General features: G+C 43.2%; 3 protein-coding genes across 8 annotated transcripts in view; 1 reads left to right on the top strand and 2 right to left on the bottom strand.

Annotated features, from left to right (window-relative positions):
• Positions 1–16,847: 16,847 nt before the first annotated feature.
• LOC311500005 (polycomb group RING finger protein 5-A-like) lies at positions 16,848–36,354 on the bottom strand. 6 transcript variants are annotated; one of them, XM_084561182.1, is made up of 9 exons: positions 36,138–36,354; positions 30,554–31,210; positions 29,830–29,926; positions 29,424–29,479; positions 25,702–25,758; positions 25,121–25,302; positions 24,937–25,035; positions 24,039–24,128; positions 16,848–17,437 (listed from the first exon to the last, which is right to left on the bottom strand). In XM_084561182.1, exons 2-9 carry the CDS (start codon positions 30,666–30,668, stop codon positions 17,390–17,392), a joined length of 744 nt encoding a protein of 247 aa, XP_084417308.1. In that variant the 5' UTR covers positions 30,669–31,210; positions 36,138–36,354; the 3' UTR covers positions 16,848–17,389. The 6 variants fall into 6 exon arrangements, with proteins under 6 accessions (XP_084417308.1, XP_084417306.1, XP_084417307.1 ...); XM_084561180.1 differs by having other exon boundaries at positions 16,850–17,437; positions 25,702–25,761; positions 36,138–36,353; XM_084561181.1 differs by having other exon boundaries at positions 16,850–17,437; positions 25,121–25,305; positions 36,138–36,353.
• Positions 36,355–53,515: 17,161 nt separating this feature from the next.
• On the top strand, positions 53,516–58,582 carry LOC311500181 (uncharacterized protein). The gene is made up of 9 exons (XM_084561418.1): positions 53,516–53,560; positions 54,569–54,733; positions 54,946–55,074; positions 55,223–55,330; positions 55,446–55,544; positions 55,663–55,761; positions 55,944–56,042; positions 56,678–56,776; positions 57,268–58,582. The coding sequence occupies exons 1-9, from the start codon at positions 53,534–53,536 to the stop codon at positions 57,358–57,360; spliced, it is 918 nt and encodes a 305-aa protein (XP_084417544.1). The 5' UTR covers positions 53,516–53,533; the 3' UTR covers positions 57,361–58,582.
• Positions 58,583–59,218: 636 nt separating this feature from the next.
• LOC311500062 (high affinity choline transporter 1-like) overlaps positions 59,219–60,948 on the bottom strand; it is a 13,168-nt gene continuing 11,438 nt past the window's right edge. Inside the window, exons 7-8 of the mRNA XM_084561237.1 lie at positions 60,220–60,386; positions 59,219–60,088 (exon numbers count right to left, since the gene is read on the bottom strand). Coding sequence (XP_084417363.1) covers positions 59,555–60,088; positions 60,220–60,386 — 701 coding nt within the window. The 3' untranslated portion in view covers positions 59,219–59,554. The remainder of the gene's footprint in view (positions 60,089–60,219; positions 60,387–60,948) is intronic.

Genomic DNA, 60,948 nt, shown 5'->3' with positions numbered 1-60,948 from the left:
GATGAATCAGTTAGTAGCCGGTGAGTATAATGTGTGTGTGTGTTGTCCCTCTGTGTCCCTCAGACATTTACTGCCTCACATTACCACCTATTTACAGCGCCGTGCTGCTGCTGCTGTAGAAATATGATCTAATTAATCACACACATCAATCTGCTCATGTGTTGGAGGCCAGTGTGTGTGTGTGTGTGTGTGTGTGTGTGTGTGTGTGATGCAGCTGCTGGGCCATCTGTGTTTATAACAGACTCTAGTTTGAGTCAGACTGTAGTAATGAACAATAAGTGGGTTCACACACAATGAATCAGTGTCCTCACAGGTATGTTGTGCTGCAGGTTTGTCCACAGATAGATCTGCAGCATTGTGCACAATATACTTTCTATTAGGACAGGATGTCCCGTCCAGGTAATGTCATTTTGCTGCACAGTTCTACATAAATAGACGCTTTATTGATCCTGTGAGAAACTCGGTATCCAGTAGCGTACACAGAAGCTTCAGAATTTTCTACATTTCTGCATAAAAATGACTCAAAACATCAACAGATTTTCACACATGTCCTGAAAGTGGACAAAGAGAACCCAGTCACACACACGAAACAGAAATACTAGACTTAAATGAGCCAATATTACATATCAGAGAGGTGCTCCTCTAGGATCCAATCAGAGTCCATGTGTTCAGAAGTGTTTCCATCAATGTAATGAGACTCAGGTGTGGTTCAGTTCCTGGTTTAGTTTCAATAAATCAGGGATTTGTCTCAGTCTGATCTTCACAACACATGTTTGTGGACAAAGGAGCTTTCTGAGGAGCTCAGAGAAAGAGTTGTTGTTGCTCATCAGGCTGGAAAAGGTTCCAGAACCATCTCTAAAGAGTTTGGAACCCACAAATAATCCACAGTCAGACAGATTGAACACGACTGTTCCCCTCCACAGGAGTGGTCCACCAACAAAGATCACTCCATAATAGTCTGAGAGGTCCCAAAGGAACCCAGGGGAACTTCTAAGCAGCTAAAGGCCTCTCTCTCATTGGCTGATGTTAATGTTGATGAATCCACTGAACAACCATGGTGTGATGGACAAAGACACTGCTCTCCAAGAAGAACATTTCTAAACATCATGTGGACAAGACAGGAGACTATTGGGACAATGTTTAGTGGACAGATGAGACCAAAGTAGAATAGTTTAGCGTCATGTTTACCTGCTGCTCAGCTGGAGACCCTCTACCATTACAAGTTATATTTGTGTGAAGCTGTGTGACCCAGAGTCAGAGAGTAAACACAGTCTTAAACGTCTTGACAGGCGTCATCACGGTTCCTCACGTGGGCCGAGTGTGATCATATGAAGAGTGGAAGGACTCCTCTGACAGCTGACATTTACAACCTGACATGGATTCTACATGTGATATGTTTACGCTTCCTGTTGTTTACTCGGTGGACTGAACGCCTCCATCTCTACTGAACGTGGAGGGAACAGGCTTGGGATGGAGGCCGAAGGAAGACGAGGATGATCGTTCACAGTTCAAGGACCCAAAAGCCCAAAACAGGAAAGAGCAGAAAAAAAAGATGCAAACTGGTTTATTTGAGGTGGCAGAGTATGTCGATGCATGTGCTGCAAATACAACACCTCCAAAAATACAAACGACATCTCAAACTGAGTGAAGAAAGCCTGGAAGCAAGAAAAACATGCCCCTTCAACAAATGTTTTTCTGGTGGAAAGTTGGTCTAGAGTCTCTCTATTGGGAACTGATTCTGCTCCTGCAAAGATCTGCTGGGCCAATGAGATTGTTTGGGGGCGGGGCGTAATGTGGTGCTGGACAGAAGAGTAAGAGTAGTTATTCTAAATGTCTACCATTGGAGAAGCAACGTGTTCTATCGTGTCTGTCGGTAAAAGATAGGAAATAACTTTAAACAATGAACAGTCGACAGAGATTAAAGGTGTTTGTTGAGAAGCAAATGTCACATAATTCATGGCTCTGATTGGTTGGTGAAGAAGTGTTTTTCTTTCTCTATGAACTGAGTCTGGCTACAAGTCAAGTCCATCGTCAGGTCAAGACCTGAGATTTGCGTCGACACACGTTTAAATGATGAAGATCAAACTCTGGAAAAGGCAGATGATCTAAACCTGAGGATGAACTTCGGAATAAGCTGCAGAATTTAAAGCTGAAAGAACTTTTACTGTTGTAAATTGACATGTCATCAGGAACACATCACATGCTGGTGACCATAAAAGAACTAAACCTCTCCCCGGCTGTATTTATAGTGGACGCTGTTTATAGATGTCTTGCCCTGGTCTTTAGGTGATGATGGAGCGTGTCAGAGTTTCTCCAAGTGACTCCGTGTCATTTGTCTCCGCGTCGTGTCTCACAGTCTGATGTAGCTGAGTGTTAATGGTTTAAAATTCAACATGTTGTTGTTGTAACCCAGTGCAGCATTATCAGGCTCCTCTCCTGTGGAACCAGCTCCCAGTTTGGGTTCAGGAGGCAGACACCCTCTCTGCTTTAAGGTCAGAACTGAGAGTTTGCTTTTTGATCAAGCTTATAGTTAGGACTGGACTGAACCATCCATTAGTTACGCTGCTATAGGCCTAGGCTGCTGGGGGGCCATGCACTGAGCACATGTCCTCTACTCTAGTGTCCCTCGCATCAAGCACCTATCCTCTAATTTCTTCTCTGTTACTAGTCATGCAATTGTCATCTCCTCTTTCCATTTCACTCTGAATAATTACGGCGAAGAGACAACTCCATATATCCCTTTAGCTGAAGTGAATATAAATCCTCCAGTGGCGATGTGGTCTCAGTGTTGATGTCACGGGTCTGTTTCAGTGTGAATGCTCAGAATGAGGGGGATTCACAGCTCCAGTGACCCCAGGAGAGCAGCGTGAGCAGGTATGTCCAGCCGAGGTCCGGCCCTTGTAAAGCGACACACTCTATAACGTGAAAGACGGACCTCTGCCGCCGAAACCTGATGAGCCAGCGGCCATATGTCAGGGAGAGCGGCTCGACGTGTGGAGAGGCTGAAAGTGATATGGCGTATATGCTCCTGAAGCATGTGAGCAGCCTCATTTAGTGCTTTACAAACACATCAAGTTAACACTTAATAGCCAGAACACATGTGGACTTCAATGCACGCTCAGGCAGTGACTTAGATCAATGTCCCTGGACTTTCACACCTGGGGAGTAGAAATATGAACACATGAACATTTTATTAACTATTAGACTCTATTCTGTTAATTAGTACTTCGTTAAAAACAGTGCCCCTGATTCTTGTGAAAAGATCCATGAAAAAAAATGAAATAAATCAGCCTCATTGTGTTATGATAATTTATAAAAGACAGAAAAAGGCAAAAATGACTTCTGGTTGCATAGAAAAATCACAAACTGATGTCCACAAGTATGGAATACATTGATGCATATTTTAAGAGGACATTTTGATCTTTTAAATAATCAGTTAAATTAATTTAAATTAATTAATTAATAAAATAAATAATGTTGTGGCAGATTACATTATGAAAATGACTGAGGTAAATAAAGCTATGACGTCATTTTGAATACACAGTTTTTCAATGTGATTTAAGTATAACATATGTATGTTGTACGACATACATATAGTTGCTTCAATAAATACATATTCATTTTGAAATATCAATTAAAACCATAAATGATATTTCTTAAAGTAATCTTTTCCAAATTACAAAAAATAATTCCTGCAAAAAAAACAAAAAAACAAATGGAAAATGAATCAAGAACTTATTATTATAGGCCACACAATGAAATTCTCATTCATTCATTCATCTTCTGTAACCTCTTGTTCCTGTGAAGGGTCATGGGGTCTGCTGGAGCCTATCCCAGCTGTCATTGGTCTAGAGGGGGGGGTCCACCCTGGACAGGTTTCCAGTCTATCACAGGGCTAAAACAGAGAGACACTCACACCTACGGCCAATTTAGAATCACCAATGAACCTAACCAGCATGTCTTTGGACGGTGGGAGGAAGCTGGAGAACCTGGAGAGAACCCACGCAGACACAGGGAGAACATGCAGACTCCACACAGAAAGGAACCAGTCGACCTGGATTAGAACCCAAAACCTTCTGGCTGTGAAGCATCAGTGCTAACACTAAATATAATAAATTGCAAGAGAAATGTGTTAAATTTAAAGCTAAAAAGCTTAAAACCTGAGTTTAAAAGTCGATCTGTGCTACAGATCCGTGGAGGCAGTCATTTTGGACATGGCTGCCAAAAGCTAGTGACTGCAGAGCATGGATTGATCCACCAGGGGGCAGATGATGAGGATCAGATTATGTACAACGGTTTTTTTTTCAGTGATGGAGCAGAGTGACACACACACACACACACACACACACATTCAAAGGCCTGCTCAGACAAAGTTACATGGGCGTTGAAGTAACAGCATATTTCAGATATGTATTTCATGCTGTCACACACCTGCTGCCATAAAACATATTCACACCCACACATGTACGAACACACCCACACACCCACACACACACACACACACACACAAAGCATCCTATAGATCTCCCATATAGGCTTCACACTGTCTTTGTCACACACCCTCTTCTCACACTTTCACACAATCGCAGTCCACACATTTCACACACGGCTGTGTCACCGTCTGCCTGTCAGAACATTATGTCATCTTTCTATTCCAGAAACACACCTGTGGCTTAGGGAAACACACACACACACACACACCAACACACACACACACAATGCATGGAGACTGAGCAGATGGGATGTGAATAACTGTGACCTGTATCTAAACAACTTTAATCTATTGTATTTCTGTCTGGAAGAGAAGAGTCCTCATGAGATAAGACACATTCACTCACATATGGACAAAACCACAAAGAGACGTCAGAAACCCTTAAGGTGACATTATCATAACACGGTCAAGCATCTGTGTTTTCATATAATTATCTGCAGGAGCAGTCACATCATTCTGAAAATAGACCTAAACCATCTAGAGAGCAGCAAGGATAAAAACAACTGTTCAGATTAGTAGATATACAGTCATGGACGAAAGTATTGGCACCCCTGGAACTTTTCCAGAAAATGCACCATTTCTCCCAGAAAAGTGTTGAAATTACTAATGTTTTGGTATACACGTTTATTTCCTTTAAGTGCATTGGGACAACACAAAAAAGCAGAAGAAAAAAGCCAAATTTGACATAATTTTACACAAAACTCAAAAATTGACTGGACAAAATCATTGGCACCCTCAACTTAATATTTGGTTGCACACCCTTTGGACAAAATAACTGAAACCAATTGCTTCCTATAACCATCAACAAGTTTCTTACACCTCTCAACTGGAATTGTGGACCACTCTTCTTTTGCAAACTGTTCCAGGTCTCTCAGATTTGAAGGGTGCCTTCTCGCAACAGCAATTTTTAGATCTTTCCATAGGTGTTCTATGGGATTTAGATCCGGACTCATTGCTGGCCACTTCAGAATTCTCCAGCGCTTTGTCTCCAACCATTTCTGGGTGCTTTGTGAGGTGTGTTTTGGATCATTGTCCTGCTGGAACACCCATGACCTCTGATGCAGACCCAGCTTTCTGACACTAGGCCCTACATTACGGGCCAGAATGTTTTGATAGTCTCCAGATTTCATGATTCCTTGCACACAATCAATGCACCCAGTCCCAGAGGCAGCAAAACAACCCCAAAACATCTTTGAACCCCCACCGTATTTGACTGTAGGTACCGTGTTCTTTTCTTTGTAGGCCTCATTCGGTTTTCTGTAAACAGTAGAATGACGTGCTTTGCTAAAAAGCGCTACCTTAGTCTCATCTGTCCACAAAACATTGTCCCAGAAGGATTGAGGCTTACTCAGGTATGTTCTTGCAAACTGCAGTCTTGCTTTTTTATGCCTCTGTGTCAGAAGTGGGGTTCTCCTCGGTCTCCTGCCATAGCGCTTCATCTCATTCAGACGACGACGTATTGTTCGAGCTGACACCATTGCACCCTGAGTCTGCAAGACAGCCTGAATTTGTGTGGAAGTTGACTGAGGTTGTTTATCCACCATTCGAACAATCCTGCGTTGCATTCTTGCATCAATTTTTCTCTTTTGTCCACGTCCAGGGGGATTTGCCACAGTTCCATGGGTTAAAAATGTCTTGATTATATTGCGCACACTTGACAAAGGAACTTTAAGATCTCTGGAGATTGACTTGTAACCTTGAGATTGTTGATATTTTTCCACAATTTTGCTTCTTAAGTCCTCAGACAATTCTCGGCTCTTCTTTCTCTTCTCCATGCTTGGTGTGGCATACACAGGCAAACAACACAAAGGTTGAGTCAACTTTTATACATTCCAACTGGCTTCAGTTTTGATTTCTATATTGCCAGCACCTGTTACTTGCCACAGGTGAGTTTAAATGAGGATCACATGCTTGAAATGAAATTCTTTACCCACAGTTTTAATAGGGTGCCAATGATTTTGTCCAGTCAATTTTTGAGTTTTGTGTAAAATTATGTCAAATTTGGCTTTTTTCTTCTGCTTTTTTGTGTTGTCCCAATGCACTTAAAGGAAATAAACGTGTATACCAAAACATTTGTAATTTCAACACTTTTCTGGGAGAAATGGTGCATTTTCTGGAAAAGTTCCAGGGGTGCCAATACTTTCGTCCATGACTGTATGTATAAATATAACCATAGCAGGAAAACTGCAGCTGCTGATCTTTTCTGTCTGTAACTGAGTAGCATATAGCAAACAATGTGAGGATGATCTCCACCACACACCTGTAGAAGGATCAGAGGACTGTGGTAGGCCAGCTTGTTTGAGTCTCCTCAGGACGTACAGCCTTTCCTGGGCCTCCTCATTGAGCTGGTGGAGTTGATGCATCAGCTGAGGTCGTCGTTAATGTTCAGTCTCTGAGATTTAAAGCTGGGGACGACCTCTTTTAAATTCCTTTAATTTTGCTGAATTTAAAATTTAGAAAAGACAAAGTTTCCAATCTGTGGTGCAGTGAGAGGCAGGACGTCCACACGAGGCCTCCACCAATAACTCTACAATATTATAGAGAATTAAATATGAACATCGACAAAAATATGACTACATTAAAATGATTTTTGTGTCCTCCGTAACACTTCAAATAGGAACAATCTTTGTTAAACAATCTATTTCATTATTAGGTATCTCTAAATCTGAATAAAACTGACCTCTGCAAGCTAAAACGTTTGGAGGACGGGGATCTAAAACCTTTGAACACCCTGCAAAACCTCCTAATCAGAGCAAACTACACACTGAGATCTATAGAATAACAAGATTAAAACCTGAACACTGAGGCTCCTGCAGAATCAAATCAGCAGATCCACGGGCCAAACTCATTTACATTTTGCGAGGACGGCGTCTTTTGGAATCTGCTGCAAACTCCTTTATTCACACCTTAAACTCTCAGAGGGAGAGCGGCTCTTTCAACTTTAAATCACCCTGCAGCAGCCCCCCCCCCCCCCCCCCCCCCCCAACAGAATATGGAGAGGCACGTTGTGAATAATTCATGTTGGATGGAGAGAAAGTCCCCAGAGAGAGTAAACACCAAGAGCCACAAACTCAAACAAACATTTGTCGTTTAGGTGTTTTAAAGATTTTTTAAATATGATTTTGAAGTGTAATACTTGTCCTGAGAGTGAGGATCATTAAAACTTTATTAAATTGGAGTTTAAACAGTTTAAACACAGCTTTCCTTCAGTTTTCTCCAGCGTTGGTGCAAAAAGGTAAAATGGGACGATGCCAAAGTGAAAACAGATAATCAATAAATAGCAAACAGGAGACGTCATGTGATAAATTTAAATATGATTTCTGATCGACCGAAGGATCAGCTGACATCTTATGGATGTTAGAAATACTTATGCTTCTGGTTGGAGGTGGCTCAGCAGGCGGGGAGATCGTCTTACAGCAGAGTTTAGATCATGACGTCTGGGTGGAGCTGTCAGCAGCTCACTGTGACGCCGTTTACCTTCAGACGAGTGTGTGGTGATAATGAACCAGAACATGGTTCATGTCTTTGTGCAGATGTTGTCTCTCATGCCTCGTTGAGCATAAACTGGAAAAAAAAAAAGGTGTTGTTTCTGTGTTTCCCAGACACACCAGGGGCCACACCAGGGGCCACACCAGGGGCCACACCAGGGTTACCCCTTAGCAAAAAGTAGTATACTTGAAGTTCTTTTTATTAAGTATACTTGAGTATAAGTATAGTAAGTATACTACACACCACGTACTTATAGTGTACTAGAAAGTATATTAAATTTAATACTTCTTCCGGCTAAATTGGAACGTTTTAAGTATATAAAAGTATACTTTAAGTTTACTTTTATAAACTAAAATGTAGACTAGAAGTATATAACTAGTACACTAGTAGTATATACATGAGTGTAGAAAGTACACTAATTTAATACTTCTTCCAGGTAAATTGGAACGTTTAAAGTATACTTTAAGTATACTTTTATAAACTAAAATGTGGACTAGAAGTATATACCTAGTACACTAGTAATATATAGATGAGAGTACTTGTGGTATACTTAAAGTATACTTTTATAAACTTAAAAATGTTCCAATTTAGTCCGAAGAAGTATTAAATTAGTATACTTTCTAGTACACTACAAGTACATGGTCTGTAGTATACTTCCTATATGTATACTTATACTCAAGCATACTTAATAAAATTAACTTCAAGTATACTACCTCAATTTTAGTATAAAATAAGTATACTTGTAGTACACTTGAATAAACTTATTTTTGCTAAGGGACCGCACAAAAAAAATACAGAACACATCAGGCAAGTTCTAAAACATGCAAATTTATCTCATGTGGCAACACCAGCTTGAACTTCTGATAAACAAAAAAATATCTACTGCGAGTTAAGCTTTGAATAAACCCCATTCTCACCCTAAGAATAAAAGAACTCCTGCATTCAGTCTCCACAAAAAGACATCCTAAAGCCATCCCTGACGATACCCATTCAGGGGCTGGAGATATAAAAATAAGATTTATTTCATTAAAAGAAAACAAAAAGGCAACAGGTGAGACATGGTGAGTCAGTGTCTGCTGCTGAAAAGTGATCAGTCTTCTCAGGTGTAGCTGATTCAGGTGATTAAGAACAAACACTGTCACTGCAAGGACATGAGAGGAGCAGAGGGGCGTCATGAGGGCAACGACACTAAAATACTGAAATACATTTTTATTTTTAATCTTACGATGCAGATTTATTAGAGAAGCTATCAGAGATATTAAGAACATTAAGAACATATGTCGAGTTCCACGCTCCGTCTGCCGCGCATTCACTGAACGGTATCAGAAATCACACACACGGCAGACCCACTCATCCACCGTCCACCGCGCCTCCTAATCCCTCACGCCCTCTTAAATCGGAACGACCTCTGACCCACGGCCCTGTCTGCGGCCTCACCGTCACTGCTTTGGCATCCTCGTGTGTCACCAGCTGCGGGAAGGTGGCTCTGTACGTGACATTTCCCACAAAAGGACCTGCAGCGCTGAGCCATGTGCTGAGTTCATCATCATCATCATCATCATCATCGCTGACACGTCCCATACGGGAAGAGGCAATGGACTGACCGCCTGTATGTGGCAGAGTTTTCTTAAAGTGAAATATCTTTGGAGTTGAAATGCTAAACAACCTCTCCACCTCGTCTCGGGCGTGGACATCAGTTCCCGTTAGCAGCTCTCGGGCCAGCTTTGGTCCGTGGAGCTGACTCAAGTATGCCGGAGCCAATTCTGGAGCACCATTCGTCAAACTGTCTGACGCGCATTTGGCAGCGCGGGACGGCCACGAGCAGCAGACCTGGCATTGAATCTTTTTTCAGCTATCAAGGATTGAACCGCACAAGATTGATAAGTGCTCCTTTTAGTTCCTCCACCTGTTGAGCTCACAAGATCTGGTCTGGAGTTTATCAATCGACACCAGTTACTGCCAGGAAGGCCACGTTTGGAAACCAAAGAGCAAGAATACAGTCACCTGCTGATCGACAGCAGCTAGCGGCTATGATAAAAACATGCTCCTCTAATTATAGTTCAACATTAGTAGTCCTTTATTCTCTGGTCAAAATGGCTCCATCTTCACTGAGAGCTACAAGAGTTATTTCCTTAAATCACTGCTGCTGCTTCTAGCCTTCACAGAAGAGCATTTATAAAAAAACATGTGACTTCACAAGAGGTGATAAAAAAAAACACAAGGTGGGACGCGCAATACCTAAACACACACTCCCACATCTACACATCCACATACCCACATACGTAACACGTCTCACAGATGAAGTCACACATTCAATGTAAACTCGTGCACGCGCCTTTACACCACTCCTGTCTCGTGTTATGTCACTTATAAAAATAGCCGACATGTTCATCATCTTATAAACGACGCGTACGTCATCTCTCCAGGGCTTCGTCTGACCTCCCCTCTGACTCCACTTCAGACCAGAGATCAAGAGGAACAAACACAGAAAACTGAACAAGGATCATCTATATATAGACACAAAACTAGAGACAAAGCTTTAAGGTTAGACTCCCTGCAGAAACAAAGATTGAAACTCCTTGTAGGGTTGATGCTTGACCTTATTCTCTGGACATTTAAACCAGCCGAATCCAAATATGCACATTAATGCAGCCTACATGAATGATGTTTCTGCACAGTGTTAAGTGTTATTCATCACTGTCTTGTTGTGACGCATCCTTTTGGTCGACTTTGCTGCTGTAAGCCAGGCTGGGTTGTGTTGTTACAGTAAAGCAGAGTAGTAGAGATAAGGTGGATTATCAGGAGAAAGGGACTTGATGCATCCCCCAACTCTCGTTTATCCTTGGAACATGGTTGTCTCTTAGTCGTGGGGTTAGGGGTGATGCAGAAGCCGTAATGGTTAACTCTAACCCTCGACCTAACCCTAACCCTTTCTGTCTGAATCCAAATACACGCATTCAAGGAGCCTCTATGAACATTATTCACAATAATACTTGAGTTTTTTTTGTGCATTCTGGCTGGTTGGGTTGTTCTAGCCAGTAGTAGTTGCCATTCACCTGCTAGTCCGGGAAATTAAACGACAAACACTGCTTTCCTGCAACTTCTTCAACCTCCTACTTTAATATTGCTCTGCTAGTTACCGGTGAGTCTGACGTCCACGTTCTCGTTTGGTCGGATAAATGAAGGTAAAGAGAGGATGATAATGAGCAGAGTTGCAGAGATGAGGTGATTATCAGGAGAAAGGGACGTGATGCATCCCCCAACTCTCGTTTAAGCTTCAAGCTTAATTGTCTCTTACTCATGGGGTTAGGGTTGATGCACGGTTGATTAAGGTTAGAAATTAGATCTTAGCTGTATCCTCTGGACTTTAAAACCAAGTTCTTTCAAGCTGAATCCAAAAACGAACATCATTCATAATAATACGTAGGTTTTTATTTGTGCATTCTTCACAGTGTTACGTGTTATTCCTCTCTTTATTCTTGTGACGCATCCTTTTGGTCGATTTTGCTGCTGTAAGCTCGTAGTTGCCAATTTCTTGCTAGTTTGGGAAATTAAACAACAACATCTCTGCTTTCCTGCAACTTCTACAACCTTCTACTTCAGTATTGCTCTGCTAGCTACTCTCTAGCTCATGTTCAACTGTAGCTTTACGTGATCTTGTTTAGTTTGTTGCCCACATTCACATGTTCTCAATTCCAAATGCAGCAGGTGACAAAAGATAAAACCAACAGGACCAGAGCTGCTCTGATCCAACCAGCGCAGTGTGAACATGGCCTCGTGATGCCTCGGTGTCCCTCACGCAGACCCTCTCAGCGGGACCCTGCTGCTCGGCTGTTTGTCGGAGCAGACTCCGTGTCAACCCCTCTCTGGCCGCAGGACGTCCCGTGCCATCTGCTGTTTAGCTTGGCCCGACCTTTGACACGCTGATATCCGTGCTGAGCGCTGATGGCATATAGTGTTGCGGGATGGTATCAGGGTGAGGTAATATCGGGACGCAGGCAGCCTCTGATGTCAAGTCGGTCCCGCTCAGGCTTTTTGGTGTTCAAGACTGGAACTAAAAGGCTAGCAGTGAGTTTGACCTTGGTTTTCATTCACTTCAAACAGCTGCAGTCGGTCCAGACAACACTAACGTCCTGCCGACAAATCTTTTCTGGCAGTAAGTTGGTCTGGAGTCTCTCTGTTGGGAACTGGTTATGATCCTGCACATATCTACCAGTCCAGGTTTTAAATCGATTTATGCAAATGTTTATGAGGCCTTAAATTCTTTTCTTTGAATTTTGAATATACACACATCAGCCACAACATAATGACCGGAGAAGTGAATAACATTAACCACATCTTGTGACAATTCAGTGTTCTGCTGGGAAACTTCTGGACCTGGCATTCATTGGTGTGGATGTTACTTAGACATGTAGCACCCACCTAGACCAGACCAGGCACCCCCACCACATAGCAATGACACTCCTTGATGGCAGCAGCCATCTCCAGCAGGATGCAGCAACTGTCCACATGTTTCTGCTGCCGTCAGAGAGTCCACAGAAGCTGCAGGGATGAGAGTCTTTGTCTCGATCCAGACGCCGTTTGCCTTTGATATCACCGATGTCACCGCGCTGTGTCTTTGTGTGCAGAAGACTGGCAGCAGTCCAGAGCTGGAGGATTCAGAGTGTGACAAAGGATGTCTGTAGGAGCCAGAACGAGGCGTTAGATTATAAAATAGTGCTCATTCAGTTCATCCTTCATCAGGTTCAAGGATTGTATGTATTATGTCCAAATATGAAAGCAGAAATAACAACTTAAACGTCAGGCTGGTTTTAAAAGGCAACAATTGATTTCTGTGTTAACCTGAAAATAAGACTGAAGGAGACTGAAGGTTCCTGAGGAGGTGGTACATGGAGCTCTAAAACACTCTGCGGAACCTGGATCAGGCATCTCTGAAGCACCACAAGAAGACCAATACATCGAGCTTTGTTCATGGACAGAGAGAAAAGAGCTTCATCACAGAACAAAGACCACAAGACGAGTGAAAAGAAAGCTTTTGTTGAATGAATCTGCTTTGTTCTTCAAAGTTCAATCTGTAATTACCAGTCAGAGGTAGAGTTGGTGCACGGTTCTCCATTTGACTCCTGTGCTAAGTTAAAAGAAACGACGGTCCACCCAGAAAACTTCAAGAACTCGTTAAAAGCCGTCACAAGCTTTGATGAAACTGTCTCTCATGAGGAGAGGAAGAGCAAGACCAAGAGATGAAGAAGTTCATCAGAAAACCACAGACTAACAAGAGATCAGATCAGAGTCCACATCAGCTGCTCAGAGGACTGTATGGATCAGGCCTTCATGGTAGAACTGCAGTAAAAGAAGCTAGAAGAAGAAGAAGAAGAAGAGGAACAACAATGAGATTCCTGATTGACTCCATGTCTTACAGTATTGATGGACCGTCATTTCTCTTTCCTTAGCTGAATGGTTCTTGCTGTATTATGGCTGTGTGTACCTTGAGTTTTCTCTTCTTCTTCTTCTTGTGATTCCTCTGCAGCAGTTCAACCATGAAGGCCTGTTAAATCTGTGGTTTCTGGGGCTGCTAACTCCGACTCCCGTCCTCCTCAGAGACAGTTTCGTCACAACTTTTGATAGTTTTCATGACTGCCCTGGAGAATATCTTGAGGATGTATTGAAAGTTCTTGAAATGTTCCAGCTTAACTGAACTTCAAGTCATTTCTCTTTACTTAGCTGAGTGTTTCCTGCCATAATATAGATTAGAACAGCAGTTGAATAGAGAAACCCTGTGAACCACCGCTACCTCTGGACACAACACATCAAGGAGGCAAGAACTTCCACTAATTACCTCCTAACCAGGCTCACCTGTTGACTGACTACCTCATCAAGCTAATGGGAGAATGCATAGAGAGTGCAGAGCTGTTGATTTCTTCAGTATTCATCTGTAAAGTAGAAAATAGTAAAACTAGATCCCCCCTCTGATTCTAAGCTTCTTCTTTTTATTACTTTTTCACTCGGCCCTGTTTCGTTTTCCGTTTCACGACTCTAACAAGAGGAACTGAAACTCCTTCGTCCTCCCTCGGCGCCGATTACGATCCAGAGAGCTGGTAGTGCTCTGAGTAAGGAGGCAGTGGTTCTCATAGGTTTGCTAAACTGGAGAATGAATATTACTTTCTTGATGTTGCTTTCATTATCACTCTCACTGTCCGCCCACGTCGCTGAGGAGAGATGCGACTTCACTCACCCACTGTACGTTCAGTCTAGTTTCAGACTGCATGCTGGGAGATGTAGGACCTATGCAGAGGTGATATGAATATAACCTGAGCATTGAGAAGAATTAAAAGAATTTGGAGATTCTGGATTATTTATTTGGATTGGCTATAGAAACAAATGGAACCATTCCTGACTTCCTGTTCTTTCCTTTATTCCCAGTTGTCTAAACTGAGCCTGATGTGTTTAACACCGCTGGAAAGCTCCAATAAAATCTGTAATAAAGTTCTCCAGGTTTGATCCGCTCTGATTTACAGTGGATTTTCAGAAACAAGCCTCCCTGTTCTGTCGCCTCCCACTCATGTTTTCATGTAAAGGTAATTCCCTGCAGAGCAGACGGGTCAATGTGAGTCATTTAAAAACAGCACAGGGACCTCTGGCCTACATAACTCTGACCTGAAAAAACAACTACAAGGGCAAGAAGAAACAGCTGGAAGGACGTGTGTGAGTGTTTGAGAGAGAAAGAGAGAGAGGGGAAATGTTTGGGCATGGTTATTAGCATGCATGTGTGTGTGTGTGTGAGTGTGGAATGAATGCTAGAGTGCTCTCCGATTTGCCCGCTCTACAACAGCATATTTATACGTTGTCATGAGGTGCGTACGTAGGTGTGTGTCGTCACTGAGGCTCCTGTCGTTCTGTAAACTCTCTTCATTCACAAAATCTGACTCAAATTCGTAAACATCTGACCCTCACCCTGATCTTTCTGTGTTTGTGGTGGAGATGAGGTATGACAAGGCTCTGAAGAAGTCCTGAGGGTGTCCTGTGGTGTCTGGCAAGGAGGGTCCTCTGTGGATCATCCCACAGATACTTGATCAGTTTGGGATCTAGTGAATTTGGAGGCCAGGTCAACACCTTGTGCTGTTCTTCATGTTTTTTTTTTAGTTGTTCCTAAAGTGTTTTTGTGTGTGTGTCTGTGTCAGGCTGCATCCTGCAAGGAGTGTCATTGCTATGGGGTGGGGGTGCCTGGTCTGGTCTAGGTGGGTGCTACATGTCTAAGTAACATCCACACCAATGAATGCCAGGTCCAGAAGTTTCCCAGCAGAACATTGAACTGTCACAAGATGGTCAATGTTATTTACCTGTCAGTGGTCATAATGTTGTGGCTGATTGGTGTATATCCTGGAATCCAGACCAACTTCCTCATCTAAACATTTTTTTTGTGGAGGAAAGTTGGTCTGGAGTCTCTCTGCTGGGAACTGATCATGCTCCTGCAGTAGAAACAGTATTGAGGCGTCAGTTTGCATCAAGTGACCTGTCCATCAGCATTGGTTTCAAATTCTTTGGCCTTAATCAAGCTATACTTTGTTCTTCTGACCACCTAAAGAATCACAAGCCATCCCTCTGCTTCTTTCTTTCCTTCTACTGTGAATTCCTGCTGCCGTTCTACTCCCAGTATAAATGGCCCTTTGCTGTCACACTCTTTATTTCTGGTGTCACTTATCATCGTTTGGCCAAGTTCTTCAAATCAATCATTTCTCTGAGTCTTTCCTTTGTCATTCTGTCTTTTACATGAGTGCTGCTCACCTCCTCTTCCTCCACCTCCTCATCACCACCACCTCCTCATCCTGCAGGATGATCTGAAATGATCCATCAACTTCCTTCCCTCTGGCTCTTAGGGGATTATCTTCTGTGTTTGGTGGTCTGTGTTTGTCAAAGACGACGTCCTGACTTCAGCTCAAGTCCTTCTCTAACCTCAGCAAACATACTACAGTATATGCTCTTTATTGATCACTCCTTCTTCAAATGTCAGTAATAATCCCCACGGCAGACGAGAAGCAGGAAGTCTGAGTTGACGACTTTTACGAGTCAGTCACAACAATGTCTGAACCCAGTCTGAATCAGCCCACAAAGTTCACCACAGACTACAATACAGAATAATTACTGTTCTATTAGCTTTAACTTGTACTTTCAACCTATTGATGATATATAAAGACGTAGGAACCCTCTGTGACGGCGCTCGTGTTTCCTGAAGGTTTTGAAGCTCAGCAGGGTGTCTTTAGATGTCTCCATTTTGGAGGTCTGACTTCATTCTTCACCAAGATCTTGTATTGATGATGGGAGAGTCTGACCACTGCACAAAGCCTTCTCCAGCACATCCCAAAGATTCTCAATGGGGTTCAGGTCTGGACTCTGTGGTGGCCAATCCATGTGTGAACATGATGTCTCATGCTCCCTGAACCACTCTTTGACAATCTGAGCCCCATGAATCCTGGCATTGTCATCTTGGAATATGATCCATTGATGGAATAACCTGGTCATTCAGTATATTCAGGTAGTCAGCTGACCTCATTCTTTGGACACATAATGTTGCTGAACCTAGACCTGAGCAACTGCAGCAACCCCAGATCATAGCACTGCCCCCACAGGCTTGTACAGTAGACACTAGGCATGATGGGTGCATCACTTCATCTGCCTCTCTTCTTACCCTGATGCTTCTCCACTATCCTTCCAGTTTTTAATAAAGCCTTGGACAGTTCTTAACCCAGTTTTAGTAGTTTCTACAATCTCCTTAGATGTTTTCTCTGCTTGATGCATGCCAATGATTTGACCCTTCTCAAACAGACTAACATCTTTTCCACGACCACAGGATGTTAGAGGAACTGCAGTTTTTGGTTTGGTCTGCGTTGGTTCCATTTTGCTGCTCCACTCGTTTCAGTCTTTCCTCATGAACTTAATGCATGGACTGAGTTTCCTCATTGAGGCGGTTAAGTATGTTAATAATTACATTAGTTGATTAGCTGTTGCTGTTTCGTGCAAACATGAAAACAACGTTCAACGGTAGAAAATCAACATTTAATCTACAGTTAGAGATAGAGACAGGCAAAGTGGAGATATGCTCTTACTTCATTTCTGATCCGAACAGGTTTTTAGGCACAGGGACATACATTTAAAAATATCATATATTATAGCATATATTATTCTATGTAGCATAAAAGCTCTTTAACATAACAACGTATGCACTTCATCATTGGCTGTACAAAAATACATTTAAATCTTTCTCTGCACACTGTGGCCATGTGCATGTCGCTGTGGGGTAACGTAGCTGCTCGTATCGTCTCGTCAACGTTGCATGTGTACATGTGTGTATATACTGTGTGTGTGTATGCGTGTGTGTCTGTGTGTGTGTGGTCCTCTTCTTGCAGCTGTGGTTTAGCCAAAGTCGATTCGTGGCCGGTACTCAAGAACCATGGGATACGTCTGAGGAGAGAGACAGGAAAACGAGAAACTGTTACAGAGAGAGAATCAATCATTTGGTTTTCACACTGTAAACATGAGCACGTCAGAGGAGAACCACGCTGCTGCTGCTGCTGCTGCTGCTGCTGCTGAGAGGAGTCATTAGATCTAAACCCAGTCACGACACTCAGAAGGTTCTGTCCTTTTATCATCGAAACATCTTTCCCTTAACATAATGCATCCCCTAGCTCCTTACTCTAGCTCTAACTCATTGTGCTCTTTAACCTAAAGCCAAATCTTAACAGGTTTTCACCCTCAGAAAGTTGTAAGGCCCCACAACGTCAGTATTCTGCACAAGCGTGGCCCCAACAACCCCCACAGCACTTGACGGAAGCAAAACCTTGAGCAGCTGTTTGACCAGAAGTCAGAAATAGATACTGAATGGAGAATAGTAATATTTAGAATACAGAAAACAAGAAATAATGCATCTTTATTCTATTAACTAAATCCTCACTTCTTCATCCTCATAAATCCTGTTAGATTTCATATCTCGTGGTGTTACAATAACCTGATATTCCTCCAAATCTAACTGCTAAATGAAATGTATGTGATGCAGCTGGTTAAATATATTCTGAACACCTTTCGTTTGAAGCTCTGTGGGCTCTGTTCCTTCTGAGAGAGAGTGAGAGAAAGCCTGGGCTGTTCTTTGACTGCTATTTCATCTGACTTCAGACATTGAAAGTTAAAGAAGAAACTTAAACCCATTTCCATTATACTGTCCTGGATCCACCTGGCTCTGCTCTGCAGGGACGGAGGCCAAGAAACAAAATAAAAAAAAAAAAAAAAAGGCCTGGTTTCTGCAGAAGTTGAAATTGTAAAGTTCAGTTCTGCAAAAGAAGTTAATTTCCACCATTTGAAACACCTGAAACCTGACCTGAAACTCCTCATTTTTAAACCAGGATTACATTTTTGCCCGACGCTCTTCTCCTCCACGATGAATCCACAACACCTCAGTGCACCTCAGTTGTTCTGTTTACTACGATCACTGCTGGAGTCTTGACCTTTCTACAGTTTCTTTTCCTCCTCCATGCACCTCAGTGGCAGGTGGCGTTGTGCCAGAAATACTATTTATTCAACAGAAAATGCAAGTGCAGCTCAGCAAATAAGAAGCTCCACAACTATTTTAACACTTGCTGTATCTGTCATGTCTTCATGGTAAATAAATCAGCCGCTTTGACTCGGCCCCGGGGAGCCTCAGACCCTCTGGCTCTCTCACTAATCCCTCCATCACTGGGGTTAAATAATAGAGACGTCAGCGCTGACACATTCCTGCCTCGTCTCGCTGCGAAACCCATTTGAAACAGCCAAGAGACACGAGATATACGCTTGTCATAAAAAATTCAAAAAGGTAAAAAGGCGAATGTTTGTTTCAGAGGCGCTGCAAACTGAAGGAGTCTGTCTCCTATTTCTGGCAGCCTGGTGCTGCTGGTGCAGCAGAGTACAGCTGCTGTCATCTCCTCTGGCTTTCAGCTTTTTGCTGCATCATGCCTCAAAAAAAAAAAAAGAAGAAGAAGAAGGAGACTGAACTGGTCTCTCACTGAGCCTCTGATTCTCTGACTCTCTTTCACTCAGCAGTTCTGTCTCCAAACACTTTAATTATACTCCACATTCTGTGCAGCTGTCAGCTACTTTTAAGCTGTTTTCTTCTGGTGTCAAATTACTGAAATGTAGAATCGTTGAAAGTGCAACTCCAGCGAAACTTCACAAGGATTAAAAGAAAACTAAAATGGCTGTCAGACGGTGTTCGGTTCAGGCGGACGTCGCTAGTAGCTGGTGCTCTGTAGTTAAACTCCTAAACTTCCATTCTATTCTGTCTGCTCACATAGATCAGCCTCTGTGGCCAATGAAAATCCATTCTCTCAGATTTGTTGTCTGTGATATATTTTCTGCAGCATGCATGAGATGTTGAACCTTCTCCACATGTAAAGCTGCCTTCGTTCACTCAGGCCTCAGGTTTTCCTGCTTCTGAACAAACCAGAGCCAACAGGTGAAAATGATTTCCTTCTCAATCAGTGGACGGACGGAACGACTCGGTCACGGCTGCAGAAATGCCTTTTGGTGATTAAAATAAAATGTGACTCAGTGGGATCTAGGCTGATGCCAGAGGTGGATTTGAGCTTCGTAAACAGAGTTAACAAGCAGCAGCTGTCAGATCTGATGACTGACCAACCATAATCAGGTTCAGGTCCAACGTCTCTATCTGCTGCTACTGTTTGGACTCTGATCATATGGCACTACAAATTAATTTGAGGCCCCTTTCTGTAAATAATAGAGGACTTTAAAAGGATTAGCCACCAGTTTGTGCTACTGTTTAATTTGTAGTTGGTTTTCCATGATAATTATCTCCTCTAATCTCATCAGATTAAGTGTGTCCATCCAGGACAGAGAGCCAATCTGAGGGTTTTAAAGTCACACAATGGGAAAGCTGTTTCCAGACTGATTTCTTCTTTCCTCCTGTGTGAGTCTCCATCCTGAGTGGTCTCAGTGAGCCTCAGCATCAGAGGGAGAAAATGCTGTGGAGTCGTCAGAGGGATGATTCTGATGAATGACTCCTGTCTCGTCTCTGTCTCTCTCGTCCTCTCCTTACCTTGTCCTTAACCAGATGGGGCTCAAACCAGATTCAAAAATAATTTCTTGGTGTTTATCCCCGTGACTCACCGTCAGGGACATAAATAATTCTGGCGGACTGATTTGTGTCTGTTGTTGTGGAGCATCAGAGGCTCTAGGTCGTAAAAAGCTTTTCCTCAAAATAAGTTTTCACACATTCAACCTCGGCCACAATACATTTATATTCTGACCTGGAGTCGGTGTGAGCTCGGGGACAAAGAGTGCAAGGCACAAACCTGAATGTTTAACCAAATCACCACAACTACGTGAGAGTCTGTGCTAAGCATGGTGTTCCAGACGTTCCTTGTGAGGGATCACTCTGCTACCAGCTCCTACCAGCCCCAAGAGGAGTCGCTCGGATCCTCAAATCACCTCAACTGGCCCCTTATCTCTGATGTACATTCTACTAAACCCTATTTTCCAAACTTATTCTTTCACAGTGAAACAAGTAGAACAAACATATATTGCTTGTGCTTCTTGCTTGACGTTCCAAGTCCACTATCAGCCTGGTGAAGGTGGTGGTAGGAACCAAATTTATGGACAGTGTTTCGTTCCTTGGGGAACTCTGTGCTTGCACCATATGTCAGTCAACTATATCCTTCACTATTCTGTGCATGGTACTGATCTGCAGAAAGTTGTGATCTCTTAAAGGGTTCCACTCGTCTCTTTGTATCTTACAGTTGGTCTCTAGTGGACGTCCAAGGCTCCGGTGGCGTAGGAACGTCCACTCTTGTATATTGAGAATATATCGAATGTGTTTGGACGGAGATATCCTTCCCAACAAGTCTTAAACACTCAAATTCAACAAACTACATGGACTCTAGTGCCTCAGATTTCACTGGACATCCTGTTTCCACACCAATGTGAAGGTCGCGTTAGACACTGTAAAACCTTTCTGTTGTATGAGAAAACTTCCTGGCGAACTGAAATGAATCTTGGCCAGAGTTTTAAAAATTGGAAAATGATTTTCCTTTGACTAACAACTCTAAGGTGGTATGAACGTTTATTATCAACCGAAGGAACAGATGCAAAACAGTCTCAAATTCAGCAAAGCTCTTCCTCTTCTGCACTACAGTAACGATCTCTTAATGCGGCTAAATCTTCATATCTGACGGTTGGTCTCTAGTGGACGTTCAGGGCTACGTTCGCCTACGAACGTCCACTGCCTAAGAACATGTTGCTTGTGAATGAACGCAGACAGTTCACCTGCTTCTCTTTTACTTCATGCACAGGCCAAGTACAGTTCTATTAGATCAAAGCTGTACATTACACAAATTGCCAAGAACAAAGAACGTTTGAGGAACCCTGTGTTGGTGTCTGCAGTTGCTTCCTCAAAGTTGACGTTAATCACAGAATGTCCAGGAGCTTTTTCTCTGTGGATCATCAATAACCGTTGGTGTGTCACTGCTGTGCAGCTCGCAGTGATTACTAAAGTCTAGTAACATGGTGTTTGTATTCTGTGTCTGCAACTAAAGGCCCTGATGAAAAAAGGAACATGACCTAGAACACTAGAAGGACTAAAGCAGACGATCTGTGTCTCATTATTACATAAGACGGTTGTCAGTAAACCGCAATCCTCTTTCTTGTTGGAAAAATAATGCAGCATTGTGATTAGTATTATACTGGAGACATTTATTTGGGTTTTTTAGCTTTTTGGTCATTATGCAAGATGATTATATAATTTCCTTCCACTGTGACTGCACCATGAACCGGATCCAAGAGAGCTTTTAGCTCAAGCTAAGAAGGATTTTTCCAGCAGTTATATATTAAAAAAAAAAGAAGACTCCTACTTGTTGGAAATTATGAGAAGAAGCTGAGAAGCTTCAGACTTCATACGGCTCTCATTTCATACCACTCCTACTTCCCATCATCCTCCTCTGCTCCTCCTGACCCGGTATCCGACGCCTCCTGCAGAGCCAGCTGTCGGCGCTCCTCGGTCTCCGGGACCTTTCGGCAGCTAATCGCTCATGTGAACGCACTCAGCCGGTAGCAGATAAACAGTCTTCAGTCACCAAGAACAGGAATGCATGAGGCCGTGCAGAGGATCAAGCACACAAACACACATACCGTCAGAGGACTGGTGACCCTGAAGAGAGACGTCACGTTTCATGATAAAACAGGACACCTCCTCAGCTGACGGTGTCTGCCTGAGCTGTCTTTGTGAGGACTGATTCAAGTTTTAGACCTTGGAAGTGAGGACATGTTGGAATTTCATTACAGTAAAAATCAACAGGGTGAGACCAACTTTGGGGTGATGGAAGCAGCTGCAGTTTGTCGACATAAGACGCCAACACTGAGTTCCTCAAACGTTCTTCACTCTTGGCGATCCATAAATCACAGCTTTGATGTAAGACTTTACTCTTGTTTCACATTTAAGTTGGGGAATGGACACGAGTGGACGTTTGTAGGCAACCACAGAGACCAACTGTCGGATACAAAGAGACGGACGGAGAGCTTTAGGAGACGGTATCTCTCTGCAGATCAGTGACAAGCTTTAAACTCAGTCTCAACCTCAGCACTGCTCTTTCTCTTTGGATTCGTCTTGTTTTGCATCTGTTCCTCAGGTTGATAATAAAGTTTCATACAACCTTAGGTTGTTACTCAAAGGAAACCTTCATTTCAGTACACAGGCGGCCTGTGTAGAGTGAGGCAGGGACTGCTTCAACACCACTGTGTGGACAGAACTCTGTGATCCACATGGGGAGGACATCAATGCCACGACAAACTGCATAACGGACTACATAAACTTCTGCTTGTTCCCTCCAGGGTGGTACGGTGATTCTCAAATAACAAGCTGCGGATTGACCCTGATATTAAAGCTCTGCTGAAGGAAATGAAGAGAGCTTTCAGATCAGGGAATAAGGAGGAGCTGAGGAGGAAGATCAGGGAGGGAAAAGCCAGCTACAGGAGGAAGATGGAGGAGCAGCTGCAGCGGCAGGACATCAGGGCAGTGTGGAGAAGCCTGGAAACCATGTCGGGCTTTAGGAGATCGTAATACTCTGCAGATCAGTGCCAAGCTTTAAACTCAGCAATGCTCTTTCTCTTTGGACTTGTTCTATTTTGCATCTGTTCCTCAGGTTGATAATAAAGTTTTATACAACCTTAGGTTGTTACTCAAAGGAAACATTAATTTCCACGGTTCATATCAGTGCACCAGGAAGTTTACAGTTTATAATGTGTCCTTCACATTCACAAGGATAAGGGGGTACTGGAGTCCATGTAGGTAGTTGTGTTTGAGTTAAAATGTGATATGTCATACGTGAAGCTTTGACAGGTGCAACATCTCAAACTTTAACAGAAGTAAAGTTTTCTTTCAAGTTGATTTTACACCTCAAATTTATGTTGTGAAAGGTCTTTCAGCTGGGTCTGGGTTTAACACGACAAATCTTGCAAGACTGTGCAACGAGATTATGCCACGTTTGAGGAAGATCCAGAACATGACAGAAGCTCCAGCTCTGAAAGTAACGCCAGGACTGAAAGATGACTGGATTTAAAAAGTCTGACGACAGAGAGGAGACAAAGACACGTGAAAGATGAGAAACTAGAGGATGAAGATGGAGGAGACACCACAAACCTCTGGATCCGGACCTCTAATGATGACATTAGTTTTTGAAGGACAATAGTTTCAAAAGGTAAATATCTCTAAATGAATCCATATCCACGCTCAGTCTTACTTTCAACCAGTCTGATTTCTCCCTCCTCACAGCCTGAGTCATTACAGATTCTTGGAACAGAAACGGTCTTCATGCAAAAACCATTTCACACTCAATAGGGAAGCCGCTGAACCAGCAGCAGTTCTCATGCTTGACTGTCAAACCACAACCCAAACTTCTCCTTGGGCCTACTTCTGAACCTTAATATGAGGCTGGTATGGGACGAGCAGGATGGGTGTAAACAAACACACCATCCTGCACCGGTGCATCTACACACAAACAGGAAGTGAATGCGACAGCCTTACGTTCTCCCCGTGCAGCCTCCATCGGGTCATGTAGATGAACTCCAGGGTGTGATCTCTGCCCATGATTTCTCCGTTACACAGCACATCCAGCTGGAGGCGGAAGAAGAAGAGAAGACGACAAGGAAGAAGCTCAGAGAAAGTATGAAAGAACAAAACGACAGAATGACTCCAACGCACAAAAACCTGAGATGTAGAGGATTTTAAACAAAGATGGAAAAGGATCTCAGTGCTAATGTAAGAACTGAGAGGAGAGGGGAAGTTCACTGTGGTAATGAGTGGGAGGCTGCACTGAATATGTGTGAAAGAGTATGAGAACGTGCGACACCAGTTTTAGCTCGGTCGGCTGCGAATGTGAAAGACAGAAACAGTTTTAGTTCTTGGATGATTAAATCCTTGGCTCACGATGTAAGGAGAAATTAAACTGAATATTATCACTGAGCTCCTCCTGCTCATTCTGAGAAGAGGTGCTTGTTTGGTTTATCTGATGTTTTGTTGAAAGTTTGTTATTGCAGCTTTCAAAATGATAGATGCAGACTTTTATTATTTGCATGGCGTTATGACAAACAAATATGTCTGTTCAGTCTCTCGGATCTGCAAAAAGTCAACCGGAAACACGAGCAAATAATTTAACAGTAACTGTTCTGGTAAATCTTCTTCATCTTGCATAAAACATGCAAACAGTCTGCACAAAATCCGTCTGTATTACTGCGTCAGAAGTCTTTTTTATTGCACATTTTAAAAAGAGGTGAAGAGTCTTTAATCTACGTTGCTACATCTGCAGTGTGAGGTCACTAAACTGAATCCTGCAAATTAATTTAAGGTTTAAAATGAACTATTTGTTGACAAAGCTCTTCACGGATCAACACAGAGAGCATGCAGACACACATTTGTTCCTTACCTCATACGAGCTGGGCAGCTTCAGTTTGAGACTGAGAAACTTCTTAATAGTTCCCACGGTGACTCTACTGGAGCAGCGGATGAACCTCTTCATCAGATCCTGATTGGAGGTAATGAGAGATGAGTTCAGGTTTATCCAGGAAACATTCACAAGCCTGAAAGATGAATATTTTAGATTTTTATACCGTGACAGTGCTCTCCCCGGACTGGCCCGTGTTTCGGAGGCAGTCCAGACAGATGGCGATCTGAGGGTCGCTCCGGTGGTAGTCGTCATCGGCTCCGCCGTCGCCGTCATCGCCGCCGCCGCCATCAGCGCCATCACCTCCAACGTCAGGCAGCCCGAACCGCTGACACCGCAGGGTTTCCACTGCTACCATACGGGACACAGAGCATTCACCCCGGGGCTTAGAATGAACACTAATGTGTAGAAATGATTCAAAACTATTCTGAATTCTTACTAATCCCTGTTTCACTAGTAGACAGGGTATTAGTGTGTCTGAAGGAAGAGCAGGAAACAGGAAATAAACGCTGCTGCAGATTCACATCATCAAAAATCTGATGATTAATCACATGCTGATGAGTCAAAACCACCATGAACCCTGCAGAGTTCACTTTTGACAAATAATGAAAGGAAAAACACACAAGAAACTCTGAATGCACTTTAGAAATGGTGTGCACTTCACTATCGTAGCGTTTCTCCTACAAGCTGTGTTTATAGGAACACCAAAAAGGAGAACAGGAGCAGTTTCTAAGTCAGACAGATTACCTTGACCGTTCTCTTTGGGCTGATTCTTCCTCCAGAATTCAAGTTCTTGCTGTTCCTCTTCTAGTTCAACAGACACAAAGAGGAAGTGTTAGCGTAAAGGACATGAACTAAGCTCTTCACATGGGCTAGAGAACCACGAGCACTCTCTCCAGAGAATATAGAGATGTTGGTCATGGTTGTAATAGAAGGAAAAGCTCAGGTGTGATTAATAATTACTCTAACGACGGATCATCAACAATGGCCTCCGTTAGGAAAGTCCCAGATAAATTTTCCAGTGAAACCAGGAAGTGAAGGCTTCATGTTCTAACTGCTGCCTGGTCGATGTGAACAGCCGCCTCTCATTTTACTCGTCAGGGTGGAAACTTTAAGTTCAGGATTTATTTGCTGATGTTTTCAGAGGTGGAAGCAAACAGACGTTGCCGTTAGCTTGCTAAACTGCTAGCCTTGCATCCTCGCCACTTCCTGCATCTTCTCGTTGGAAATCTGGCTGCGGTCTCACAAGAGTTTATATTTAGAAGAATTGTGCTTTTGCATGTAAAAATGAAAGAGGTCTATATGCTGCATTGATTTCATTGATTGAATATGACTGAATATGAACCACCTCCGGTAATTTTGCTGCAACAAAAAGCAACAGTGTCCAGGAATCAAGGAGTAAGATAAGGTTAGACAATCCAGCGAACAGAGTACGATTGTACAGTTGCAGAAGCAGGTTTTTGCTGTTTTACTCTGCAAAGTAATCTTCATACTAAGTAAAATTCATAAAAGTGTGTTTTCTCCTCATATGAACAATCAAAATGAGAACTAAATGAGGTACGGGCTCGCTCGATTTTAACACAGAACGTAAAGAAACCCTGAGTTTTTTCTTGTACGATGTTCCTGCTGCCAGGGCGCTCTGTCAGCTGAAGTTATGGAGTCATAAAGTTATAGTGGCATCACAGCTTCACTTAGACACGTTGACTCGCAGTTGGCCGAGCTTCAGTGAGACGGCCGTACGTCTTCATCTCGTTTTCAACCCTTGAGATTCCACCCCTCTAAAAATTAATGTGACGCTGACAAATGAAGACTTCACCGATGGAAGGAGCAACTCAGAGGAGGATCTAAGGTGTGATGAACTGTACGGGCGGTAAACGGTAAAACTGGACCTTAATGTCTGTTACTGCTTGAATGTGATGAGTCTGAGGACATAAAAGTCAATTAAAATAAGTTAATAATTTCAAGCTGAGTTAAAAACTGGAAAGACTCCACAGCTTTCTGCAAAGGCCATGTCTCCTTTTGTTTAGAGCCAGGCTCTTGGAGCAGACAGTTCAGGTCTTAAAGGTCAGTGATGTAGCCAGGGGCCATGAAGAGCTTTAAAAGTGATCATTAGGTTCTTTAAATCAGTTCTAAATTGTACTGGAAGCCACTTATGATGTGATCTCTTTACCTGGTTCTGGTAAAAAGCCTGGCAGGTAAAATTAAGAACCACAAGTGTTGTCTTTACATCTATATTGAGAGCTTTTTAATATCATTTGTAGCTGCTGACCAAATAATAATAGTTTCTTAGGCCTTTATTTACCTTTATTACCTGGGAATTTATCCTTTTCACTGCTGCAAACAGCACAACAGAGACATAACTCAGCTTATGGCTGCTTTGAGGGTTTGGCTATAACCTGAGCTTTGTGTGGGCCTTTAAAATATGTAACGCCAGGGATAAATAAATCAATAGTAGCCTCACGTTTGACAGAAAACACTGCACACCTTTTTTTCCCCCCAGCTTTTTCATGTTGTAGTGTGGCGCGCAAATTAAGATCTGATCACAAGCGGTCACTCGGGACACAAGTGGAGATGCATTTTGATTCCAGGTGTGAACCCACACACTTAAAGATGGCCACTTGTGAACGGACAACTTCATGAAACTCACTGCAGGCCTTATTTTGTTGCCTTTTGTGCTGCACAAATTAAGATCTGTTCACAAGCAGTCACTCGGGACACATGTGTGCAGAGGCTGAGTCCTGCGTTTTATGCTGGGCCTCAAAAACTCTGCATGAATAATAACTACAGTCATAAAAACAAATGCATCAGACAAATGCATCTGGATAATTTACATGCACTTACTGACTTCATAGAACTCAGATTAAATATTGACGGGTTATTGCTAAAAGGTTGGTAGAGCATTAAATGAGGGCTGCTACGGACTGTCAACAGTTGCTCAAGTGTTTCGGGAGTTTTTAATAATCTGGTGATTACTGTCAAACGTTAGGCTTCTGCTAATTTATTTATCTCTGCCTCTTAGCCAACACTGCAGATCATTGTGTTGTAGCCTTTTCATGTTGTAATGTGGCACACAAATTAAGATCTGATCACAAGCGGTCACTTGGGACACAAGTGGAGATGCATTTTGAAGCTCGGTGTGAACACACCCTCTTAAAGGTGGCCACTTGTGAACGGATAACTTCATAAAAATCACTGCAGGCCTTAGTTTGTTGCCCTTCTGTGGCACAAATTGGTGCACAAATCAAGATCTGATCACAAGTGGTCACTCGAGGCGCACGTTAATGCTAGGTGTGAAAACATGTGCAGAGCCTAAGGGCAGTATATTGTAGTAGGGTACAGTCTGGGTCCTGCCTTTTATGCAAAGCCTCAAAAGCTCTTGAATTTTAACTATAGTCATAAAATCAGACAAAGGAGAATTCATCTGGATAATTTACATGCACTTACTGACTTCATAGAACTCACTCAGATTAAATATTGACAGGTTATTCCTAAAAGGTTGGTAGAGCATTAAATGACAGCTGCTACGGACCTTTAACAGTCACTCAGGTGTTACGGGAGTTTTTAATAATCTGGTGATTACTGTCAAACATTAGGCTTCTGCTAATTTATTTATCTCTGCCTCTTAGCAAACACTGCAGGCCGTTGTGTCATAGCCTTTTCATGTTGTAACATGGCACACAAATCAAGATCTGATCACAAACGGTCACTCGGGACACAAGTGGGGATGCATTTTGATTCTAGGTGTGAACACACACAGGTGGCCACTCGTGAACGGACAACTTCATAAAACTCACTGCAGACCTTAGTTTGTTGCCTTTTGTGCCGTAATGTGGTGCACAAATCAAGATCTGGTCACAAGTGGTGCGCAAATGGGGACGCATGTGGTCGCTAAGGTTTGGCACTACATATAAGAGATTGCTACAAGAACACACATGTATTGTGTGCACGCAACCACACCACAAACGGACAAGCACTGGATAAAAAACAACCACAAAGAAGAAAAACCTTTCCTAGATTGAAGGTTCTTACCCATCCACGTCACAGTGTTTCCAAAAACCAAGCTGAAACAGGGCAACTTTGTTCAAACTCTTCATGAAACTCTACAATTCATGTTGCCCTTGTTGCCCTTGTTTGTTGGAGACATCAATGATTAATTGTGGAGAGCCATGGGAAAGCCACGAAGACATTTGTGATGTTTAATCTTTTATAAAAGCTCTGATTAGTCGCTGTAATAGTTTTCTAGTTTCTCCTTTTCTTTGCTAAACTGCCTGTGATCCAGTATGTGGTCACGTCATGTGTGCATGCTGCAGGCTCTTTGTGATAAAGGCTCGGCAAGCCTCGGTGTTTTAATAAATTATGCGAGCAGAGCGCCGTAAATTATTTTTCTCAACCTCCCGTGAATAGTCACATAATTTAACAGGGTCGGCAAACGGAGGAGACAGATTGATGAATCCGTCTGGCAAACTCACTTTCTCTGAGGCCAGGCACCAGCTTGAATATGATCTCCTCCAGGGTGTTGTCCAACCTGAGAATACGAGAGGGAGGAGGAGGAGGAGGAGGAAGAGGAGGAGGAGGAGGAGGGGGAGAGTTATTCGGTTAAAACAAAGAGAACGAATTAAAACGGTGATAGAGGTTTTAGAGGAAGGGAGGGGTCGGGGTGAAGTTAAGCAGAAACAAAAGAAGAGACAGATGAGGAGTAAATGAAAATAAAATGAATCACAAAGAAGGATCCAGAACAGGAGGATGAAGCAGGCACTAATATATTCATTTTTAAAATTGATCAGCTCTTTCATTAGGAATAAAATAAGGAGTTCATTCAAAGCAGCTCATTTGGAATAAAAGAAAAGATGAAGTGAAGGAAGAACAACACGTCACCTGAGCATCTCCAGAGGGTTGGTCTCGTGGACCTGAATGCCACATCTGGGACAGTCGTTGCTCTCCTCAAAGTGCTGCACGATGCAGCTCTTACAGACTGCAGAGGAAACAACGGGGACAGGTTCTATTCACTGGAGTTAAGAGAACCGTTAGCATCTCCACCGGGAGCTCTTTGTTAAGACACTCCGGGTCATTTTTGTTTAAGTCCTCAGAAACAACAGAGGAAGGAGCCTGGAGGGTGGTGCATTTACCTGCAGCTCACTGGTCTGGCATGTCAGCCAGTCTGTGGTATGGACGCTTTAAATGTGTTTATTCAATTAACAGGTGCAATGAAAAGTATTCAGGACACTTTTTACGTTTTATACCCCTTTACACCCTCCCTTCCTTGTCCCGCATTCTCCTTGAAGTTATTAAAACCAAAATCACAAAAATCAGTTTGACTATTAACAAAAACTATTTAATTTAATCACTTAGCTTGATAATGATGGGGTTTGAATGCACATAATTTAATTTATGGAACTGAATTGAAACGTTTTCTTTTTATATTTGCCTCCTTCTAAACCATTAACCCGATAAATATTAAAATGACAGGTTGAAAATCTTATTTATTCTCTACCTGGCGCCTATCACGCTACGCTACGACTGTGAGTCAGACCTATTTTATTCTTAAAGTGACACTGTTTTCTATGAAATAATAAACGGGTGTGACTGTTATTTTACTTACAGGTGTGCAGGCACTCGGTGACTGTGGTGGGTTTAATCAGGTAACCTCGGCACAGGTAGCAGGTGATGAAGTGGTTAAAGTCCTTCACCAGGTGCTTCCTTCCTGTGGCGGCCATGTTTGGACGGGAGCTGCAGTCTGAAGCCTCGTAGCTCTAGAACCAGACGTCCATTCACAGCCCGGAGGAACGCAAGAGTTTACAGGCTGATCGCGTCTGATTGTGTGTCAGGATTTATTTTATTTTATTTTTTGCTTATAGTTGCAGACTAGTCTCTATCCACGGCTGATGAAAGCAATATGAGATGCTACTGTGTGAAATCCTGCTCCATCCTTGACGTGAATATTGCGGTCAGTTCTTCTTTAGAAACATTTAGATTTTATTCCATCTTTGGTCCATGAAAGAAAAAAACAAAAACAACAACAACACACGGCTCGTCCAATCCGTGGAGTCAGACAATCACGTTCCCAGAATTCCCAGAGAGTGAGAAGTCTCGTCGTCCTCCCTGTCTCGGTGCCATTTTTAATCCATGAGGGGTCAAAGGTGAGCTACAGCGTGGCCAAAGACTCCCGCCTCATTCATCGCCACGCTGCTGCTGCTGCTGCTGCTGCTGCTGCTGCTGGTGTCGACTTCTCTGAGACGACTCTTCAGAGTGAAGTCACCTGGAGAGAATGAGATGCAAAAGTGAACGGGATTGAGCAGCAGCCACAGTCATAAAGAAACACCTTTATGACTTTAGGATCATATATAGAGACACTGATACTGAGACAAACAGAAACCTGTAGTACACACTGCAGTCACATAACGTCGCCACCATTCACACACAAACAACAAAAGAAGTTGGGAAGACGCTGATGTCTTGTAATGGACATCTTCTACAAAACAAACCAATTAGACGACACTGAAGGAAACATTTAAAAGTTACAGGATGTTAAATCGGCCTAAAGTTATTTCACATGACTGTTCATTTAATTATCACTGCACATGTCTGGGTACTGCTTTTCAGTGTCCACATTTCCAGGCAGTGAGATAACAGGAAGAGTGTGGACCGACTGAGTTCATAGGAGTTCCTAGAGGAGCTCTGTCAACCTGCGGGAACCTGCCAGGTGTGAATACGTTAACTCTACGATAACGGATGGACACTCCAGAGAATAAACTAACTAAGCTTTTAACTTTCTGGTCTACCACCTGACCTCTGCTGCTTTTATGCTACGCACTAAGTACTGGCACATAACTGACTTTGACGATTCAATGTTCTGCTGGGAAACTTCTGGACCTGGGTTAGGGTTAGACACCCACCTAGACCTTTAGGAACAACTAAAAAAAACTTGAAGAACATCAAGGTGTTGACCTGGCCTCCAAATTCACTACATCCCAAACTGATCAAGTATCTGTGGGATGATCCACAGAGGCCCCTCCCCTCAAAGGGCCCCCCGCTAACAACAGGACACCCTCAGAAGGCCCATGTCCATTCTCTGATGAGTCACCACAAGGGAGACCTGCACAATGCTAGGACATAATGGTCATAATGTTATGCCTGATCGGTGTATATTACAAAAATGTTTGACAAAGTCTTTGTTCTTCTTTTACTGAACTAAAACTCCAATTACAGGTGAATATCTGCTCGTTAACAGACTCTAGTCATGTGATGTTCAGGTGGACTCCACCCACAGATGTCCTGATATAACCCCAGATCCTCCACCTGTCCTTCAGAGTTAAAGACCTGGATGAAACATCTTCAAGAAACCCAATAAGTCCAGTTGCTCTTGTTTCAGATCAGATTTTTTGGGATATTTTTGGATAAGTTCAGGGTTTTTTTTTACCCTTGGTAACGTCGTAGGGCTGGGTAGCGCTACTATTTCAGTTTTACCACCGTCAGTGGTTTTAGAGGTTTGTGGTGTCTCCACAACATCTTCTCACTCTAGTTTCTCATCTTTTCATGTGTCTTTGCTTTTGTCCATCTCCTCTCTGTCGTCATAGTTCTTAAACCCAGTCATCTTTCAGTCCTGACGCTGCTCTCAGAGCTGGAGCTTCAGTCGTGTTCTGGATCTCCATCACACGTGGAATAATCTCGGTGCACGGCCTTGGTAGACTGGTTTTGAACGACAAATCTTGTGAGATTACACAACCAGACTGAATGGCACATATTTAAAAATGGACTCTGTCAAACCAAGATTGATTTGAATAACTGGCAGCGTTTTTTTACGACTAGTAGAACAGATTATTTCCGTCTTTATTTAACCATCAAGCTACTTTTATTTGTTGGTCATTCAGTATCTGTTTTCTGTCGCTACCTGTTTCTCAGTAATCACTGTGATCACCACTAACTAACAGTGACACCCAACGGGACCGCATCAGTTCTGACCTACATGCATTCATTTCTGGATTCCCATTCCTATGAATAGCTAACCTCTCCAACTTGCCCCCATTCCTTCCCCACTTTGATGGATCTGAGTGAATTTCTCTTCCCCCTCCTTCACGTACGGACGTCGGGCTGGATGTGAAGCTTCACGTCGTTTCATAGTCACTGTGCAAACCTCTTCATAAAGCTGTTACAGCTCAGCCACTGTGCTCAGGGCTCCTCTTGTAAATAGCATCAGAAACTAATCAGCATGTTAATCACTACGGCAACCGTCTCCGTGCAGCTTCATCCAACGTCTCGTTTCATCTTCCTCTGACGTTTGCTATAAATTGACCTGATGTGCAGTTAATGTCAGAGACAAAGTGGTTTTTGGTGCCACAGCTCCATTACATGGAGCAATAATTTACTAACGGGGGAAATATATGACGACGCTCCAAGTCTGTAACACAGCGAGGCAAATTTACAGCGTTACGGTAGACGTGTTAGAGTTAGATTTGTGGGACTGTAGCTCCTGTACAGACACAGCAGAATAAAACATTAAATATAATTTAAAGTGGCATCAAAAAGAGAATATCACAATATCATAACCAACTTCTTTCTTACTTCCTACTTTTGACATTTGTACAGACTGAAGACAACAAGTAAAGAGTAGAAGAATAAAACCTAATTAAAATAAATTCTCAGCCAAATAACTAAATTTAAATTTACCAAAAGCTGTACAAGACACTGTGTAAACTTTTATAAAGTATAATCATAATTAAGTGGCTTCTATTAGATCTGTTTGCTGACGCTTTAAAATGTGAATTTTGTACAAACATTTCTTAAACTCTTGCTTAAAGCTGCCAAACAGCCTTCCCAAGTTATTTGAATGTTTTTGCATGCCCGCATTGACGGGCATGCAGAAACATTCAAATAACTTGTGATATACGTCACAATGTACGCACAATAATGATCTGAACTTCCCAACAACTAAATTCAAGTCCTTTAAAGCTGCTTTTAGTAAAGTTGCCTCATTAGCAGAAGTAAACGGTTGCTCATTATCTCAATATGTTGAAGAGATCTTCTTCTTGACAGACTTGTATTCATTATTTTTTTACTTAAGCATCCCCTGGTTGAGTGTTGATCAAGTCAAGTCAAATGAATGAGTACATGTAACATCCTCAGAGACCCATCTGTCCCAGGACGTCGTCTCTTTGAACTGTTGCTCTTGAGGAGACGTCCCGGGACAGTCTCAACACCGACAGACAGACTGATCACCTCACCGTCACGCACCAAAGTGAAACGTCTTGGTGTTTAACTTACAAGCCTTCTGCTTCATGCTCTCAGTAAATCAGGAGGAAATGATTTTTAATCCTGTTTCTTGAGTGGAGTCAGGTGTGGGGAGCGGTTTACCAGCTGTCAATCATTTAATCAAGACCAAATACACAAACTTCAGACTCGTTTACTTGGTAGTTTGGATTTTGGGAAGTTTGATTGAGATGTGCTGACACAGGAGGATGCAGGACAGGTAGTCTGTGGATACCTGGCTGGATCAAGACCACACAGGTCTCCTTCATGATGCATCCTGGGTAAATCGCTCAGGGCATCATCCAGGTATTTGGTTTGTATGTATATTGAACTGGAACAGAACTTGGACTGATTTCACAAGAGAACAACACAACAATATAAAGGCCTCCTGCTTCCAGATCACAGCCTCAGTCACCTGACAGACACATACCTAGACCCTGCTTATCTGATCCTGATTCTTTTTGGCTACCTCCTGGAAATCACAAGAATAGAAAACACCTGATGAACCCTGAACCTCTGGGAAGGTTCTCAGTCATCCAGGTCGTGGAAAGGAATATCCAAAAGACGGAGCTGAAATGAGGAGAACTGGACTTGTGGGGTTTCTAGAAGATATAAACTATTTAATTATCCAGAGTCTGGCAGAATATTCAACCATCTGTCCTGACAAAGTCTGATCCCAGACTTCCTCCACCATAAATGACCCACTACTGATAGATTTACACAACTGGGAGGTGGTTAACCTGGTCCAAAATACAGTTCTCTGCCAGTTCCCCCCATTGGAATGTGTTGGTTAGCTCAACTTCTTATTTGTAAGCATTTCCAAAAGTTCCTTAGCTTCCAAATTAAACTCCAAGTTTAAAGAACACGTCTTGGAGGATGTTCCTCTTGTGTTCTGTGTTCAGTCGGCAGCTAACCTCCACCTTTTACATCTTTTAGTTTTGTGCTACGCGCAAAAACTAGATTTGTACATCTACAATGACAGTAAAGTCATCCTGGGCCATTTAGGCAGTTTGTGGCGCTACTGCGCATGCTCTCACTGCACCTGTTCTTTTACGCACCTGCTGCGTGACGCACCCTTCACGCGACTCCAAAACATTAAACTATAAGAAACATAAATGTCGCTGCTGCTGCTGCTGCTGCGGTTCAAGCTCGGCCTCCGTCGCTTTTTTGGAGACGCGCCACCTGACGCGTTTGCGGGACAGGTGGGCGCGCGCATTCGGGCTCATGCTGCGTTCAGGGAACCCACTCTCTGCAGGAACGCTTCATTCAGCGTGGGTCGCTTTTTGCTGGAAGAATCTCGAGCTCAGAATCCCCCCCACCCTCAACCCCAACCCCAACCCACCCACAACCCACTCGGTGTCCGTAAATGAGACACGACGATAACGCGAGCGCGCACGGCGTTATTTCCTCACACCGAAGCCGATCTGCTTATCTCATCGTTAGGGCGCGTCACGGTCTACGTCACTCGTGTCAAAACAACATCAATGGACGACACACACACACACGCGCGCGCACACACACACTACAGTGACACACACCGATGTACTACACGCGCTCGGTGCGCGCATGTCGCAGGTCGTCATTCCATCTACACACACCTACAGTGCACACGCACGGAAACGCGCACGCAGCACGTATGTACGGTAAAAGTTGCACAGCTTCGTGTCACGGCCTTTAAAAGAGCACCGAGGCTTAGTGATCGTTTCCGTGAAATAAAACCGTAATCCCGCATGTGCGTGTGCACGGCGACGGACGGAGGGAGAGAGTGAGCGAGAGGAGGGGAGGGAGAGGGGGAGAGGGAGAGAGAGAGAGGGGGGAGAGAGGAGGTCCAGCCAGCAGCAGCGTCAAAGTTTTGGCTGTAACGTAAACGCGGCCGACGTCGGCTGATGAATTCGCCCTCACGCGCAGAAATAACGAGAAATAACAAACGCGTTCCTCACCTCCGTGCGCACTTTCCCCCCCTCCGGCCCCCGGAGTTACGGATGCCGCGGCTGGACGGGAATGTCCACCATGACGCTGCCCCCGGTCCTTTCCCCGCCGTTCAAGTCCGCTCCGTGCTGGCTGAGCTGAGGAGGAGAGAACGCGGAACTGGTCGGCTCGGATCTGCCCCAGTCCGCCCAGCAGCCAGGCAGCCAGGCAGGCGGGCGGGCGGCAGAGAGCAGCGGTGGGCGGGGAAGCCACCAGGCAGGCAGGCAAGGCAGGCAGGGCTCGGAAACTGAAAGCGGTTGTGTAACTGAGTGACTATTGGCCCACAACACACACACACACACACACACACACACACACACACACACACACACACACGAACGCACAGCCCCGGATCTATCTGCTGTGTAGAGATGATCAGGGATGGAGTTTACTCAGTGGATCTGCAGCTTGTTTTATTCTAAGAAACATTTAATTATAAAACATAAAGGAAGGAGACTCTGAGACTATTAATGAGCAACAACAAGGCTCCTCATCTGCTATAAAAGCTCACACATTAACACTACTTACTAGAGTCATATCTGAGTCTACAGCGTCCCTCCCCTCATCTCCTCCTTCATCTACTTTACAGACAAATGTTCAGGGGAGCAGGTATTCGTATACGCCCTCTGGAAACTTGACCCGGCACTAAAGCTCTGGATTCAGTTCCCCCAGAATACAGCAGACACTAAACGACTCCCAGAGGAAGGACTCCTCAGATTTTAAGTTATTTCTTTCATGATCAACGCTCAACCCTCCCAAAGCCTGTGGGACCCTGTTTGATCCTGGTCATCTGCCCCCTGCTGGAGATATCCGTGCTCTGCAGTGGCTTTTGGCAGCTGTTTCCAAAATGGCTGCATTCGTGCACTTTCCAGCTGTTTGGATGTAAATCTTTGCTCGTTTTCATTATGAATATGAACTTTATTGAAGCAGCCTGTTATCTTATTGTTAAATAATGTTAAAAAGTTTCAGATTAAATATGAAACAGACAGTATATATGGTTATTTACCTCCATCGTTACTGTAATCATAGCCATAATGTCGATTTTTTATTTTTCATATTGAATTTAACTTTTTCATTCATTCATTCATCTTCTATACCCGTTTAGTCCTGTTAAGGGTCACGGGGGTCTGCTGGAGCCTATCCCAGCTGTCATCGGGCGAGAGGCAGGGGTACACCCTGGACAGGTCGCCAGTCCATCGCAGGGCTAACACAGACACACACAACCATTCACGCTCACACACACACCTACGGCCAATTTAGAATCACCAATGAACCTAACCAGCATGTCTTTGGACGGTGGGAGGAAGCTGGAGAACCTGGAGAGAACCCACGCAGACACAGGGAGAACATGCAGACTACACACAGAAAGGCCAGCCGGCCCATGGATTCGAACCGGTGACCTTCTTGCTGTGAGGCATCAGTGCTAACCACCTTGCCACTGTGCCTTTATTTTTGTTCTGAAATAAAGAAAATAAAGTATTTTAACGATTTATTGGGATTTTATTTAAAGGTCTTTAAAGTCAGGCCTCAAAGGGTCAAAGGTCTGAACATCCTCTACATGTGTGGAGACATAAATGATTCATGAGGTTTATGTTTGCATCTCTCCATGAAATACCTCAACCACTACCGAATGGATAGCCGGGACGTTTGACGCTGATGTTCAGATCCCTAATAAGTCATTTGTCAATCATTTAAATTGGTCTAATTCGTTCATTGTGAAGGAAAACAACGGGATCCACACAGATTCCTGCTGTTTCAGGTGAGTGTCTGGTCGTTATAGACTCTAGTGGACGTGAGGAAGGAGAGGAGACCTCTTCAGCCACTGTTTATCCAGGAAAGGGTGAGCAGCTTTAAGTACCGGGGGGGGGGGGGTCTGGGGCGGGTCCACATCAGTGAAGACCTCACCTGGACACTGAACCCCAACCACACAGCTGGTCAGGAAGCCTCAACAGAGACTGTACTTCCTGAGGAGGTTGAGGAAGTTCGGCAACTTCTACAGCTGCATCGTTCAGAGCGTCTTGATCAGCTGCATCACCGTGTGGTGCGGCAGCAGTATGGACATGGACTGAAAACGCCTGCAGAGAGGATCACCAGGACTCCACTGAACCTCTCTGCAGAACATCTACCAGCATAGAGTCCATCACCAAGGACCCCACCCACCCCAACAGGGACTGTTCACACTCCTACCCTCAGGCCAGAGTGTGAAATGTAGGACCTCAAGACTGAAGAAGTCCTTCTTTCCCACTGCCATCAGACTCCTCCACAGCTGACAGGAGTCTGGAATCATAGACTACTTCATGTCATATGATGCACTTTTTCAGTTTCTCTTTACATTTTAGTTCATTTGCACATTGATATTTGCCCTGGTTATCTTGTGTTTTGTTTTATATGTATGTTTTTATATTCTATTTTTAAGATTTATATTGTTGGGCATTTGGGTGGACGGCAAAAGAAGAATTTCATTACACAGTGAAACATGTTTCTACTCTGTGCACATGACAACAAACTCTTTGAATCTTTGAATCTAGTCATGTGAGTTTTAGGTGGACACCACCTCCAGAGGTTCCTGATAAGACCTGTACCCCCCACCAGTCTTTTAGAACCAAAGACTTGGATGGAACGTTTTTTGTTTTGTTTTTTTGGGATAAACCATGACCTGGAGGACTGGGGACCTTCCCAGACACTTTGTTTGGTCTTTACTCAAACAGAAAAACCCTAAAATCCTAAAGTCAGAAATGATTCCTGCTCATATTTCCTCTCAGCAGACTTCCTGGTCCAGAGTCTTTCTGGTAGAGGAGGCCTCCGGAGGGAAAACCAAGACTTCTGTGACGTCACTCTGTGGGATACGACCTCTTGTTTTGGGAAGTGGAATGTGTCACCGTGGCAACCAAGTTCCTGGTCCAGAGAAGTTAGCTCTGGACCAGAATATGACCAATGACCACCTCCACCATCTCCAGAGGTGGAGGTGTGATCTTATTAAAGCTGATCCGGCCTTCATGTATTCATTTTCTTCCCGGGACAGGCCTGACAGAATGGAAACACCTCAACAGTGAAGCTTTTATCCCTGTAGTGACTTTAATTATGGACCAACCTGTGACTGGACAATCACAGGTTTCAAACCGGCCACAGATTGTGGTTTATAAAGTCTGATAAGTGTCTGTACTTCTGCGTTTAGCAGCTCTAAACCTTCTGACGCTCTCGTTAGACTGATTATGTGAATACGTGTTGAGGTTCACGTCAGTCCAGTTTAGGGTAAAAGTCTAGAACCTAAAACAGAGAGAGAGGAGAGAGAGGGGTCGGAGAATAAGGGACAAGACAGGTTCAGATGAAGAGATGAGACACGGCAGCGAGAGCATAAAGGTGAGGAGAAGGGACTGGGGACTGTGTATTTAAAGATAATGAGAGAAGGAATGAGAATGAGGAGGAGGGGCGGCGGTTGAAGAATCGAGGCCGGGCCCGACGCGAACGATGAAAATAAGAAGGTCGAACACAGAGAGATGAAACGAGAAACAGGATACAGATACAGAGATAGATATCAAAGCAGAACAGAGACAAAGAAGACAGGAAGTGTAAGAGAGAGAGAGAGGGAGAGAGACAGAGAGACAGAGAGAGAGACAGAGAGAGAGACAGAGAGAGAGACAGAGAGGATGGCAACAGTTTCATCAGTTTGTATTTTTATCTGTTTATTTAAACCCCACAAGCGTCACAAGCGTAATCTATTGTGCAACACAGAGTCTACATAGATACACAAGCTATATATACACGGGACAGTTTTTATAGCTGTGTGTCAATGCTTGTGTGTGTGTGTGTGTGTGTGTGACAGAGTGTGTGTGTGTTATTATTTCTCATAAACTCTTGGGATTACTCCGTTGTACTCGTTGTCAATTCATGGCCCTAACTCGGCCGTCTACATCTCTGCAGCTGCTTTCAGATGAACGCTAACACGCCGAGGGATGTGGAGCAGGAGTTTAATTTCACCATCTTTACTGTCAGCGAGTTAGCGTGCGATGGCAATAGACATAAAATACAGCAGGGCATAATTAGATTTGCAAAATGTCAGGCGATCACTAACGTTGATGGATTGACCAACTTTAGTGCAGACGTTCACGAGGATGAACTTTAACTACTTTATGGGATGAGATCTTTCGGTTTGGACCAAACTCTCAGTCTGACGTATCTTAAATTCTAGAAGCATGACAAAAAATACAAATGAAGTGTTTGGCATGAACAAACTAAAATGTCTCTAGGATCCATGGTGAACAGGATGGTTATCAGTGCACCATATTCTGTGCCAAGCCAACATGTAGTTGTTGAGTTTTGAAACTAAAAAACACAAAAGACATCTCAACTTAGAAAAGGTTGAAGGATTGACAAAGTTCACCCTGATAAAAGTCTGAACAAAACTTGAGGGGTTGCATTGATCAAACTCATAGTCTAACATACCTTAAAATCTACTAGCATGGCAAAAAATATAAATAAATAAATTGTGTCAATCCAACATATAGTTGTTGAGTTTTAAAAGTAAATATAAAAACGATGATGGACGAACGAAAGCTATGGAAATTCATCCTCACGAACAAAACTGATGATTAGATTTGATCTTTCAAATTCAGTCCAGGCCAAAGTCACAGCCTGACGTACCTTAAATCCTAGTAGCATCATTCATTCATTCATTCATCTTCTGTAACTGCTTGTGCTCTGTAGGGTCTTGGGGGGCTGCAGCCTATCCCAGCTGTCATTGGTCTAGAGGGAGGGTCCACCCTGGACAGGTCTCCAGTCTATCACAGGGCTAACACAGAGAGACACTCACACCTACGGCCAATGTAGAATCACCATTTAACCTAACAAGCATGTCTTGGGAGGAAGCTGGAGAACCTGGAGAGAACCCACGCAGACACAGGGAGAACATGCAAACTCCACACAGAAAGAAACCATGGATTAGAACCAAGAACCTACCACCACATCAGTAAAATGTCTCTAGTATCCATGGTGGGGAGGACGTTTAGTCTTACACCAAATTTTGTGCCAATCCAACGTAAAGTTGTTGAGTTTTCAAGGTAAAAGCAAAAACACCTCAACTTAGAAAAGGTTGACAAAGTTCATCCTCATGAATAAAACTTTCAGTCCAGATCAAACTCGTAGTCTGACATACCTTAAATTCTAGTAGCGCGGCAAAAAAAAAAAAGCACTTCAACAGTTTGTGAGTACATGTAGTGTTCAGCAAAATGCTAAAAATGTGTCGACTATCTATGGTGGCGAGGACGTTCATTAGTGCACCACGTTCTGTGTCAATCCATTTTATAGTTGTTGAGTTTTTAAACTAAAATAACCTATAAAAGTTAGAAGGATTAACAAATGTATTTAAATTCATGTCTGTACTTGATCTTTCAAGTCAAAGTCTCAAATCAACTTAATTCTAGTAGCATGGTAAAGATAGATTTGTGAGTACACGTAGTGTTTAATATGAACACCATAAAATGTCTCTACTATTCATCATGAAGTTTTGTGTCAAGGTTTTCAAGCTCGAAGCAAAAACATCTCAAGTTAGAAAAGTTATTGAAATTCATTCTTGTGATTGGGAATGATCTTTCATTCTAGACCAAACTCATAGTCTGACAGACAGCACCTTAAAATTCTACCAGGATAATAAAAGATTGAATTCACTCTAACGGTTTGTGAAAGCATGCACGGTTCGCTTTGCATCAAATGAACGAGAACGTTAACTCGAGACAAGCCAGCTACCAGACTCATTGGAAGAGTTGAATGTGTTTCATAAACAAATCAGTGGAAATCAATCTTTATGCAAACCGTTCGCAAAGAATCAAGTCCTATCATCGGCCACATGGGCGCCTCGTTTGAAACGACACATGGAGACGGTCTGGGGAAATGTCTGCGAGTGGAGGACGATCACGAGAAACCATGAAGACGTTACAGTAGCTCAGTGAGTCAGTGAGTTTGGGAAGAAGATGGCTGATGTGTAGGAGGAGACGTTGCTCAACGCTGATCACTGATTAATCAAAAGATGATGTAAATGTAAATGAGTGAGAATAGAAACGAGTGACTCCTAAGTCCTCTCTGACTTCTTTCTTGTTTCCAGCTGTATCAGGGTGTCTTCTCATTCAACAGAGATGTGGAGTTACTCCTGAACCTCCTCCAAGTATTGACCACAGCTTCTCTTCCAGTCTGACGCACTCGGTTCTTCTCATGTTTCCCTTTTAGCCCCAAACATCTTTCTCTCTTCTCTGCACTCTTTTCTTTTTCTTTGCGCTTCAGGTCCGTCTGATTTAATTTCTCATTTCTAAACCCCCCCTCCTCCTCCTCTGCATGCATCCATCCTCCCCTGCGCTCATCTTTGTTGACTCATCCTGAGCTACGGTTTCACTCTGAATGACTCATCATTCTCTGTACACGAATTACATCGGTCACATTCAGACGAACACTTTCCTTCCTGTCTGAGTTGTTTTAGGGGTGAAATTGGTTTTAAACACATTCAGATGTTGTGCATTAGAGGAACCGGAGAGTGAAGCTTCAGCTCAGTTTTAGCAGCCATTTAAAGCTCAGCCATTCATGGCGCCGTGTTGTCGGATTGGAGGCGGCTCCAGAATGAAGCCTACCTCCTGCATAATCCGCTGTGGACACTCAGTTTTGGGATCTTCAGTCCCAGCATCGAGCTACAAACTGTTTCAGTCCTTCACCAACTCCTCAGCAGAGTTACTTTCTTTTCCAACATCGCCAAATGTTCTAGTCGAGGGCCCATCCCTCCTCACGAAGAATGTGGCAGCTGAACGGCAGCTGAGTCAGAAAATACCAAACTGAGATTATTTTCAGGGTGTGATGGGCACCGGCGCATGGAATTCCCTCAACAACGCAGCCCCGACCGCAGATATGCTCCTGGGCACCAGTGAAACAGAGGAGGGTACAAGCATCCCATCCACGCTGAGCTTTACTGGGTTGATCCTTACTCCTAAAGCCTTTCATTTAATGTGCAAACTAATGTGATGCAGAGAGAATTTCTTTAGTTTTTGAAATGTTTTAAAGTGAGAAGACCTTTTTAGTGGATTTCTTCATGCAGCATTTAGGACATGTTTTTACAAAGAGAAACTTTCAGTGTGTGACGTGACCTCCAGTTAAGACTCATGTCTGAGTTCCTCTGAACCTGAAGTATGACTAAACTGAGAAAACAAGGAACCACGAGGAGCAGAACAGGTAAATCCAGGTTCACAGACGAATGAACAGACCAGAACAACTGGGAAACAAACAGGTTACCGAACAGACGACTCGATAAAGGGAGAGGCAGGACTATATATACACTGAGACTGATGACGGAACCAATCAAAAACAATCAAACAGGGTGACAGAAAATGTTCAAAAGTCAAATGATTGTGACCATCATCAGCTCTCCCCTCCCTCCCGTCTCTAGCCTTGAACCAGAGGACCTGGCTCTGGTTCCTCTGAAGCTGCTGTTTGGTGTGGGCGAGGCCCGGCTGCAGCGCCCCGGGCCGCTCCACCTGTTCATTGGCGAGCAGTTGGCGTTCTTGTGGACACACACACACACACACACACTGGCACACAACATAGAAAACACACATGCCACGGGATTGTTGCCTCTAAGTCTGGTTAAGCTTCAGTGTGAGTCTGCAGGATGAGGAAGAAAAAAACAAGACAGGTTTTTAAATTTAGTGTCTTAACACGGCCCTCATGTCCCATAATGAGATTTAATCTGTATTTCACAAAAAAATATCCATGCTAATATGTCACCAAGCTCTTTTTTTGTACCTTAACATATTTACTTTTATATAGTTTTTCTTACTTTATTCTATTTTTTTGTTCCCTGCCTTAATATCCCCACAGGGAGCTTTGCTTTTTAAATGAATCATTAACACATAATGCACATTTCTTCCATGTTGAGTTTTTGAGAATAGTTTTTTGTAATACTTAATAAAGATGCAGAATATATCTAGTAATACATCTATGAAGCCCTCATGGAAAAACGGAGCATGAGGAGAATGTTGATGAGAGAGCTATGCTTAGAAAACTGTTTAAAAATTTAATTTGAAACACTTGCAAACTACTTTTACAAAGACTGAGTCAAAATGATCTGCATAAAAACCCCTTGCACAACTGTGTGAACCCTTATGGCACAATACAGTTCAGTACACTTTCGGTCACTGACCTTCCTCTGATGACTTGAACTGCATGGAGTCAGCCAGGGCTGCATAGTCCAGCACTCCCACTCATTTTTATAGCCCTTCATTGATATAAAGTGGAAGGCTAGCTACTTAGCTGGCTACAGATCTGCAGCAGCTTCCATGTTTGACCGTGCATGCATTAGGAGACCTCATTGTCCTGTATGTCAACCAAGTGTCAAATGCCCTAGTGAGGACAGATGATAAACTAACTACCCGTGCAACCATGGCGATCTACCGGTCATTCACAATCGATGTATTGGACACCTCTGATGTAGTTGATGATATAAATATCAAAGCTATGAGTAAAACTGCTTGGCAAGGCTTGTGAAAGAGGAAGGTTTCAACATCTTATCAAGAATCAAGGCTGTTTGAGAGCAAAGGGAGGCTGACCCAGTGTTAGTGAGGACCCTGGAACCAGATGAACCAGAGTCTCTCTGTTGGGAACCGATTCTACTCCTGCAAAAATCTGCCCAGCCAATCGGATAGTGTGGGCGGGGCTTAATGTGGTGATGGACAGAACAGTAACAGCAGTCGTGCACGTCATCTGATCAAGACGGAGTTGGATTTGTTTACTGATTGGTTGGAGGACGATCCATATTTTCTGTTTTGGTTGAAACACGCCCCATGATACCAGCTTTTTGCACTTTGCGTAACTTTTGCATATTCCATGTCTTGATTTAAACATAATTCAGATTTCATCTTCTTATTTTAACCGTCCTTCAACTTCTGGCTGCGTCTCTTCTGGTCTGGCCTCTCCTTTGTTGAACCGCTCTCTGTGGCCTTTGTTGCATTAATTAGATTAGAGGAGGATTATAGATTGTTTATCATCAGACGTGTCAGACAGAAATAACGTCTATAGGGTGTTGTGTATCAGAATGTGTGTGTAAGTGTGTGTGTTGGGTTACAGCAGGTGCTAGTTCATTACACCTGAACTTTGCCCCCTGGTTTTATGAGGACGATCACATGTGCACACACACACACACACACACACACACACACACACACACACACACACACACACACACACACACACACACACACACATAGTTACCCTGTGACCTTGAGCTGTGAATCTCTCTGATGTTTCTGGTGTCCGTATACATGTGCCTGTGCATACACGTGTGCTATTGTGTTTGCATATCCTTAATGTGAACACATCTTCTCTGTGTGTCTATTAATACGCAGCAAGAAGCTTCTCTCTTAAGCTCTATTAGCACTCGCACAGGAAGTGTTTATGTGAGTGCGTGTCGGCATGTTTTTTTTGGGGCGGTGGTGGTGGTGGGGGGGGGGTCCTCGAGTTCCATCGGACTCATGGAGGCTGACCTCGTTCTCACACTGTCATAAACCGTAGCATTACACATAAACAGAGTCTACCTGCATGCACGTGAACTGTGTGTAAATAAAAAATACAGTCCAGTTTGTTCTTATTGAAAGTTTGCAAATGGTCCAGATGGATCACGGTGATGTCTGCAAGCAACAACACATGAGATGAAGAAGAAGAAGAACGTGATGTGGAGTGATAAAGCTGACGATGTTTCTGCAGCCATGCATCTCAAAGATAGGGCGTAACGCATCGCCTGGACTTTTTAAGAGGCTTTGACACAGATGAGAGCTGATGGGATTACTGCAGCACGCTTTGGGACGGACTCTCCTGAGAGGCTCTCATGGTGACGCTGTGGGTTGTAAACATGAAGAGGAAGCATGAAAGTAGTAGGAAGTTTAACCGACAACAACGCCATTAATGTGTGTCGATACAAACAAGGTCTTCTCTCTCTCTCTGCTTCTTCTTGCAGATCTCATCCTGCATCACATCCACCCGGTGATGAACATGTTAATAAAAACGTGACTCACAAATTAAATCCGCGCTGAACTGTAGGCCTCGCAGCGATTCCCAACAGCCAACGTGATGATGTTGCTCGGCAACAAATCAGTTATTTTCCAGTAAAGCGAGTTTTGTTCGGTGCTGCTTAGCAACAAACTTTATTTCCGTGAGTTGTTTCCTGGAGGGAACACCTGAACCAACGGATCCTGGAGCATCAGTGTCAGCAGAATATGTAAAACACTGAAACGGCTCAGTGTTAGAAAGAAAGAGAAGAACAGGAAGTGACTCCAGTCTTCAGAAATAATCAGCAGGTTTAAATCATTCTATGTTTAATGCAGCGTGTAAAAACTATTGACTGTATGTAGATTTGACTGAACCCTTCATACGTTACCAGGATGGTTCCTGAAGGTTTTGAGGCTCAGTTTTGAGGGGTCTCCGGGTGTCTCCATCTTGCCTGACTCCTCCTAACCCCCAGCTAAAGAGTGAGCTGAGGCTGACACCCACCTGTCAATCAAAGCATCAACAACCATAATTCTGCATAACTTGCATAACTAATCCTTGATATAATTAAAACAGTTCTTCTCAAAAAAGAGGTCTATGGGCACTGTGTCACTTTTGGAGTTGGACTTAAGTTGACACTTGAGGGATGAAAAAATACTAAGATTTTTCAGCCTTAGAGGACATTGCCAGATTCTGTTGTATTCTGATGGTATCACTTGATCAACATCCCCTTTGATCTTATCTTGTAAAGTTTGTTCTGGATTGACCAATCGTATCGTATCGTATCATATCGTATCGTGTCATATCGTATCTTATTGTATCATATCTTAATTTATTGTGTCGTATCATGTTGTATCTTATCATATTATGTTGTATCATACTTTATCGTATCATATCTTATTGTACCTTAGCATATTGCAACGTTTCATATCGTATCATGTTGTATCGTATCTTACCTTGTCTTATTGTACCTTAGCGTATCATATCTTTTCTTATCGTATCGTATCGTATCGTATCGTATCTTAATGTGTCGTAACTTACATTATTATTTCATATAATTTTGTATCTTATCATATTGTGTTGTATCATACCTTATTGTACCTTAGCATAAGGTATCGTTTTATATCATATTGTATCGTATATTACTTTATCTTATCATACCTTATTGTATCGCATCGTATCATATCGTGTCGTGTGGTATTCTGGCTTATTGTGTCGTATCATATTGTACCTTAGCATACTGTATCGTTTCATATCGTATCATATCATATTGTATCATATTGTATCGTATCTTATCCAACGTTATCTTATTGTCTCTTGTCTTGCTTGTTGGGTCGTATGGTATTGTATCGTACATTTTCTTATCTTACCTTATCTTATTGTGTCTTATCTTATCTTATCATACCTTTTTGTCTTGTCTTGTGTCTTGTCTTGTCGTATCGTATAGTATCGTATCGTATCGTATCGTGTCGTCGTATCTTATCGTATCATGACTTAATTTAACTTTATGTATCTTATCTTATTATATCTTATCCAATCATGAGCGTTAAACATATCATACATACATGAAGAACAGGACCATATCCAAAATATCTCACATGCACATACATTAACACTCTTTTTACCAGTGTACGTTGTGTGTAAGTCACATTTAAATCATCCCATGTCTTCGTCTTCATGTCTGTTCAGCAGAAACGTACCTTTAAATCCGTTGGCTGTCGGGGTTACAGCTCTGTCAGGCGGATGGATGGAGGACAGTGGGGTGGTGGTGGCTGCAGAGCCTGCAGGCGCTTGTCAGAAGGCAAACAGTGCTGTGAATTACGACCGGACGGTTTGTCTCTGTGAGTGAAGGATTATCTTCATACGATGACACCCTCGTAAACAGTGCCGAGGCGCTGCAATCGATCTGACAGATGCAGTACCCCCTCGCCCTCCGCCACCCAAATGAGGCTAGCGGGTGAGAGGAGGATTTACGCGGCTAATAATAGAGTAAACTAGATATATTTCCAGAGAAGGAATTCTGCACGGGGCCTATTTATAATTACAGAATCCTATGATGTATCCCTCGGGGTTTAATGCCAAACCAGGCTGCCAGGACGCCTCTGACCAGGCTGCACACACACACATTTATAAAGATAGTGTCATCCTCACACTCTCCTTCAGCCCGCTGACAAATATTAGAGGATATGAGGTGTGTGTGTTTAAGTGGAGGGAGTGGCAGCTGAAATAGGCTCGTGGGACTTTATTTTTGGGGCCTGCACCTCTTTTTATTTAGTCACACTGTTGGTACCAAGCACTGATTGAAACAAGATGATATTTCTGTTCCTGATCAGGCTTTTGTGCTGTCAGCACGGCGGCCACAGACCTCATCCCAGAACAGAAATAAAAGGATGAAAGGTTGTTGCTTTCTGGTCTGTTCACAGCTGCTGGTCAGCGTTACTGGAGGACGGGAAGCTCAGGAAGTACAGAGGTCTTACGATGCTGTGTTTGAATCCCCTCATGAATAATGAGACTCCAACACCAACAGTGGTGGGAGGTGGTGCAACTGGAGACGATCGACCGCTGGCGATATGTCCACCGGCACACTGACCCATGAACCAACATATAGCCACAGTAACATCATCTGTTGGTTCTGGATGAATCCTTGAGTTTGGCCTTTGGTGGTGGTACATGCAGGAGAAGCTTCTAAATGCAACCCTCTCCTTTTTTGTCTACCTCCTCCCTCCTCTCTTCTCCACAGGTAACGATGGATTGGGTTCACCTGTGTGATGAAGCTGGGCTGCTTATTCTCCAAAACTGGTCTGTCTCTCTCTCTCCCTCTGAAGACTTTTAAACCAGTGATCTTTTTTAAAAATCAGCCTTGTTGCTGGTACATGTAGCTGGAGGTTGTAGATTTAGGGAAGTCCAGGGAGCCCTATACACTTTCCTACTTCCTTCTCATCTGGCGCCACACCCTGACATGACCACTCGTCCCCTCTACCCCCCCCCCCCCCCCCCCCCCCCCCCCGACAAGTTTGTTGAAATCTTAAGTTTCAGTTGCCCAAATAAGACTCTGTATTTATTGCAGCATTCTGACTCTGCTGAATTGTCTGTTGTGGTGTTGCTGTCTCTGGCAACCTGGAGATCCCATCAGCTCAGGGACGTAACAGACAGCCTCCGTCTTTGGTGTTTTTTTGGAGCGAAAAATGACCATATATGGACGAGAGGGAGGAGGAGCCGGGGACCAGAGGATGTCTTGATATATACTCAGTTATGAGATTTATTTCAAAAGGGCCACATGACATGATTTGGGAAATAGAAGACTGACTTAGTTTGTTAAGAAGTTGACAATTTGGAGTCTAATGAGATTTTAGGAGCAGACATCTCGTGACCATTTTAATCCATTTCTGGTTTGGCTTCATTTCTCAGACCCTGTGGCTTCGTCCATATTTTATATCCAGTAAAAAGTTTGTATTTCATGTTCGTAATAAAGGGGAAATAGGTGGGGAATAGGTGGGGAAAAGACAGACAACAAGTTGTAAACACAACCCTGCAGTCAAGCAGTCAACACCATCAAAAATCATTAAATCACATATTAACAACACTGATCATTTATACTGAGGGGCCTCTGTAGATGTCTACATGAGCTGCAGAAATGTTTTCAGTCTGTACATAGAAGTAGAATGGTTTGTAAAACAGCACTAAACCTTATTGAATCATTCTGCTTCATTTTTTGTAAAGATCCCTGTCACAAAGAAAAACAAACAACAACAACAGAACGTTGTTCCTTCAGTAGAGTATCTCAGTTCATTTGTTCTGTATCTGTGCTCCAGTGGCACTGACGCTCCAGATCTTAATCCTTCAGGCTCGTCGTTCATCCAGCAGGACGCTGAGGTCGTGTCTGTAATCTGGAGGAGGTGTACAGTAGCAATGACTCCGAAGCTTTTAACGTCTATTTCAGCCACAAGGTCGATTTCAAAAATAGCCAACGGTTATGAAGTCCACTTTTAGAAGAACTCGAGGGTCAATGCATTGACATGATGTGATCTGAATGTTCTACTGATCACTGACTGCTACACTGCATACTGGACTCCTGGGTTCCTCTGGTTTTTTGGATTCTGGTTCTGTTTTCAACGAGTTGCCTGAGAGTCACCAACAGATCACGTTAGATGGGAATGCATACATTTATCTAAAAAAAAAATGAATTTTACGCAGTGAATGTTTATTGTGTTCAGAATTACTGTAAAGACTGAAATATCTGTGAATGTCTGACCGACATTATGATCTCTACCTGTGGCTGTTTAATCTTTTTTCCATTTCTCAGAAAGAATGTATTTTAGAGAAAAATAGTTCTTTATTTTGAAATTAGTATAAAGACAAATCATGGAATCATACCTATAGAGGGAATGACCAACACGAGTCAAAAAAGATTTGAGAAAATTGAAGGTGTAAGCAGATTCTGAAGTGTATCATAAGTTTGATAAAGATGAAAAGTTGAAGAGTCTGGAAGTTTTATGCATTAGTTTTCCAGATGTTGTCGCCTCTTTAGTATAAATGGAATAACTTTCTAACTTTCTAGCTCACAATTAGTATTATCTGTGACAGAAGGTTGCTCTGGAGTCTCTCTGTTGGGAACTGATTCTGCTCCTGCAAAGATCTGCTGGGCCAATCATATCGTTTGGGGGCGGGGCTTAATGTGGTGATGGACAGAAGAGTAATAGGCGGTTTATATTTCTGCGACAATTTGACTCCGTAGCTACGGCAACAGCCCAGACCCTACGCCGACCCTAACAAATGTAACTAGGAGTCATGGCGACGCCGACCTCAAGAGCTGTGATTGGTCCACTCGGTAGCAGCGTGTTTCCTCTTTAGTATTTCTGGCTGATTCTAGCAAATTGATTGTTTTGGATCAATGAAGATGGAACACATGGAGGAAAGGTTAACTGAGGAGGTTCAGAGATACAAACATTTGTACGACAGTCGCCATTGTTGAAAGTGGAAGTAAAAATAAAAATGAACAGGACTGGCAAAAAAGACACAGGCTCAGTAAACTTTATTTGTTCTTGGGGGGCAATGTAAGGCACATGTGAGCAAGTGAATGAAGTGTAGACAGGTGTGAACAGGAGCTACAGGTGTTATATATTTCCATGTTACTGCAGAGGTCTGTACAGGTCTACGTAGGTCGGTCTATATCTGCTTAATATTAGCACAGTGGTTATTGTTGATGTATTTAAAGCAGCAGAGGTGTCAGGAAAACGTTTGAACAAGTTTTAAATGACTGTCTGAGCTGTTCTGATAATGACTCGGCTTCTGTTTTCATTCGTGACATCTGGGACATATTCCCCCTCTGTCTCCTGACTGATGAACGGTGAGCTCATCTGGTGACCGTCACTCACCATGAGGTGTCATCATTATCATACTATGTGCTGTATGCGTCTCTGGGATGTCTAATATCCACCACATTTACCAGCAAGCCAAAAAAACTAAAAGTACCTGACGTGATGTTCCCGACACTCAGTCATTCAGTCAGTCATTCAGTCAGAGAGTGAGTCTGGCATGCTGCTGACCTCTGACCTTGATCTGTGGTCGGTGGCGCTGCAGTGACAGGACGTTTGACTATTTATTCCTGGACCACCCTGAACCTGTCTCCCTCCTCCTCACACTGACATCACTGAATGTCTACGGACACATGACGAGACGCTGACAGAGATTGTCTGCGTTTGATGAGACCAGTCACTCTGCACTGAATACACAGCAGGAACAACATGTTCTCTGTAAAGCTCTTATTTGTCATTTATCATAAAATAAAATAACATTTATATTTTAGATCAACAGACTTTAGTATGAACCTGAGGTCGGTACACTTCTTTTTGATCCATTAAGAACAAATCTGACCTGAGCTTGTTTTTCTCCCAGCAGATTAATATGTACCTTTATATGTATCTTTATTAGGGCGATGGTTAGCAGTGGTTAGGTGCACCCTGAGTACAGCTACAGTTTTCAGTACATCACTTAAATAACAATCCAAGCAAACACGTTCTCTCCTCGACTCAAAAGCAAAATTAAAACCACAAATAAAATTGTCCAGCTAATAAATCTCACCTGAGCTTGTTTTTGGGCAAACATGAGAAAATAGAACAAGTAAGACAAGAAAAACTATAGAAAAGATCATTTGGTTTTCCAGGTTAAGGTTCATTTAAGGTACTGTGGAAGGTAGACACCATGAGCTACGTACGTATCCTATGCTGGTGTGAGTCATTTCTACTTGTGCTCTCATCATTCTGTCTCGCTCTGTATCAACTCCACCCAAACACTAGTTGGCGCTGTGTCTTTTTTGTTTCTACTTCCTGCTTCACTTTCAACAACAGTGACCGAAACTTTCGCCGAAATTTCGCTGAAGGCGAGAAATGTTTGTGTCTCTGAACCTCCTCAGTTAACCTTTCCTCCATGTGTTCCATCTTTATTGATCCAAAACAATCAATTAGGAAATAGTAGAGATGGAGAAGCAGCTGGAAAAACACGCTGCTACCAGGAGGACCAATCACAGCTCTTGTGGTCTGCGTCACCGTCAGGCTACGACGTTAGAGTCTACGTAGGGTCTACGTTGTCGCCGTAGCTACAGAGTAAACCAACAGATGAATATGCACATTTTATACAATATGTAAATTATACTGGGTTCTAATCAATCATTGCCGTCTGGTTCCTTTCTGTGTAGAGTTTGCATGTTCTCCCTGTGTCTGCATGGGTTCTCTTCAGGTTCTCCGGCAGAAGATGAATGAATGAATGAATTCTTCACTGCTTCATACATTTTGTAAGTCCATATGACTTTGCTGTCTCGGTGATAAGAGTTGATAACATTATTGTCACCTGGAGACGATGCAACAAATAAAGACGTTTTGTTATTTCAAACTGTTTTAATAAACTGAGTATTGGTCATCATTTAATAATCTGCCTCAAGGTTAGAATCAATGATCTGTTAAAGGATTCGTGAACGAAATAATCCAAACATCTGAGGCAGAGTGACACCTCTTACCTGTCACCCATCTTTGAACGGTGACACAGAGAAACCAGCAGCAGCCCAAACTGGGCAGGACTGGGGGGGTGAGGGGGGTGAGGGGGGTGGAGGTGGTGGGACTGAGCGCCTCATGAGCACATGAGGACAGTAATGCAGTAATGTGATCTGAGCTGAGTGACAGGGCCCAGAGTTTTTTCTTTTTTTCTTTTTTCCTGCAGAGGTCTGACGAGCTATAAAAGAGGTGAGAGGCTCCGGCTGCAGACAGAAGAGACTCTGAGCATCACAGCAGACACACGAGACCGCTGGACTTAAACCGAAAACCTTAAACCGACAATTAAACATCCAGATAGAAGAAGAAGAAGAATGGGACTGCACAGCGTTGAGGAACTGGTACGTATCTGAATGAGGAGGAGGAGGAACTAGGAGGAGGGAGGGGTGTTAAAAATAATCTGGAACGTTTTAAATAAATGTTTTCTTCAGATGAAAATCCGAAGAAGCTGAATAATTTATTTTCTTCTGAAACAGTTCTTCTTGAATTAGTTTTGACTTCTTCTCCTACGAGAAATAATAAGTTGTAAATCTACTTTTTTCTATTGCTGCATGTGATAAACTAACTTCAACATTTGGAACATTTTAATGAATCAGATCAAATATTTAATTAATCCTTCAAATGACCTGATTTATTTCTGAATCGTCTCAAACAATTCAAACTCCAGAAATCACTTTAAATGAACGATGCTTCACTGACGGAGATGAGCTGATTAACTGCTTCTAACTTAGAGGTTGAAGGTAATTAAACACTGAAGTAGTTAAGCAGCAAACTGTTTACTGCACATTCCTCCTCAGTGGTTTTATTAAATCTAGTGTTTGACAGCTACAGCGACTCTCAGACTACAGGCGGCTCAAACCATTATGTTCAATAATTGGACGTAGAAACAGCTGCAGCTCATTAAAGAGCTGAAGTGTGGAGTGTTTTCATTCCCGTGTTCACAGCAGGAGGCGCCGAGCCTTGACTCTGGAGCCACACGAAAGAAAAACGCTCGGTTCTTCGCGCTTTTTATTTTCTTTTAAATCAGGGTTTATTCATCCTCCCTGAGGTGGACGGATTCTGGATCAGTTAAGGAAGTCACCATGTGTCCAAGAGACAACTTTTGCACAATTAGATCAGTTTGTTGAGTTTGTTTTGCTGCTGCTTAATGAAGCAAAAATGAAAATGGACACATGCAGTTAAAGAACACAGTTTAGTTTTTACTTAGTGGTATAGAGATGGTAGAACAAATGAAGAAGGTCCAGGAAGTTCAGTGGCTAAGTTCAAGTTCGAGCACTAAAATCATCCAAATGCTCTGGAAGCGATGACATGATCTCGAAAAGAACGTATCCTGTCATCCTCTCCTGCAGGTGACCGGTAAGAGGTCAGAGGGCAAAGAGGTGGCCGGCTTCCAGGGCGGCGAGTACGAGGCGGCCGTCGGTCAGGAGAAGCAGGATGACCGCAGGACGCACAGGGAGCTGGAGGAGAGCGACAGCGGCAGCGAGCAGGAGGAAGTCAGCGTGGCCGCTCTCAATGTGAGAAACACTGACGGTGATATCAGAGACACTATAGGAGGAATATTAATCACTAGGAGCAGTTATTTTAGAGGAGGAGACACACAGAGGTGTTAAATGCATGAAATCAACATTCAATATAACATCAGCAGCTAAAGGGTAGGTTAATGTTCAATAAAAACGGCTTCATGAGGTTTGTTCTGAGGTCGCCTGTCTCGTCTCTGTCCTCTCAGACGGACAAAAGCGGCAGGCTGAAGCTGGAGACGGTGGACGACCTGTTCAACATCCTGCAGCTGAGGAAGAGGAGGAGGGAGAGGAAGGCTCCGGTGCACAAGAAGCAACAGCCGGAGCCCGAGGTCCTGGTACGACTCTAAACGGAGGCTTCACAGTCAGCCTTTCACTCCCACCTGGACACGATGAACACGTCTGGGTCACACTAGACGTTATAGTGAGATGACATGAGTGTCTTTGTTCCCACGTTTAATCTCTTTCTTTGCTCGTACTCTGCAGCCAGAGACGGTGGGGGAGCAGCTGTTTCTGACGGCGGCCATGGAGAACAAGCTGCCTGTGGTGGACAAGTACCTGAGCGACGGAGGAAACCCCAACGCAGCCGACAACGTGAGTGTCACGCAGCCACACAGCCACACAGCCACACAGCCACGCCTCAGACTTTTAACCAGTGCTCATAAATTCTCCGTGCATGGAGTTTTAATTGTGTTCTGCCGTGGTCCAGTTCCAGAGAACAGCTCTGCACAAAGCCTCCTTCAAAGGACACGTGGAGGTCATGAAGAGACTCCTGGAGGCCGGAGCGGCCATCGAGAAAAAAGACAAGGTGAGAGCTTTAACTGCATCACGCCTTCTTTTTCTTTTTGGATTTATTGTGTCTTTCATATACAAACATACACACACAGTGCATGAGTCCAACAGTTTAGTGTGTGTGTGTGTTCCAGCTGGAGGCCACAGCCGTCCACTGGGCCTGCAGAGGAGGCAGCCTGCCGGCCTTACAGCTCCTCCTCGACCAGGGAGCCAAATTCACCTCCAGAGACAAGGTTGGTCCACATCCTGGGGTCACTGCAGGTCACCTCTGCTCCCAGAGGCAAACACATGAAGCTGCAAAGAAAATATTTTCCTCTGGCGCCATCTTGTGGTGATGTGCAGCAATGCACATCTCAACATGATGCATGAATTAGTGTTAGGCTTTTAAGACTGACTCCCTTCCTCCTCTCCTCAGCTGCACAGCACTCCTCTCCACGTCGCTGTGAGGACGGGACACTGTGAGTGTGCAGAGCATCTCATTCACTGTGGAGCAGACGTCAACGCCAAAGACAGAGTAAGGGAATCATAAGATCTTTTAATTCACCTTAGAGTTCACTAACAAGACCATGCCTCTTGATGTTCAAAGAAGTTTATTTGACCAGGTTAAAGAGAAGGGAAAGATAGGAGATCGAACGGAAGGGTCGAGGGGTCGACGGGAAGGAAAAGACAGTTGAGTAGCGACAGATGATGATGACGACTGGACATAGGAACCCAGGGAGAGAGATTCAGGGTGGGGGCATATCTCTGGAGGCATCGGCTCCTTGACCCCCTGGTTCCTGCAAAGAGATTGTAAAGGAGAAGTGAGAACAGAGAGGGTCGGGGTGGAGGGGTTTGAGAACTGAGTCAAACGAGCGAGGAGAGGTTAGGTGCGTCTGTATAGGCAGGTGCAGGTAACTGGGTGTTTGAGGCGTGGTCCTGTTCCTGAACCTCAGTTATTTAACTTCATGTAATTATCTCCATGATAAATATCTGGTAACTGTCACTCATCTCCTGATTCATTACCAAGTTATTGTTCCATCAGTAAGAAATTAAATTCGCAGCACTAATTCAACCTTTTTGACCTCAGGTGTTGTTGAGTCGTTCTCATTTACAGTGACACACATTCTGTCACATATTCTGAACCTCAGTCATCTTTCCCCCTGGCTGCAGGACGGAGACACGCCCATGCACGATGCCGTGAGGATAAACAGATTCAAGATGATCAGGCTGCTGATGATGTACGGGGCCAGTCTCAACACAAAGAACTGTGTAAGTACAGAACACCCCGTAGGCCACTGGCATGACTCCAGAGCAACAGCAGTGGATTAAAAAAACACAGAATCTGGATGTAGAAGAAGAGCCACAGCTCCACCTGGATATATTTGTGTGCTGAAGTGGTGGAGGATGTATTAAGAATCACTGGAGTTCATTCTAGAAATGAAGAGAGGGATACTCGGAAGAAAATGCATGCACTGGAAGTTATCAGGAGTAAAAAGGAGGGTGGTCGTCACGGCCTGAGCTGGATCATCCTCAGTTTGCATATATGTGTATTCATTAATGGATTCATGATGAAACAGAGAAACAAGAACCTGTTGAACTAGTTGAGTCCTGAGCTACAAACGATGTTGATAAATCAAATGCAGCCTCTAGAGGAACCACTGCTGAGCTAAAGACCAACCTTACTCTATGTGTCTACAGGTGCAGTTCTTCAGTGTGACTGCTTCTTCATTCAGTCTTGTGCGTTTGTTTCCCCCATGCAGGACGGAAAAACCCCGATGGAGACGCTGTACTCGTGGCAGAGCGGAGCCAAGAGCCTCCTGTTCAACATCAGCGAGGAGAAGCCGGGACACTAGAACCCAGCAGAGGGTTGGAGCCGAGACCGGGCCACAGGGTCTGCTGAAAGTGGTGTGTTTTTGTTGTCCGTCCTGAGAAGAACACGCTTCTCATTATCCAACAATGTGATCAGTCTCACATATAGACTCATAGAGTCACTGATCCCCCTCAGGGATTTGACCCCATCAGGCTTTCTGTGTTCTCATTAGTAGATCTGAGCGGTGGCTGTGGAGGAGCTGTTGATGCACAATGTGAAATCTAGTCAGGATCTCGTTAATAATGTGATTATTAGCTCTGATAGATTCACTGATCGCCAAATATTGCTGGACAATGTCACGGCTGACGGTATGAAGACGATGTTTTTCTTAATTCTTACTTTAAGCTGAGTTGAAGTCAGCGGCACTGCATCGAGAAGGTGACTTATTTATTGATTAATTCTAACTGTCTGGAGTTATACTGTAGTTGGTTTAATGATTTTTTTTTTTTCTAAGGTCATGTTTAACCAGTTACTGACTTGATCTTCTTACTAACAGAAACACTTAGAGAGACTACGTTAGGTTTTCCAGGTGTGCGTCACCTGCTTTTCACTGTGGAGCAGATCCAGTGTAAAACCAACTTCTTTCTGAACTTACTGATTGATGACGAGTGTTGTTCTACTCCAACATTCACGTGAGTTTAACCGAGTTCTTTGGTCTTATGCGTTTTTGAGGTTGACAGATGAGACGGAGCAAAGTAAGTTTGTGGGTCAGGTTGAGAAGAATCTCTCCACTTTCTGGATTATTTCCGCTGAAGGTTAAATCGCAGGTTTTGCAGCTTTGCTTGAGCAAATACTGTGAAGCGTCTCCTGCAGCAACAAGCGTTGAAGTTGCACATTTAATGTTATAAATCTACCTTCTCCAGTCGGTATCACTTTAATGGAGGATGCAGAGAAATCCAAATTAGAATCTAGTTTCTGCAGCTGAATGTTACCTAAATTTCCCCCAAACGTCAAAGCACTGATTTGGTTTGTAGGTGAGGGAACCATGCATGAAGCTTGGTCTGAGGATCTGGTGTCCTGGGACACTCACTGATTAAACCCACTGATACACACACACACACACACACAGAAGTGTGAGAGAAAAGCAGCTGAGAGGTCACTGTTGGTTTTGAGGATGTTTGATTAAAGTGTTTATGTGGATAAAACAAGTCTTGAATATTTTTTTTTTTTTTAAAGATGTTAATAATTTCACTGTGTATCTGAAGACTGACATGATGACTAAATAAATAAACTGTTTTTGAATTTCAACTGACTTTTATTGACTTGATAAATAAAGAAACAGAGTGATTAGTTCTTCTACTTAAACGACCTGAAACAGAATATCATCCGTCCAAACACTGAAGACACCAGGTGGAGGTGGCAGGAGGTTTAGGCACATTTTTATTTTATTTTTACATTAGTCTTTTTTACAAACCAGCAATGCACAATGCAAAGTCATTCTGCTGACCAATCAGATGTTTGACTCTATTAAAAAACTTGAAATCTTATGTTATCAGTAGATGGATAGATAGATTTTCATATAACACCTCATATTTATATGTTTTCTAAGACATTTAAAGTCATGACACCAACAGCATCAGAATACTGAACTACACCATCAACTCAACATACACGGATCAGCCACAACATTATGACCACTGACTGGAGAAGTGAATAACACTGACCATCTTGTGACAGTTCAATGTTCTGCTGGGAAACTTCTGGACCTGGCATTCATTGGTGTGGATGTTACTTAGACATGTAGCACCCACCTAGACCAGACCAGGCACCCCCACCCCATAGCAATGACACTCCTTGATGGCAGCAGCCATCCCCAGCAGGATGCAGCCTGACACAGACACACACACAAAAACACTTTAGGAACAACTAAAAAAAAAACATGAAGAACAGCACAAGGTGTTGACCTGGCCTCCAAATTCACTAGATCCCAAACTGATCAAGTATCTGTGGGATGATCCACAGAGGACCCTCCCTCAAAGTCCTCACCACCACTTGTCAGACACCACAGGACACCCTCAGAAAGCCCATGTGCATTCTCTGATGAGTTGCCACAAGGGAGACCTGGGTTAAATCATGTATTTGATAATGGACAGGAGACAGTTTCCCCTAATACCGTTTTGAAAACATGACCAGAACGATGTACTTTTGGTCTTTATTCCTCTTCAGGAATACAGATGCTACACTGATGTTGTGCTAATCATCGGCTGAGATGCGTCTACATGAGATGTGCTTCTTTTCAACTTCTCATCTTCATTCTGTTCTGTCGCAGCAGCTGCTTTCACATTGAACACATCCCACTTATCAGGGAGCAGGTTGTGGCTGAAGATAACAGATGCCAGGTAGGAGAACAACAAGATGGCACCAATGGCAGACATCGCGGCGATGGTCCTAACTGGAGCGTACTGGACGTAGACGCCGTCCTCCAGAGTACATCCTGGAAAGTGGATAACAGCTGGGATTCCTAGTATTTGTTGTCCACTAAGCAGTCGTAACAACAATCCCACCAGACAGCCCATGATAGCCCCGTAACCGTTTGAGATTTTGAACCATATAATGCAGAAGATTTGTGGGAAAAATAGAATGTAGGCAACTTCAGAACCGAGCAACCAGAAGATTACAAGGCTGTTTTTCAGGCTGGCGAGTGATGTACCAACCAACCCCACTATAACCACAACAGCACGAATCACCCACTTAGTCTCTCTGTCTGGAGCCTGAAGGAGAAAGTAGAGAGGGAGAGGAAAAGTTAAGTTCAAATGACAGGAGAAAAGAGTGCTTTCTTTTGTTTTTGCTTTGTTTCTCCATTCAGCAAATGGATGGAGACTTGTCAGTTACAGTTTTTCACCTGAGGCCTCAAGATGTTCTTATATATGTTGGAGGTGAAAACAGAAGCTGAAGAAAGCATCCCAGAGTCAGCTGATGACATGACGGCAGCAGCCACGCAGCCAGTACCAATAATGGCGACGAAGGACGGGGTGAGGTGCTGCAGGGCGATGGGCAGGATTAGTGCTGCTTCCCAAAAGAAATTATGGAGTTGATCTTGTTTGACCAAGGCCTACTATTCAAGTCACTCAGGTCATTGAAATAATATGACTCTACATATAAATATAAACAAAACTAAACAATCTTAATCTTTCAGTCAACATTAGAGTTGCCCTGCATAATATTGCACCCAACATTAAAAGTTTCTGACTGGTTTTTACATTCCAGACACACGACTTTAAGTAAATAATCCGTCTATATGCAGATGATACCATCTTCTATTTTGTTGTTGATTCTGTTGATGCCATTTAAGAATTACAACTAAGTAAGATTTAAACTGACCAGGTTTAATAGTCATCACAAACATCTTGGAATCTGACTTAAAAAAAAATAAAAAATTCCTGAAGCTGTTTCTGTAAGGTCCTGAAAAATATTCATGTTCAGTGGTTGACTAATTTAATGAATGTAAAACAAATGACCAAATGTTACTGTCTTTTTTGAAGTGAATTAACACAAAAAAAAAGAGGAACATTCATGGATTACCATCTCTCCTAAACAGGTGTTTCCAATCTGGACTACACCATATAGTATT

This window comes from Chelon labrosus (genome assembly GCF_963514085.1).
Source record: "Chelon labrosus genome assembly, chromosome: 15".
In the NCBI taxonomy this organism is placed as follows: Eukaryota; Metazoa; Chordata; class Actinopteri; order Mugiliformes; family Mugilidae; genus Chelon; species Chelon labrosus.
This window is presented reverse-complemented; position numbering and strand designations above follow the sequence as displayed.

Excerpts from the sequence above, each read along its gene's own strand:
- LOC311500005 (XM_084561177.1), bottom strand. The coding sequence starts at position 30,668 with ATGGCCGCCACAGGAAGGAAGCACCTGGTGAAGGACTTTAACCACTTC. Across the intron at positions 24,129-24,936 it reads AGCTGCCCAGCTCGTATGAG|CTGGATGTGCTGTGTAACGG; the intron begins GTAAGGAACAAA and ends TTCCGCCTCCAG. Across the intron at positions 17,438-24,038 it reads GGAGGCTGCACGGGGAGAAC|ACGTATCCCATGGTTCTTGA; the intron begins GTAAGGCTGTCG and ends CTCTCTCCTCAG.
- LOC311500181 (XM_084561418.1), top strand. The coding sequence starts at position 53,534 with ATGGGACTGCACAGCGTTGAGGAACTG. Across the intron at positions 54,734-54,945 it reads TCAGCGTGGCCGCTCTCAAT|ACGGACAAAAGCGGCAGGCT; the intron begins GTGAGAAACACT and ends CTGTCCTCTCAG. Across the intron at positions 56,043-56,677 it reads ACGTCAACGCCAAAGACAGA|GACGGAGACACGCCCATGCA; the intron begins GTAAGGGAATCA and ends CCCTGGCTGCAG.